This window comes from Eriocheir sinensis, chromosome 64 (assembly GCF_024679095.1).
Source record: "Eriocheir sinensis breed Jianghai 21 chromosome 64, ASM2467909v1, whole genome shotgun sequence".
In the NCBI taxonomy this organism is placed as follows: Eukaryota; Metazoa; Arthropoda; class Malacostraca; order Decapoda; family Varunidae; genus Eriocheir; species Eriocheir sinensis.
In genome coordinates, this window is record NC_066572.1 from 8,322,427 (window position 1) to 8,394,515 (window position 72,089).

General features: G+C 45.7%; 1 protein-coding gene across 1 annotated transcript; it reads left to right on the plus strand.

Moving 5' to 3' along the window:
- The first annotated feature begins 4,446 nt into the window (after nt 1-4,446).
- Nucleotides 4,447-44,596, plus strand: LOC126987372 (paramyosin-like). The gene is made up of 9 exons (XM_050844358.1): nt 4,447-4,562; nt 6,930-7,024; nt 12,006-12,119; nt 21,975-22,121; nt 29,058-29,287; nt 33,934-34,125; nt 35,231-35,393; nt 43,783-44,108; nt 44,265-44,596. Exons 1-8 carry the CDS (start codon nt 4,460-4,462, stop codon nt 43,861-43,863), a joined length of 1,125 nt encoding a protein of 374 aa, XP_050700315.1. The 5' UTR covers nt 4,447-4,459; the 3' UTR covers nt 43,864-44,108; nt 44,265-44,596.
- The last annotated feature ends 27,493 nt before the right edge of the window (nt 44,597-72,089 follow it).

The window sequence follows — 72,089 nt, forward strand, 5'->3', positions numbered from 1 at the left end:
TTGTGACTTTACCGTGTAGCAACGACGGGCCAAATTTGTGACTTTACCGTGTAGCAACGACAGGCCAAATTTGTGACTTTACTGTGTAGCAACGACAGGCCAAATTTGTGACTTTATCGTGTAGCAGTGACGGGCCAAATTTGTGACTTTACCGTGTAGCAACGACGGGCCAAATTTGTGACTTTACCGTGTAGCAACGACGGGCCAAATTTGTGACTTTACCGTGTAGCAACGACAGGCCAAATTTGTGACTTTACCATGTAGCAACGACGGGCCAAATTTGTGACTTTACTGTGTAGCAACGACGGGCCAAATTTGTGACTTTACCGTGTACCAGTGACGGGCCAAATTTGTGGCTTTACTGTGTAGCAGCGATGGGCCAAATTTGTGGCTTTACCGTGTACCAGCAACGGGCCAAATTTGTGGCTTTACTGTGTAGCAGCGATGGGCCAAATTTGTGGCTTTACCGTGTACCAGCAACGGGCCAAATTTGTGGCTTTACTGTGTACCAGCGACGGGCCAAATTTGTGGCTTTACCGTGTAGCACTGACGGGCCAGATTTGTGGGTTTACCGTGTACACGCGACGGGCCAAATTTTTGTGACTTTACCGTGTAGCAGTGACGGGCCAAATTTGTGGCTTTACTGTGTAGCAGCAACGGGCCAAATTTGTGGCTTTACCATGTACCAGTGACGGGCCAAATTTGTGGCTTTACCGTGTAGCAGTGACGGGCAAAATTTGTGGCTTTACCATGTACCAGTGATGGGCAAAATTTGTGGCCTTACCGTGTACGAATGACGGGCCAAATTTGTGGCTTTACCGTGTACACGCGACGGGCCAAATTTTTGCCATGTTATAAACCCCCCAAAATAGATGATACATAAACTGTCCACAAATGCGTTGATATATATTATGAAATGGTTTGCATGAGTGATGATTTTTTCTCATTTCTCTTGCTTAGAGGTGCAGCTACCGGGTTAAATCTAATTCCCCGTGGTGCCGGACACTGGGGGTTTTACTGTGTAGAAAATTTGAAGTAGAGTTGTTGTAGTTTTATGGCCCACTGTGCTCACCTTGACTCCCCATGGTTCCCGGGTACTGGGGCTGCTACTGTGTGTGGAAAATGTTGAGTAGAATCATTGCAGTATTACGGTCCACTGTGCTCACCTTGACTCCCCATGGTTCCCGGGTACTGGGGCTGCTACTGTGTGTGTGGAAAATGTTGAGTAGAATCATTGCAGTATTACGGTCCACTGTGCTCACCTTTATCACGATGGTGGTTTGCTTTAAGCCATCAGTTAACCCCTTGACTGTGGATTTCCTACAAGAAGACGCCACCAAGCTACAGGAGTGGAACAAAAAGTGACTGATACAATTCAATAAAGAAAAATGTAAAGTCATGCACCTTTGCAGTGGATATCCAGCATACTAATACCACATGGGAAACACTCCACTATCCACCACAGAGGCAGAGAAAGACATGGGAGTACATGTTTTCAGGCTACCAGTGAAGGTCAAATCCATGCCAATCACAGCGGACTGGTTAATTACTGAGTCATTTCATGAAGGTTTCCACTTGTATATTGCATCAGAATGTATTACCACCATAGCAAATTAGCACGTGTGGGGAGGTGGTGGCTGAGTTGACAGAGTGACGGCGCCGCGTTCAGGAGGACGCGAGTTCAATCCCCGCCCGGTGCCACCAAGCTGGGATTTTTCAGCCTCTGCCAAGTGGCTTAAAACTACCCACATGCTGTCCAGAAGACCACCTATCAACCCAGACTCTAGATTCTAGGATCAAAGATGAGCTCCGGGAGGGCAGCATGAGCCAATGCAAGATGGCGCCACTATAAACACTCGCCTGCACCAGAACGGGCTGGGCCGACCATCAGGCCCCACCGGGAAGAAGCCTTCGGCCATTCATCAGGCCCCACCGGGAAGAAGCCTACCGGTGCAGTAGGCCGCGATGTAAAAAAAACACTTAAGCATTGTTTCGGGACACCTAAATTGACGTACAGATAATAAATTGTAAGGAGAAATTTTCCTTTGTTAAAAGCTTTATTTAACCCGTCCGCTGCGATTAACACTGATTCCACTTTCCCTGGTAACCTATGCCCCCAGGTCTTTCTCTGCCTCTGTGGTGGATAGTGGAGTGTTTCCCATGTGGTATTGGTGTGCTGGATATCCCCTCCCAAGGTGCAGGACTTTACATTTTTCCTCATTGAATTGTAGCAGCCACATTTTTTAATTTTTTTTTTATTTATTTATTTATTTTCTTATTACGTCGCGGCCTATTGCGCCGGTAGGCTTCTTCCAGTGGGGCCTGATGATTGGCCGAAGGCCTCTTCCCAGTGGGGCCTGATGATTGGCCGAAGGCTTCTTCCCAGTGGGGCCTGATGATTGGCCGAAGGCTTCTTCCCAGTGGGGCCTGATGATTGGCCGAAGGCTTCTTCCCAGTGGGGCCTGATGATTGGCCGAAGGCTTCGTCCCCGTGGGGCCTGATGATTGGCCGAAGGCTTCTTCCCAGTGGGGCCTGATGATTGGCCGAAGGCTTCGTCCCAGTGGGGCCTGATGATTGGCCGAAGGCTTCGTCCCAGTGGGGCCTGATGATTGGCCGAAGGCTTCTTCCCAGTGGGGCCTGATGATTGGCCGAAGGCTTCGTCCCAGTGGGGCCTGATGATTGGCCAAAGGCTTCTTCCCGGTGGGGCCTGATGATTGGCCGAAGGCTTCTTCCCGGTGGGGCCTGATGGTCGGCCAGCTTCTTCCAGTGGGGCCTGATGATTGGCCAAAGGCTTCTTCCAGTGGGGCCTGATGATTGGCCAAAGGCTTCTTCCCAGTGGGGCCTGATGATTGGCCAAAGGCTTCTTCCAGTGGGGCCTGATGATTGGCCGAAGGCTTCTTCCCAGTGGGGCCTGATGATTGGCCGAAGGCTTCTTCCGGTGGGTCAGTGGGTCTGATGGTCAGCTCAGCCCGTTCTGGCCCAGGCGAGTGTTTATAGTGGCGCCATCTTGCCTTGGCTCATGCTGCCCCCCGGAGCTCATCTTTAATCCTAGAATCTAGAGTCTGGGTTGATAGGTGGTCTTCTGGACAGCATGTGTTTAGTTTTAAGCCACTTGGCGGCGGCTGAAAAATCCCAGCTTGGTGGCACCGGGCGGGGATTGAACTCACGTCCTCCTGAACGCGGCACCTTCACTCTGTCGACTCAGCCACCGCCTCCATTCCTGTAGCTTGGTGATGTCTTCTTGTAGGAAATCTGCAGTCAAGGGGTCAAACATCAGTTACTGTAGTGTGCGACATTTCCACCTATAGTCTGTTCACTTAAGTCCGACCTAAGCTGCCAACATAAACCTAAGCACGTTTGCAGGCCGAGTGCTGATTGGCTACTGCTATGGCTTCCAAGTTTTCTTTAACCTCTGTTTGTGTTTATCTCACGCAGCACTTTCTGCTCTTCTGCACTGTGCTTACGAACACGCTTAGGTTTATGTTGTCAGCTTGGGGCAGACTTAACCCTTTCCTTGCGCGCGGTGTGGACGCAACTATCCCCTCAGGCACAGTCGGGGAGCCCAATGGGGGTCTCTTTTAACCTCTGTATCTCAGAAACTATTCATCACAGCTAAAAACCAAAAACACCATTGGAAAGAGGAGGTCCAGATCTATAGGAGTCGGTTATGTATGCCTCTCTTGCGAATGTACATGCACGTTCAGGGTGTTGAGTGTTAACACTTACGTCGGTGCGTGCGGGATGATCAGCCGTATTGAGGGAACTGCAGACATCTTTTCTTCAGATTCTGGCAAGGGAGTTTTGCCAGCTGCAATATTTACAACTATTTGGTCATAGAATCAGTCAGGTGATAGGTGAAGCTATGCAAAAATGCCGCCATATTGGGCAAGAACATCCACCAGTTACTCGTCCGTAGATTTGCCGCGCTGGGCTGATATGATTTTCCACCAAATTTGGTGGAGAATCCACTCAATTGGCAATCCTGTGTTGTGAGAATTAGTGTTGGAACACTCATACGCGGGAGATTTGAGCGCGGGTGGAGCTCGCAGCGAGGGTTTAGCACCACCAGCAAATACGCCTAACGCTCGCTGTGAGCGTTTAGCAATGAAAGGGTTAAGTGAGCAGATTATAGTACAGCTACAGACAGGGATATTGATTCACCTGACTATGAAACTGTGATTCAGGAACTCAACACCTCCTTGTCCCACAGCAAGTGTCCTCTCCTCCTCCCCTCTCTTCTCCTCCCCCCTCCCCTCTCTCCACTCTCCTACCCCTTGAGACTTGCAGTGCAGAAGGAGGCTACCACATCACTGCCAGCATAGAGTAAGGTGCAGGAGGAAGCAGGTATACATTACAAGAGGTCTCGCCAAGACTCGTGAATCAGTGGTAAGGAAGCTCTCTGTGTCTTGGTGCAGATCACGCCCCAGCTGCTGGACACCATTCAGTTCCCGAGGAGTACATGGGAGCCCTGCGAATCACAATGATGGCAGTAGACATCCGGAAGTGCTTCAAGCTGATCTTTGAGGACGACACGTTTAGGCAGGTGGATCTCTTCAACCCTAGTGAGTATTTTATGTATTTACTTATTTATGTGTCTTGTGTTTCACCTGTGGCACTGGTAGGCTTTCTTGGTGGGGCCTGGTGGTTAGCCCCAGTCTTTTATGGTGCAGGCAAGTGTTTATAGTGGTGCCTTCTTGCCTGACTCGTGATGCCCTTGGAGCTCATCTTTGATCCTCTTTTGGGGAAGCTAGAATCCAGGTTGATAGGTGGTCTTCAGGACAGCATGTGGGTAGTCTGAGGCCACTCGGCGATGACTGAAAGTGTCAGCCTCCACCTCCTCGGCAGCAAGGGTCTCCAAGAGCTTGATCACACAAACCATCACCATCACTGTCAGCCATTACTAGTCTGCCGCAGAACAAAGACCTTTCCCAAAGCTCTCCACCCCTCTCTGTTAGTGCACACCATTCTACTCTGGCAAATGCTCTCATCTTGTCTCCAGCTGGCCCTCTGCCTGCCCTGGCTCATCTTAATGTCTCTGGGTTGGCACTGTTATCAAAGGTATCATACCAATGCCCAAGAAATGTTAAGAGAAGTCAGTCCAGCAAAAGACCAAGAGGAGAGATGAGATGAGAGCATTGGCCAGGCCGGGACAGAGAACACTGTGGCAGATCTTAGCAGCCTCCTGCCTGAGCTGCTTCCATTGCTGTGAGGAAGGTGTGAAGGGCAGGATAAACTACTCTCTGGAAGGTCAAAAGGGAGTTTATAAATTGCCTGGAGTCTACAGGGTGGATAAAGAATGGAAGGGTATTAACCCGGTAGCAGTGACGGGCCAAATTTGTGGCTTTACCGTGTAGCAGTGACGGCTCAAATTTGTGGCTTTACCGTGTAGCAGTGACGGGACAAATTTGTGGCTTTACCGTGTAGCAGCGACGGGACAAATTTGTGGCTTTACCGTGTAGCAGTGACGGGCCAAATTTGTGGCTTTACCGTGTAGCAGTGACGGGACAAATTTGTGGCTTTACCGTGTAGCAGCGACGGGACAAATTTGTGGCTTTACCGTGTAGCAGCGACAGGACAAATTTGTGGCTTTACCGTGTAGCAGCGACAGGCCAAATTTGTGGCTTTACCGTGTAGCAGCGACAGGACAAATTTGTGGCTTTACCGTGTAGCAGCGACAGGACAAATTTGTGGCTTTACCGTGTAGCAGCGACAGGACAAATTTGTGGCTTTACCGTGTAGCAGCGACAGGACAAATTTGTGGCTTTACCGTGTAGCAGTGACGGGCCAAATTTGTGGCTTTACCGTGTAGCAGTGACGGGTCAAATTTGTGGCTTTACCGTGTAGAAGTGACGGGTCAAATTTGTGGCTTTACCGTGTAGAAGTGACGGCTCAAATTTGTGGCTTTACCGTGTAGCAGTGACGGCTCAAATTTGTGGCTTTACCGTGTAGCAGTGACGGCTCAAATTTGTGGCTTTACCGTGTAGCAGCGACGGGACAAATTTGTGGCTTTACCGTGTAGCAGCGACGGGACAAATTTGTGGCTTTACCGTGTAGCAGTGACAGGACGAATTTGTGGCTTTACCGTGTAGCAGTGACAGGTCAAATTTGTGGCTTTACCGTGTAGCAGTGACGGGACAAATTTGTGGCTTTACCGTGTAGCAGTGACAGGACGAATTTGTGGCTTTACCGTGTAGCAGCGACGGGACAAATTTGTGGCTTTACCGTGTAGCAGTGACAGGACAAATTTGTGGCTTTACCGTGTAGCAGCGACGGGACAAATTTGTGGCTTTACCGTGTAGCAGCGACAGGACAAATTTGTGCCATGATATAAACCCTCCAAAATAGATGATGCATAATCTGATCACAAAGGCTTCGATATATATTATGAAATGGTTTGTGTGGGTGATTTTTTCTCATTTTTCTCGCTTAGAGGGACCATTAAGAAACATGATCCCTGCTGCTACCGGGTTAAGGCTGTCAGTCAGTCTTCTGGGGCTGAAAGCTGCATAAGAAACTCACACAGTTCATACAACATCTTGCAGTACAATTTACTTGGTGTGTGTTCTTATCTATTTTGTTTAGAACATAAGGAGTCTGCAAGAGGCTGGTTGGCCTACACAAGACAGCTCCTGTAAGCCTAACCCCACGTAACCTCACTATCCATAAATGTATCCAACCTCTTCCTAAATGTATCTGTGTGGCTAAGTAAAGGCAACCCAGGTGTATGTTAGCGGGCTCTTTTTTTTGTACTTTTTTGTTGCCCTTGAGCCGTGTCCTTTGATGTAAAAACAAACCTTCCCATGGGTGTCATACTATAGTTGTGCCTTCATCAACAATGCCGTCGCTGTTGGCACCGTAATCCCACTGCTACAGTTTATATTGTGTCGCCGGGTGTAAGTTCTGTAATATTTCACTGCTGTTTGTTTCAGAGCCTAAGAGGAGCAGGAGATTCTTCGCACTGATCTATGACTTCTTGGTGTTCACGGACAGCGTGTTCAAGGAAGTGGAGGAGCGGGAAGAAAAGGTAATGTGGAGACCTCGTTATTTTGCAAAGCCGTACAGAGTTAGAGCAGAGAGCACAACAAAGTGTAGGATAAGGTTAGGGGAGGAGAGAGTGGAGGAGGTGACTGAGGTGAAATATTTAGGGACAGTTGTATGTAAGCATGGAAGGTGAGGTGAGGGAAAGAGCAGTGAAGGGCAGACAGGTGGTGGGTGCATTGGGGAGAGTTGTGAGAGGAAGAAGTGTGAGCATGGCGGTAAAGAGGGGAACAAGGAACAGTATTATCCTGCCAACTCTGTCGCATGCATCAGAGACGTGGACATGGAGTGCAGCGCAGCAATCAAGAATACGTGCAGTGGAAATGAGTTGTACAAGAGGTGCGTGTGGTGTGTCAGGATGGCATGGAGGAAGTAATGGAAGTGTGTGTGAGGGGTTTGGTATGGGTTGACAGTGAAGGGAGTGGAGTGGTGGAGTGGTGGAGTGGGTGGTGCACTGAGATGGTTTGGTATGGGTTGACAGTGAAGGGAGTGGAGTGTGGAGTGGGTGGTGCACTGAGATGGTTTGGTATGGGTTGACAGTGAAGGGAGTGGAGTGTGGAGTGGGTGGTGCACTGAGATGGTTTGGTATGGGTTGACAGTGAAGGGAGTGGAGTGTGGAGTGGGTGGTGCACTGAGATGGTTTGGTATGGGTTGACAGTGAAGGGAGTGGAGTGTGGAGTGGGTGGTGCACTGAGATGGTTTGGTATGGGTTGACAGTGAAGGGAGTGGAGTGTGGAGTGGTGGAGTGGGTGGTGCGCTGAGATGGTTTGGTATGGGTTGACAGTGAAGGGAGTGGAGTGTGGAGTGGTGGAGTGGGTGGTGCGCTGAGATGGTTTGGTATGGGTTGACAGTGAAGGGAGTGGAGTGTGGAGTGGGTGAAGCGTGGTGCGCTGAGATGGTTTGGTATGGGTTGACAGTGAAGGGAGTGGAGTGTGGAGTGGGTGGTGCGCTGAGATGGTTTGGTATGGGTTGACAGTGAAGGGAGTGGAGTGTGGAGTGGGTGGTGCACTGAGATGGTTTGGTATGGGTTGACAGTGAAGGGAGTGGAGTGTGGAGTGGGTGGTGCGCTGAGATGGTTTGGTATGGGTTGACAGTGAAGGGAGTGGAGTGTGGAGTGGGTGGTGCACTGAGATGGTTTGGTATGGGTTGACAGCGAAGGGAGTGGAGTGTGGAGTGGGTGGTGCGCTGAGATGGTTTGGTATGGGTTGACAGTGAAGGGAGTGGAGTGTGGAGTGGGTGGTGCGCTGAGATGGTTTGGTATGGGTTGACAGTGAAGGGAGTGGAGTGTGGAGTGGGTGGTGCGCTGAGATGGTTTGGTATGGGTTGACAGTGAAGGGAGTGGAGTGTGGGGTGGGTGGTGCGCTGAGATGGTTTGGTATGGGTTGACAGTGAAGGGAGTGGAGTGTGGAGTGGGTGAAGCGTGGTGCGCTGAGATGGTTTGGACACCTGATGAGAATGGGGGAGAATGAATTTGTGAAGAGTGTACGAGGGAAGGATTGAGGGAGGGGAAGACCGCCTGTGAAGTGGACCAGTAGGGTGAGTGAGTATTGGAGCGAGGGAGTTGGAAGTAGCAGGATTGAGTGTGCTGAGATGGAGTGCCAGAACAGGGAGAGATGGAGGCACTTCTGCCGCAAACACCTGTGCCCCTGGAGGGGAGTTCCCACGAGGGAGCAGGACGTCAGAGATGTAGACCGACAGATAGATAGTCATTATCATGGATCACGGAGTAGGAACCTGCCAACTGCCCACCCACTTGTACAAGTCACTCTGGCTGTCTGGGTGTGAGGCACCTGGTGCACTTACACAGGTGCCTGGGCAGATGCTGTGCCAGAGGTGCTTCACGGGGACTGTTGGCGAGTGCTTCCTGCCAGGCCAGTTTCTTTACTCTCAGGGTGGCTGCTGTGTGTACAGATGTGGAAGGATTCTTATGGGGAACTTTCATATGGATTGGACATACAATTTATGAGAGAATGCAAAGAAAATAAACTATTTGAAAACTATTAATGTGATAGGCTCACTTAATTTCAGTCAGTTATATTGACAGAAGTATACATACCATTAGGTTGATGGTTTTCATTAAAGAACATTTTGAATCTTCTTTATATTTTGAGGTTCAGAATTGTGTTTGTTTTTGACATAAACATTCATGACGGGCTGCTCCAAGGGCCATGCAGGTGGGCGGCAGCGCTGTGCCTCCCTCCCCTCGCTGCGGGGGACTGGCTGCCTCCATTTGTTCCTTTTAGGGGCTGTGAGGCAAAGTACTAACATACTTTATTTTAGTAATCCGGATAATTTTGTACGAAAATATAGTTGAGGAGAAACCATTGCTCATCTTGCTCTATTAAGGCAGTGTCATACTGGCCGTTTTCCTCCAACCATTGGGTGTGCGGGCAACCATGGTTGCTTGTACACTCAACTGGGAGGCTGGGAGGTTTGGGATATGAGCAATCGTGCAGCTGTGTGTAAACAATGGTAGTGGCTGAGGAGCAGAAGAAGTAGTGGAGATGGCCCACCAAGAGAATGGTGGAGTGGATTGGCAGCGGCTTTGTCTACGCGATAGAGAACTCCCCGTGCTGTGGGACCACACACATGAAAACTCCATAAAGAGAATTAAAAAAGATGTGAATGGTTCATGCTTGCTGCTGCTCCTCCCTCACTCTGGTGTCTTGCTTGGATATGAGTGGGGCACCATTTCCAATAGTTAACAAAACTCTTCCTTCTCCATTCATACGCCTCCGTGGTCTAGTGGTCAGCGTGCCTGGCTACTACTCTGCGGGCTTGGGTTCAAATCCCGGCCCGGGCAGTCGGCGTGCAGCTCACCCAGCTGTTCATCCTCCCTTTCAGGCTGGTGGATAAATGGGTACCTGGGGACACCTGGGGAAGGTAAACTGTGGTAACCTGGATGTCACACTGGCCCTGTGTACCGGGGTGACGGGCTCCCTCCCACCACAGGCTCAAGGGCCACAGTGAGGGAGATGAGCACCGAGGCCATGCGCAGCTGTAGCTTGTGCCCCCGACCTCACCTTTACCTTCCTTTCTCCATTCAACAAAAATTGTAGAATGACTCAGTTTTCACAGCACAGTTCTCTGACGAGGCTTGGGTAAACACTCCTCTTCCCATCTTTGAAGCCATGATTGTACCCACGGCCACTTCTTCCTTCCTCTCAACACTTTCCATCCGTGACGCAGACGTCGGCGTCACGGATGGAAAGGGTCAAGAGGAAATGGAAGAGGATTAATCCTCCTCTAAATTCCTCTTAATCCTCTTCCATTTCCTCTTAAGAGGTTTAGAAAAGGATTAAGAGGAAATGTAAGGGGATTAAGGGGTTTAGAAGGGCCTAACCCTTTCCATACGGTGTCGGCGTCGCTGGAGTGAAGGGTTAACTGTAGCAACAAGTCCATAATTTGGGTAACGGCAGCACAAGCTGCAGCAGCCATTACTTTTGCAGTCGGCGCCACATGGATACAGACCGACTGGTTTGTTTACGTTGTGGATATGGGCAGCCGACCTTGGCCGTGTGATGCACACCCAGAAAAGTTGGAGTTACCGGTTGGTTCTACCGCCAACACAGTTGGAGGAAAAAGGCCCAGTGTGACGCCGCCTTTACCTGCAAAGCAAAACTGCTCTGCTACAAACCTGGCAGCCTCAATTTCTGCTGCCAGTGATGTGTGTGTGAGCATTCTAGGGGTTTGATTGAGCCCATGTATTGACTGTGTCAAGTTGGTGTTTGGGAAAAAATAAATGCAGAATACATGTTGGTGCTTGGTGAACCGGAAACACTCGTCTGCGAGATTGGGAAGCTGTTTGGAAGACAACCTGCACCAGTACTGTGTTTTGCAGTCTGTCTGTGTCTGCTGGTGACACAGTGCTCACTGCAGAAAATGAAAGTGACTTACCATCTTTGGTCAGTGTTTTTGATAGTGTCTGTAAAAGGAGAAAGCTGAAAGTAAATGTCAACAAAAGTAAAGTGATGGTTTGTGAGCGAAGTAGAAGTGAGGTTGTAGATTTTGTATGCCCATATAGAGTGGGAATTGAATGTGAAAAAGAATGCAAAATAATTTTGAATGGTGAAGAAATGGAGGAGGTCAATGAGTTTAAGTACCTTGGATCAGTTCTGTGCAAGCATGGTGGTATGGAGGGAGAGATAAGAGAAAGGGCATTGCAAGGAAGAAGGGTGGCAGGGTCTTTGGGACGAATCATGAATGGCAGAAGTGTGAGCATGGAGGTCAAGAGGATTTGAGAAATACAATAATAGTACCAACCCTCACATATGCAAGTGAAACGTGGGCCTGGAATGAAAGTCAGAGGTCTAGAGTGCAGGCAGTGGAAATGAGTTATTTGAGGAGTGCTTCTGGTGTGAGTAGAATGGATGGAATGAGTAATGAAAGTGTGTACGAGCGTTTTGGAATGTGTCACGGGGGTGAAGGGAAGAAGTGTGGAGTGGTGGAAGAAGTGAAGCGACAGACTTTAAAGTGGTTTGGCCACATGGAGCGAATGGAGGAGAGTAAGATGACCAAAAGGTGTATGTGAGTGAGATAGAGGAGGGAATGCTGAGGACGACCTCCAGTGAAATGGAGAGATAGGGTGCAAGAGTACGTTAGGGAGAGGGGAAAGATCTTTGAGGGACTGTGAGCAGGCAAGGAGGTAGTTTCTGGATAGAGAAAGTTGGAAGCTCTTCTGCCGTGGGCATCCCCTGGTGGGAGCTCCTAGGAGCAGGCATCAATGAAATGAATGATGAATGAATATATAATGTAAATCATTAGATATTTTACTCTTGATATAACACTTAAATCATTTTAAATACCATAAGTATATTTAATTTGTATTTAAATCATGATTATTATACTCTGATTTAAATCATTTGATTTAAATCAAACCAACCCTGCTCCACACTAGAATGGCTGTGCAGTGGTTGATTTTTATTAGTGTTCAAAACTTGTTAACTGACTGGCCTTCCCCTTGCCAGGTGGGTGCCCTCGCTGAGCAGCGGGACAAGATGAGGGCCAAGCTACACAAGATGAAGCAGCAGATCCATGAGAGGAGGATGGAGAACGAAAAGAATCAGCTGGCGAAGGAAGAGGTAGGACTGAGTCAAAGCCTTTCCCCACATTTACTTCTAGCATATTGCACGCTGCCGCCCTCACTGAACACACCCACCGGCCACTAGAGGGCAGGTGTGTGCGTAGTTACGTAGTTGTATTTACACAGTTGTACACGAGGCTACACAAGGATACGAGGAAACTACAAGGAGCCAGCTGGTCTACACTTGGCAGCCCCTGAGGATGGGTTATTCTCCAAAGCCCTTCCCATCCATAGCTACATTTGATCTTCATTTAACCCTTTCAGCGCTATGTTGTCGCAGCGATGCTGAGCGGTCCGTGTTGGTGGAGCTAAATCACCGCCGCGAGAATTGATCTGTGTTGAATCTCCCGCTCACAATATACGTCCCAACACTATTCCACACTCCACTGTAACTTTAGTCTGAATGGTTCATGTCTTATAGTGGGTCGTCCTTGCCCGCACCACCACCTACACAACCACACCCTCACACAACAAACAGCTGCATGCCGCGTGTCACCAGAACAGGGTGCATTGATTCTTGCATAGTTTGCTTTCAAAACCTACAAGTGACAGGAGAATAACATACTAAACTATACATAATATTATAGGGACAGTGGTATTGGTATGCTGGATTTCCCTCCCAAGGTGCATGACTTTACATTTTCTTTTTTGGATTGTAGCAGCCACTTGTTGCTCCTCCTGTAGCTTGGTGATGTCTTCTGGTAGGAAATACGCATCCAGGGCTGAAACTTAAGAAATAAATCCCAGACTTTTCACGGTTTCTCTTGGTAATGCAGTGATTTCAGGGTCGAAGGTCAGAGCTCACCCACACCCAGCTCCCTTTCACAGTTAGAGCGGTCAAGAACTGTTATTTAACGTGTAACTGCTTAGAGGGTTATTTATACCACACTTAGAGGTTGGATTTGTTTGTGTTGAGCTGCACCATCCTTTTGTTGGTCCACTTGACAAGCCATTTCGTTGATGTACAAGATAGTTAGTAGATGACTCAGGACTAACCTCTGTGGGATGCCACTAGTAATGCAAGTCCAGTATAGTTTATCCCCATCTAGTCACTAAGTCTAATCTAGTCACCTTGATCCTTATCCTGTATCCCAAGGCCTTCTAGGTTACTTAAGTCTTTGGTGAGTCACTTTGTCAAATGCTTTACTAATATCAAGGTATGATATCATAATTTTGTTTTGTTTTAGTGTTGTTAAGGAAGCCAAGTTTCTTGACATATTTTACACATCTAAACTTTGTCAATTTGTATTTGTCTGTGTGTGTGTGTGTGTGTGTGTGTGTGTGTGTGTGTGTGTGTGTACCTAGTTCTGAAATACAGGAAAAGAGCCGCACTAGGCTCGTGCTGTCCCGTCTCCATAACACTTATTATCCAGTTTGGCTTTAAATTCATGAATTGTTTTTGCACACACAGTCTCCTTGTCAAGTCCGTTCCATGTTGTTGTGCTTCTGTATGGAAAACTGTATTTCTTGATGTCTCTCCTACAGTCACTCTTCTTCAATTTCTTACCATTGCCTCTTGTCACACTTCTGTCACGTACCACTAGGTCTTCCCTGTCCAATTTCTTCAGTCCCTCTTGTATCCTGTACAATGCTATTAGGTCCCCTCTCTCTCTTCTGCTCTCCAGTGTTGTTGGTCACAATTTCTCGAGTCTTTCTTCATGAGTATGTTCTCTCAGAGTTTCCGGTAATTTAGTCGCTGCTCTTTGTATTCTTTCCAACTTTCTAATTTCTTTCTTCAATCTAGGTGACCACACTAATGCTGCATATTCCAGTCTTGGACGTATCATCGATGTCATTAGTTTCTTCACCATTTCTTCATCTAAATACGTAAATGCTGCTTTTATGTTTCTCAGAAGATTGTACAGCATGTGCAGAAAGTGCTGTCGTCAAGGCGCCGCCGACAATTCTTTTCGCGTTAAGTGAAAGAGGCTCACAACTACCTTCCCGGGATCACAAGATGTTCTGACGCCTTTGCATCACTAACTGGCAACCCTCTACGCTCTCCGGGGAGCAGGCGCCAGTGTTGACAGTCACCGACAGTAGCTGCTCAGCTGCCATTTAGAGAGGTTGTACAATCGTCTGGCGTGCCAGACGAAGGCTAATGGCGCTGTCATTTTGCTTCCTTCCACCCTCTCAGTACGCCTAAAATGACTACACGCAGGGACAAACGGATTGAGGTGTTCACTTGATATAAGGCTGGTCACGATCTCCCATTTATTTCCTGTCAAACTGGTGTTGCTGAGAACAACACAGCGGCTGGTGCAGCGTTTGAAGGACGTCGGAGAGGCTACTGCACTGGCACCCCTTCCCAAGTGTGGCAGGCCTCGTAAGACTACTTCTAGGACCCGTGCACTTATCTCTAGGCAGGCTGCTAAGGAACCAAGGCTGACAGCACGAGGAATCAAAGAAAAGAACCCACAGTTACTGGAACATGTATCTGTAAGGAGCGTACAGCAGCTGCTGCACGATGACCTCGGCCACAAATGTTACCGTGCCCGCAAGAAGCCCCTGTTAACTGCACAGCAAAGGGAGAAGAGAGTAAAATTTTGCAAGAACTACCTAGCCTGGAGTGAGGAGGAATGGAAGACGGTGCGGTGGAGTGATGAAGCAGCCTTCACCGTGACCGGGACACCGTCATCACGAGTGTACCGCAAGCCAGGCACCGACCCCTTGGACCCCAAGCACACGTCAAAGTTTGTGAAGCACCCAGCTTCACTCATGGTGTGGGGCTGTTTCACCTACTATGGAGTTGGTGAATTAGTTATTCTTCCTGCTAATGTTAGGGTAAACCAACACAACTATTTGGAGCTATTAAGTGATGTCCTGTGCGATTCATTCGAAATAACAAAGGCAAGAGTATTTGTGCAGGATTCTGCTCCTGCACATGTAGCAAAATCTGTGAAGCAGTGGTTGACTGATTGTGACATTCCCTTCATCAGTGACTGGCCTGGAAATAGCCCAGATATTAACCCAAGAGAAAACTTATGGGGATACATGAAGAGACACCTGCATGGTATGGACACGTCATCAGTGCCGAAACTTGAGGCTGCAATCAAGCAACTGTGGGCCAGTTTTTCACTCACCTACCTGCAAAACCTTGCAACCAGTCTCCCCAAACGTCTTGAGGATATTGTAAAAAGGAAGGGCAATGCAAATAAATACTAACTGGTCCAATGATACGTATTTGTTTGTCCACCATTCTCCCAGAAAGTCATAATCAATGTTTTATTTAGGCGGCAACAACACTTTCCAAGCATACTGTATGTTTCCCCAGTTATCCGGTCTATATGTTTTCCAAAGGATAACTTGTCTGTTATGGTCACTCCCAGATCTTTTTCTTCAGTTTTTCTCATGATTCTTTCATTACTCAGAGAGTAGTTCCCCGATATTTGTCTACTGCTCTTACCAAACTCCATCACACTACACTTCTCTGTGTTGAATGTCATTTCCCATTTGCGTGACCATTCGCTTATTATATCAAGATCTTGGCCCAGGGCTACACAGTCTTCTTCATGAGCCACCCTCCTCATTATTTTAGCATCATCAGCAAACATATTCATATAGCTTGTCACCCCTTCTGTCATGCCATTAATATAAATTACAAACATAATCGGAGCCAGCACTGATCCTTGGGGGACTCCACTGGTCACTTCCATCCAGCTTGATTTATTATTCCTGATTACTGTTCTCATTTCTCTCCTCGTCAAAAAGTCCACAATCCAATCCAATATTGAACCACCCAGACCTCCAACATGATTAAGTTTACATATTAATCGCTTGTGTGGTACTTTATCAAACGCCTTCTTTAAGTCCAGATACACACAATCTGCCCAACCGTCTCTTTCCTGTATTATATCAATTACTCTTGAATAGAAGCTGATCAGATTAGTTACACAAGACCGTCCTCCTCTGAATCTGAATTGGCTATTTGTTAATATACTGTTTTCTTATAAATACTCCACCCATCTGTTTTGTGTGTGTGTGTGTGTGTGTGCATCAGTGTGTGTGTGTGTGTGTGTGTGTGTGTGTGTGTGTGTGTGTGCATCAGTGTGTGTGTGTGTGTGTGTGTGTGTGTGTGTGTGTGTGTGTGTGCATCAGTGTGTGTGTGTGTGTATTTACCTAGTTGTAATTTTACAGGGCCTGAGCTACACTCGTGTGGTCCCGTCTCCATATCTGTACTTGTCCAATTTTTCCTTAAAGTTGTGCATCAGTGTGTGTGTAAATAATAATAATAATAATAATAATAATAAACAGTTTATTTAGATGGTTTTCAGTCAAAGGCTGAAAATTTACATGATATTTTCATCTATTGTTTTTAGCCTGACATCTATTGTTTGTAAGTTAATGGAGACTATCATTCCCAACAATATGGTGAAATTCTTCGAAGAAAATAATATAATAAATAATTCGCAACATGGCTTCCGTAGTAAACGTTCGTGTTTGACTAACTTACTTGATTTTTTTCACTATATTTTTGAGGTGTCCGATGAAAGCAGATCAGTAGATATCATATATCTGGATTTTCAAAAGGCATTTGATAAGGTCCCCCACCAACGATTGCTCAGCAAACTATTGGCGCACGGTATCTCGGGTAACATTCACAATTGGCTTGCGGACTGGCTCTCTGAGCGGAAACAGAGAGTAGTTCTAAACGGTGTTACATCTAACTGGCTTGATGTCAAAAGCGGCGTACCTCAAGGATCAGTGCTTGGCCCGTGCTCTTCTTAATTTATGTTAATGATATCGATGATGGGCTCACGGCAAAGTATCAAAATTTGCTGATGACACAAAAATTGCTAGTAAAGTAACTGCGACACTCGACGAAGAAGCTTTGCAATCAGATCTAGATCGACTTGCACGTTGGGCCAATCAATGGCAAATGAAATTTAACGTTGACAAATGTAAAGTGTTGCACATCGGAAAAAAATAACAATCGCGTTCGGTACGTAATGAATGGCCAACAACTTTCTGCAGTAAGTAAAGAAAAGGATCTTGGAATCACTATATCAAGCGATTTAAAGCCCGGTCAGCATTGTTCAGAGGCAGTTAAAACTGCAAACAAATTGGTTGGCTTCATCGGACGAGTCTTTAATAATAAATCGGAAAAAAGTAATAATTAAAACTGTTTAATTCGTTGGTTTGACCCCGTCTAGAGTACTGTGTATAGTTTTGGTCTCCCTACTACAGAAAAGACATAGAAAAGTTGGAACGGGTCCAACGAAGAGTAACAAAGATGATTCCTAGGTTGAAATTTGTCATATGAACAAAGGCTTCAAGAAGTAAATTTATTCAGCCTACCAAAACGAAGAATGTGAGGCGATCTAATAGAAGTGTTTAAAATGTTTAAATTGATTCAGTGATATTAATGCGGAAGATCACTTCACATTTGATCGATCAAATAGAACAAGAAGAAATCACAATTTGAAGATAAGTGGTGAAAGATTCTCGTTGTACGAAGCTAACCACTTCTTCTTCAATCGAGTTGTTAATGTTTGGAACTCTCTACCCTGTGATATCGTTGATAGTACAACAGTTACGGCCTTCAAGAATAGATTAGACAAGTATTTTTAATCCAACCAGCAACTAAGATATTACTCATTGTCGTAATAACGTTAAGTTCTTTCGAATACTGGTGTCCTTGTCCGTTTTTATCGCCCGGTTTGTGGTAGCAGTTATGGTAGTTTTTTCCTCTTTCCTACATAATTTCCAAGCAGTTTCCATGCTGCATGGTTCTTTTTCCTTTCCTGACAGCTTTGGCTGGAGGGATGAGGGGTGGGGAGGAGCCTTCGCCTTTGCTGTCCTTCATCTTCAACCTTTTATTAGATAGTTAGTGTAGCTTGTCACAAACAGCCTCGTAAGGACCATCAGATCTGCTGTTGTTTGTTCTTTCTTTGTGTTTCTTTGTGTAAATGCATTTGTGTACATAAAATGTAAATATAAATTCTATAATATAATATAATACTTGCTGTTTAGTATGTTTACAATGGTGGGGATGGGGCTCTTCCTGTACCTTTCCGTCCTTGCACGGATAGATATCAGTAAGTTGCTGTGTCTAACTGCATGGCGAGAGGGAGGCGCAGTGTCTGGCAGCAGGTCACGGTGGTGCGGGTGATTCAGGAGCTGTTCCGCACACTTCTGGAGGAGGTGCTGGTAGCGGTCCTTAAGTGTGGGCAGGTGTAGGGCGTCGAGGGCCTCGTCATAGGTGGAGTAAGACGGGCCCAGGGTGAGCCTACACTCATAAGAACATAAGAACATAAGAACGTAAGGAGTCTGCAAGAGGCCGGTTGGCCTATACAAGGCAGCTCCTGTACACTCAACCCCACCTTACCTCACCATCCATGGCTTTATCTAACCTCTTCTTGAATGTATCTATGGTATTGGCACCCACAACATGGCTCCCAAGCCTGTTCCATTCGCCCACCACTCTATTAGTGAACCAATTCTTGCCTATGTCTTTGTTGAATCTGAATTTGTCTAACTTAAAACCATTGCCACGCGTCCTACCTGGCTCTTTCACTCTCAAAATTTTATTGACATCCCCTTTATTAAATCCCTTCATCCATTTATAAACTTCGATCAAGTCTCCTCACCCTTCGCCTTTCTAGAGAGTGTAGATTTAACTGCTTTAGCCTGTCTTCATAAGGCAAGTTTCTCACCCCCTGAATCATCTTTGTCATCCTCCTCTGTACAGATTCTAACATCTTGATATCCATTCTATAATAGGGGGACCAGAACTGAACTGCATAATCGAGATGAGGTCGAACTAGTGCTAAGTAAAGTTTGAGGATGACTTCAGCGCTCCTATTGCTCACGCTCCTTGAGATGAAACCTGGTACTCTGTTTGCCCGATTTTTAGCCTGAATGCATTGAGCCCTAGGACGGAGGTCAGCTCACTAGACTCCTAAGTCTCTCTCCTGCCCAGACCTGCTTAGAGGAGTGTCATTTAAGGAGTAATTGTGTAATGGTTTATTCCTACCTACACTCAAAATGCTACACTTCCCGACATTGAATTCCATCTGCCACTTCCTCGCCCAATCATATAGTCTGTCAAGCTCATCCTGGAGAACGGTAGCGTCGCTGTCTGATTGGATTACTCTACCGATCTTGGTATCATCTGCGAACTTACTGACGTCACTACTAATTCCTGTGTCCAAGTCATTGATGTAAATGATAAAAAGCAGCGGACCCAGCACCGACCCTTGTGGGACTCCACTCGTAACACTGCCCCATTCAGATTTTTTACCGTTGATTTGCACTCTCTGCTTTCTACCACTCAGTCACGCCCTGATCCAGTTCAAAACTTTCCCATCTCCGCCGTGAGCCTGCAATTTAAGTAACAGCCGGTGATGATTGACTTTGTCGAACGCTTTACTGAAATCTACAGTAGATACAGTATGTCAAAGCTTTCATCTCTGTCAACCGCCTCGATTACTTCAGTGTAGAAGGACAACAGATTAGTAAGGCAAGACCTACCTTTCGTGAACCCATGCTGTGAGTCATGAATTAAACTATGCTACTTTAGATGCTCCCGAATGCTCCTGGCAATAATTGACTCCAACATCTTGCCTACAACTGTTGTTATGCTAATTGGGCGTTAGTTTGAGGTGTCTGACTTGTCTCCCTTTTGAAAATCGGCGTCACATTAGCTACTTTCCATTGATTGGGCACATACCAGAATTTACCGAAATTTTAAAGATAACTCCAAGAGGTCAACTAAGGACTTACTTGAAATCTTTAAGAACCCTTGGGAATACTTCGTCCTGGGCCCGGCGATTTGTTTTTCTTCAACCTACCAATCTCATCCTGGACTACTTGCCTAGTGATGATCACATCCTCAACTTGTCGTTCTCGTCACCCTCATATATCTGAACTCTCTCCGGAATGGTTGTTAGATTTTCCTGCGTGAAAACTGAGAGGAAATAGTCATTCATCATTTGGCTCATATCTTCTCCATTCTCAACGAGCTCGCCGTGTTTGTTTCAACGGTCCAATTCTGTCCCTTGTTTTCGTCCTGTACAATTTGAAGAAGCCCTTGGGATCGCTCTTGGCCTCGTTGGCTACCCTAATCTCATAATTTCTTTTTGCAAGGCGGGTGTTCTTCTTCACCGACCTGGCTAGCTCAACATACCTACCCCTGAGGTGGATCTCTCCGTTCTTTATTTTCCTATAAATTCCTCTCTTCAAGCCTATTTCATGCTTGAGTCTGCAGGTCATCCATTTGGGGTCGTTATTTTCCTTCCTACGTGCTTGGTAGGGATATGCTGTCTCTGACCCTCTGCAATTTCTCTAACTAAATTATTGTAGGTCATTTCTACATGGTTCCTGTCTTTCCGGTTCCAGCCCTGAGATCTGGCCTCATCCAGCCCTAAGGTTTCCCAATTTACCTCCTCAAGGTGTTTTCTGAGCCCTCATAATCAGCTCTTCTAAAGTCAGGCACCAACACCGGGTTGAGTTCATGGGTCACCGCCAGTCTAATTTAAACCTAATTTCCTTGTGATCACTGCCACCTAATTCTCCCCAACATCTAGCTCGCTGATCATATACTCAGTGTTAGTTAAGACCAAGTCCAGAATGTTGTTACCCTGGTGGGCCTCTGTTACTGTCTGCTTGAGAAAATTATCTTGTATTACTTTCAGAAAATCCTCAGACTCTAGATCACCCACCACGCCTTCCCAATCTATATTCCTATAGTTAAAATCCACCATTATGCAGACATTTTTGCTCCTGCTCGCCCTGCCTACCTCTTGTAGTAATATATCAGTGTCCTGCCTGCTGAGGTTGGGTGGCCTGTAAAGAACCCCTAGAATTAGTTTGTCCTTCCCTTTGTGGACGTCCACCCAAACTGATTCTGAGTCGCCATTTGTTTGAATAGAGTTGTTAGCGGAACATTTAAGTGTGTCTTTAACATAAAGTGCCACCCCCTCCCTTCTTCCTTTCTATAATTGTTAAACATCTGGTAACCATCTATTTCATACTCAGACATGAAGTTTTTGTTGGCAGTATCTACCCATGTTTCCGTGATAGCTATAATGTCGAATTTCTCGACACATGCTTTCCCCCTCAGTAGATCTATCTTGTTCCTGAGACTCCTACTGTTGGTGTAATAAGCCGTTAGCCCATCCTTTCTTATATCCTTTCGATTTCTCCTGCGCCCCCTAGTCCCAGTCTGCGATGCACTGACAGGCCCTCCCCCCTCGCCTACTCTAAAAAATCCTGTAGGGTGCTAAGTGATCGCTCGAGGGAGTCTGCGAGAACCTCCACCCCCTGGAGTGACAGGTGCACGCCATCCTTGGCATACAAGGTGCCTTTATTGTAGAAGAGGTCCCAATTGCCTCTGCACCCTCTCAAGCTGGCGGCGCTGGGTGCTGTTGAGGGAAGGAAACCAGGCTGGGGAAGGGTAAGTGAGCTTGGGGAGGATGAAGGTGTTACAGACTCCCGCCAGCTCACGCGTGGGAGTCCCCAGTGACTTAAACTGCCTCAGAAGGTAGAGTTGACAGGAGGCTGAAGCGATGGTGTGGCTGTCGTGCTCCTTCCAGGTCAAGCGGTTGTCAATGGTGACACCGAGGAGCTTGGTTGTCTCCACCACCTGTGCATCACTGTGTGTGTGTGTGTGTGTGTGTGTGTGTGTGTGTGTGTGTGTGTGTGTGTGTGTGTTTCCTCTTCTTCACCCAACCAGTATCATAACAAACTACACCTGTGCATCACTGTGTGTGTGTGTGTGTGTGTTTCCTCTTCTTCACCCAACCAGTATCATAACAAACTACATTTCCGGTCCAGCAGTACCGCCTTTCATTACCCATTGGCCTCCTGCTCCTCTGATGCCTGAGTACTACAACCTGACCCTTTCCTGCAGGACATGAGGAGAGTTGAAGCCAAGACGGAGGAGCTGCAGAGGTGCCAGGAGGAGAAGCTAGCTCTGAAGGCCCAGCTTGATGCACTGGGACTCTCTCTGGCCAAGCTGGACATAGCCATAAAGGACACTGAGCTCAGGACCATGGAGGTTTGTCTGAGGGAATCTTGTCTTGTCACCGAGCGAGGATATCAGAACCACGAGCGAGTCTTCTGTAATCACATATGAGTCTTATAATCACATTCTTCTAGAGTCACAAGTGAGTTCTGTAATAACTAATGAGTTTTATAATTGGGAATGACTTCTATAGTGCCCTTGAGCTGCCTCCTGTGCTGTAAGAAAAACAATGGATTGACACACTTACCGATGTCGTAGACCCACACTTATTTTGGGCTGGCGTGGACTTTAGAGTAACTTGCATGTGTGTTTTCTTTAAGGTTGTATCAGTGACATCTCAAGCAATGGACGTCTTTCTCTTTTGATTTTGCGGCGCCCTTGTCCTTAAGCCGCGAATTTTGATAAATCAACCGCTTTGGTGCGAATCGCCCTAACTCCCTTATTTCTGGGGCTTCAGAAAAGTTATTGGTATCACTTGACGGCAAAATGCAAGGGCTATATTTTATAATTAGCAACTGGGCTAAAAAAATTGACTCAAAAGGGTCAAAAATCTAATAAATTTGCAAAAAACAACAACAAAAAAGTTTTTTTGAGTTCCCAACCTTGAAACCCACTCATTTTTTGAGAATTTCAAAAAAGTTATTTAACAAATGATTTAGCCCCGCCAATGTGCTTTCCAAAATGGTGAACGTTTCCCTGCTCCCAGTAGTTTGGTCGCCAGAGCTCCAAACGTAAACCTTGATCCACACCCACCATCACCACCCTGTTGATGCGTCACTGGTCGCCACCGCCGGCTTGATCCTCGTTATACCGGCGGTACTAGGCACGCATCCAGCACCCCGTCACCTTACTGCACCCACACCTCACTGCCACCTGTCGTCCTCGTCCATGTAGCTATCCAGTCTACTCTTAAAACAAACTATCGTCCCTGCACTAACTATGTGATTGCTGAGTCTGTTCCATTCCCCCACCACCCTATTACTAAACCAATGCTTGCCTATATCTCTCCTAAATCTATACTTTTCTAATTTAAATCCATTACTGCGAGTTCTATCCTGCTGGCTAATTCTCAGAACTTTACTTATATCGCCTTTGTTGTAACCCTTGACCCATTTGAATAGTTCTATCAGATCTCCCCGCACTCTTCGTCTCTCTAGTGAATGTAAGTTTAGATGTTTCAGCCTATTTTGATATGGGAGGTTCCTCAGCCCCTGAATCATCTTGGTCATCCTCCTCTGAACTGATTCTAGCAAATTGATGTCCATTCTGTAGAGGCAGCTCCTTTGACCCTAAGCTCCCATGTATCTAACCCCACCTAATATCGCTGTCCATGAATTTATCTAGTCTATTTTTGAATGTGACAATTGTATTGGCACTCACCACGTGACTGCTAAGCCTATTCCACTCATCCACCACCCTGTTTGTAAACCAATTTTTGCCTGTGTCCCTGTTGAATCTGAATTTATCCAGTTTGAACCCATTACTTCGTGTCCTACCCGGTTCTCTTACCAACAAAACCTTATGAATGTCTCCCTTATTAAAGCCCTTCATCCATTTATAAACCTCGATCATGTCTCCACGCACCCTTCGCCTTTCTAGAGAATGCAAGTTTAACTGTTTGAGTCTTCCCTCGTATGGCAAGTTTCTCAACCCCTGAATCATCTTAGTCATCCTCCTCCTCACCGATTCTAACATTTTGATATCCATTCTATAGTAAGGTGACCAGAACTGAACCGCATAGTCAAGATGAGGTCTAACTAATGCTAAATATAGTCTGAGGAAGACTTCGGGGCTTCTGTTGCTTACGCTCCTTGAAATAAATCCCAGTACCCTATTAGCTCGATTTCTAGCTTGAATGCATTGTGCCCTTGGACGGAGATCAGAGCTCACTAAGACCCCTAAATCCCTCTCGCGCCCAGACCTGCTTATGAGAGTGTCATTTAAGCAATAGTTATGTGAGGGGTTGTTCCTACCTACACTCAGAATACTGCACTTCCCTACATTGAACTCCATCTGCCATTTATCCGCCCAGTCATACAATCTGTTGAGTTCACCTTGGAGAATACTAGCGTCCTGATCCGACTCAATTACTCTACCGATCTTGGTATCATCTGCAAATTTACTAACATCACTACTAATTCCTGTATCTAAGTCATTGATATAAATAACAAACAAAAGTGGACCTAATACCGAACCTTGTGGGACCCCACTCGTAACACATCCCCAGTCAGATCTTTTACCATTGATTTGCACTCTTTGCTTCCTCTTGCTAAGCCACGCCTTGACCCAGTTCAAAACTTTACCCTCTACTCCGTGATGGCAAATGAAAGCTCTTTTAATACAGATTAATAATCAGAAAAGAAAAATTGGAAAACATTAAATAAATAAAAAAGTTATAAGCAAAAAACTAAGGTGTCCAAATCGCTGTGAAAGGGACGAAAAACAGACTATTTTGTGATGGCTCAACGACAAACTTAGAATGGAGCTATCAAAACATCCTTCAAGCTGGTCAGCCTACATTGTCAAGAGGGGCTACATGCTCAATTACAGCCTTCTAGAGGCAATAGCTGGTTTTATGTATGATGCTCCACTTGTTTTTTTTTTTGTTTTTTTTTTTTCCCCTACAGCAAAGGTGACAGCTTAAGGGCATAAAAAAAAGAAAACAATAATGAAAAAAAAAAAGCCCACTACTTACTGCTCCTAAAAAGAGTACAGAGGAGTGGCCGAAAGATAGGTCAATTTCGGGAGGAGAGGTGTCCTGATACCCTCCTCTTGAAAGAGTTCAAGTCGTAGGCAGGAGGAAATACAGATGAAGGAAGGTTGTTCCAGAGTTTACCAGCGTGAGGGATGAAAGAGTGAAGATGCTGGTTAACTCTTGCATAAGGGGTTTGGACAGTATAGGGACGAGCTTGAGTAGAAAGTTGTGTGTGGGTAGGCCGCGGGAGGGGGGGAGGCATGCAGTTAGCAAGTTCAGAAAAGCAGTCAGCGTGGAAATATCGATAGAAGATAGAAAGAGAGGCAACATGGCGGTGGAATTTAAGGGGTAGAAGACTATCAGTAAGAGGAGGAGAACTGATGAGACGAAGAGCCTTAGACTCCACTCTGTCCAGAAGAGCTGTGTGAGTGGAGCCCCCCCACACGTGAGATGCATACTCCATATGAGGGCGGACAAGGCCCCTGTATATAGATACCAACTGTGCAGGGGAGAAGAACTGGCGGAGACGGTACAGAACGCCCAACCTCGAGGAAGCTGATTTAGTGAGAGAGGAGATGTGAAGTTTCCAGTTAAGATTTTGAGTTGAGGATAGACCGAGGATATTTAATGTTAAAGAAGGTGACAGCTGAGTGTTGTCGAAGAATAGGGGATAGGTGTTTGGAAGATTGTGTTGAATTGATTGGTGGAGAAATTGAGGTTTTGAGGCATTGAAGGACACAAGGTTCCTTTTACCCCAATCAGAAATGATAGCAAGGTCTGAGGTTAAGCGTTCTGCAGCCCCCAGTCTGGAGTCATGTACTACCTGTTGTGATGGTCTTCTGTTGAAAGAAGTTGAATAATGCAGAGTGGAGTTGTCAGCGTATGAGTGGACAGGACAGTTTGTTATGGAAAGAAGATCATTGATGAATAACAGGAAGAGAGTGGGTGATAGGACAGAGCCCTGTGGAACACTACTGTCGAGAGATTTAGGGGAAGAACAGTGACCGTCTACCACTGCAGAGATAGAACGGCCGGAAAGGAAACTGAAGATAAAGGAACAGAGAGAGGGATAGAATCCGAAAGAGGGCAGTTTAGAAAGCAAAGAGTTGTGCCAAACTCTATTGAAGGCTTTCGATATGTCTGGTGCAACTGAGAAAGTTTCACCGAAACGGCTAAGAGAGGATGACCAAGAGTCAGTTAAGAGAGCAAGATTGCCAGTAGAACGCCCCATATGGAACCCATACTGGCGATCAGATAGAAGGTTAGAAGTGGAAGGGTGCGTTTGAATCTTCTGGGAGTGGGATCAGCCACTGTTCTTCCCCTAAACCCATCAACAGTGGTGTCCTGCTGGGCTCTGTTCTGTTTCCCACTCTGTTGTTCATTAATGATCTTTCCAAAGCAAACTGTTCTTTCCACTCATTCACCGATGACTCTACTCTGCATTTTTCAGCATCTTTTAACAGAAGATCCTCCCAACATGAATTACATGACAAGTCTGGATGCTACAGAACACTTGACCTTGCTATCATTTCTGAATGGGGCAGGAGGAGCTTCATGTCCTTCAATGCTTCAAAACTCAGTTTCTCCACCACTCAATACAATCTTCCAAACACTTATCCCCATTTTTTCAATAACACTCAGCTGTCACCTTTTTCTACGATGTACATTTTCAGTCTATCTTAACCCCATTAACCCCTTCAGCACCGCTCCCGTGTACCCGACCCGGCCTTGCCGCCAGGTCAGGCCAGGCATCACTGAAAGGGTCAGACATGAGGCGCCAGCCTTGTTCCTCCACTGGCTCCATAGTGTCTGAAGACTCATCACTGTCATCTACTGAGTCACTATCACCACTCTCTGAGGCATCATCACTTTATTCTTAGTAGAAGCACCTGGCAGATATTCAGAGCCAGCCTTGGAAGTACTGCTGACCGACATAGTGGCGATAACGGCGGTTGCAACGACTCTAGTGAATCCAAGATGGCCAGGCTAGGGACACAGAGTGATATCATCCTTCTCTTATGGAAGCAAGACAAGCACTGAGTCCCAAACGGCAACCCTGAGCCAGCCAGCCTTGAGGTGCCGTGATGTCTCGTGACGTGGCAGTCACTGGTTTGCCTGAGTGACTGTGGGCGAAGCTTCAGGGTATCTCCAGTACATAGTACCAGCCCCTAAACACAGTGTAATAAACTATACCGCCCGTATATACCCGCCCTCTGAAACAATAGAAAACTTCACGTACACCCGGACGTGACGGTACATCATAGTGCATCCCCTATCACGTGACGGTGCTGAAGGGGTTAAACCGCAAAAGTTTTTCTCGGGAGATCCCCCGTAACGCAAAAGTCTGGAAAATACACTTTGAAACTGAGAAAAAGTCATGAAAGATGTTTTATAGGAAATTTTCTAGGGTGTTGCATTTGGCTGGAATTTCAAGATTCCCCCAAATTTCCAACTTTTTACTGGTGCGACATACAGGAAAATTTATTGAGGAAAAGTTGCTCATTTTATGACGATGGAGTCTGAAAAGTGTAGTTTGTAATCTTTGACCCAGAAATTTGCTGCCTACAGAGCCAAAGTTGTGGTGAAAGTCAAAAAATAGTTTTGTATATTTTTGTATTTTTTTCACGCTGGAATGAACCTCATTGAACAAAAGTTTTAGAAAATCCTCCGTGTAACTCAAATGTGGAACCAGATTATGATCTGGACTGACCGTTTGGCTGGAATTGCATGATTCCTAAAAGAGTCCTACTTCCGCTTCCCTCTCCTCTGAACACTCTTGTGAACAAGATATTGGTTCATCTAGAACACCATGTATATCAGTGGAGGTGTCAAGACTACGCTCAGCATGCACACAACGAACAGAAACTGAAGGAAGACCATCAAAATAGATCATCTGAGGGAACATAATTGCTCTGCAGACGCCATGATGCGTAGACAGGAACTGTAGGCTATTTTTAGCACAGAGTCGTGGCATTACCAGGGTAAGGGACAAAATAGGTGCCAGTTAGTCAGTTAGCATCAACAGACATAGTTACGCGAGCCCTTTAGATTCCAGATAGCTTCTTGCTCTCCGGCACTGCATGGTGTCATGCTCGTTGCCCGCGTCTGAAAGAACTATATGACGCCAGCGGCATCATCGTTATTAAGGGCTTAAACTTAAGATTTAACTGGAAACTTCATATCTCCTCTAGCTAAATCAGCTTCCTCGAGGTTGGGCGTTCTGTATCGTCTCCACCAATATTTTCATTCTGACTGCTAACTGCATGCCTCCCCCTCCCATGGCCCAGCTACACTTATCCCTATTTCATCCAAATTCCTCATGCAAGAGTTAATGAGCATCTTCATTCTTTCATTTGCTGATAAACTGGAACAGCCTTCCATTGTCTGTGTTTCATCCTGTCTGTGACTTGTACTCTTTCAAGAGGAGAGTATCAAGACACCACCCATACTTGACATTTTCTGGCCCCTCATTCTTTTCCTTTTACTGGAGCAGTGCCCAGCAGGCTTTTGTTGTTGTTCTTTGCCCTTGAGCAGCCTCCCATGCTGTACACAAGAAAATGGATTTCTCTTTTTAACCCGGTAGCAGCGGGGATCATGTTTCTTAATGGTCCCTCTAAGCGAGAAAAATGAGAAAAAATCACCCTCACACAAACCATTTCATAATATATATCAAAGCATTTGTGATCAGATTATGTATCATTATTTTTGGGGTTTATATCATGGCACAAATTTGTCCCGTCGCTGCTACCGGGTTAATTGCACCTTGTTGGTTGTGGTTCTGAAGGTTCCAGTGAGTTGTGGCACTGTTCTGTGTTTGTGTCATGCATGTGCCTCCTGTATTATCCACAGTATTAGACTATTAACGAGAATACTGCAGACTGTACCACCAGTGATCTTACTTCACTATGAGACAGACACACCTCCCACCTTCCTGTCCCACCATCTCTTTGTCATGTGAACCACTCACTTCTTGCTACCACTTTCTCCCTTTTTTCCCGGTGATCTGTGTGTCTGTCTGCCTTGTGGGAACTTCCTCCAAGGGGTTGGCCACAGAGAAAATGTCTCCAGCTCTGTCAACTCTCTCCCTCCATTACTTGTCCATTGATCCATTGCACCCTTGATGTCCTCTCCATATACACACTTGACAAAGTCATCCTCTTTCAGTCACACCAGGCATCTCAACCATCTCAGAATGCCTTGCTTCACCCATCAACCACTCAATTTACCATAAGCCAGAAATTTGTCCCCAAGGCATGATGTCCCTTGTTCACCAGGCTGGCAGTGAGAAGCAGAGGCTGGAGGGCCTTGTGATCCAGGCCAGCGAGGAACAGGAGATCAAGAAGAGGGACGAGAAGTTGGCAGTGCTCAAGGAGGACAACCAGAAGAAGAAGGATCATCTGGCCCAGCTGCAGCAGAGAGCCAGCTTCATCAATACAACCAAGGAGAAACTGGACAAGCTCATAGCAATGCTGCAAGAGATCCAGCAGGAAAAGTCAAAGGAGAAGTAAGTGAGGTCTATATTTACAATTGTTTGTTTCATTTGCTTTGTTTTCAGATTTCCCTTCTCTGCCAGAATGGGAAGAATGGAGTCGTCCTTCTCTTTTCTTTGATCGCCTCCTGGATTGAGGTCGATGGCATTTATGAACCTTCTCCAGGTAGTTGTGTCCATTGCATTGCCCTTTGCTGCTCTCATTCCTTGTACCTCCCTCTGAAGTCCTTGCCTCTGCTGTGCTCTGCCCAGCCATCCTCTTCCCTCAACAGCTGCTTCCTGCCCCTTGTTGTAGCCTCCTTGTCTCCTCTCACCACAACAAACTCATTCAGAATCAGAGTAAAAACCATTAAACTAATAGTCATTCACTCATGGCTTCCAGACTTTTACTCCTAGTTGTTTATGCAGGGGAGGGGGAGGGAAAAGAGGCAGAAAAGGTTATGAAAATGAACCTCCCTAATGTCCTTGCAGTCAGGGAGAAGAATTGTGTTTATAAATTCAGAATAAATTTCAGAATCTACATGATGAGGATGAAGGATGTACAGAGGAAGCAAATGGTATGCTGACTAAACTATACTGGAAGCAGCACTAGAAATAGGAACACTATGACCTGCCCAGGCAAGACTGTTAGAGGCTTAGACAGAGCTATGGTGCAGAGCTGGCTGGCTGCAGCAGGTCACTCCTGGGACTGGCTCAGACAGACAACCAGGATGGATTGGATGATGGAATATGATGGAGCTTTAACATGTACTTCATACTCTAACATATTTCAAACTAATGTATAGTGAATATAAAGCTGCATATTCATATAATTACAGAAGACCCCCGCCGTTCACGGGTATTTGGTTCTGCGAGATTCCCGTGATCCGTGAATCCGCGATTGACGGGACTATAATCAAATATCAAATTTTATCTCGATTGAATAAAAAAAAAAAAGGATTTCTAAGGCATTTCTAAGCATTGTTATATAGTTTTACATACACATAAATCACAAATTAAATATGGGCTAATAATTTAACACTGGTTGGTTGTGGGTTTGGCTCGGGTAGGTCGCTCGCCCTTAACCCTATCCTTGCTAAGCGCTTGCAACGAGACTATCCCCCCAGGCGCACTCGGGCACCCCAGCGGGGGAAGGGGATCTCTTTTAATTGCTGTATCTCAAAAACTATTCATCACAGCTACAAAACAAAAACACCATTGGAAAGAGGAGGCCAAAATCTACAAGATTCGGTTATGTTAGCCTCTCCTGTTCCGTTCAGGGGGTGTTTTTTGCTGTGAGTGTGATTGACGCTCGGAGGGAGCTTTCAGCGCCACCAGCAAGTGACGCTAGTGCTCGCTCTTTTAACCTCTGTATCTCAAAAACTATTCATCACAGTTAAAAAAACAAAAACACCATTGGAAAGAGGAGGCCAAGCTCTATACGATTCAGTAATGTAAGCCTCTCCTGTGAAAGTACAGGCACGTTCCGGGGGTGTTGCCTGTGAAGACAAACATTTATACGTGCGCGACGGTCAGCCGTAAGGCAACTACTGAGTAGATCTCTTGGTGATGGGGTGCTGGCAGGGCAGTATTGCCAACTGCAAAATTTACAACTATTTGGTCAAAATATCAGTCATGTGATAGGTGAAGCTATGCAAAAATGTCGCTGTATTGGTCAACAACATCCACCAGTTGCTCATCCATTGATTTTGAGCACTTTTTTTGTGCTAGGCTGATATGATTTTCCACCAAATTTCATAGAAAACCCACTGAATTGGCAATGCTGTGGGGTGAGAAATGGTGTTGGAACACACTCATATGCGGGAAATTTGAGTGCGACTGGATCTCGCAGCGAGCATTTAGCAACAAAAGGGTTAATGGTTCGCTTTGCCTCGTGCATGAGCGAGCGCTGGATGAGACATGCATGCACACATGCACCGTGTGGCATGGGTAAACGGCCTTCATGGCTCGCTTTGCCTGGTGACTGCTGGGCGAGGCATACACTGTGTTGAGTAAATGGCAGGGGTAGCTCGCTCGTCCTTAATGGTTCACTTTGCCTCTTCAGTTGAGCGTTGGATGAGGCCCTCAGTCATGAATCGTGTGGCGGGCAAACAGCGGGGGTAGCACGCCAGCACCTAATGGCTTGCTTTGCCTCGTGAGCGCTGGACGAGGCACGCACCGTGTGGCGGGTAATCGGCGGGGGTAGCTCGCTCGCCCGCTTGTCGGTGCGTGTGAGACCTTAGTGTGGGTAAACAGTGCGGGTAGGTCGCTCGCTTGCAATGTTTGAGCTGAGCGCTACAGACTGCGTGTATGTGAGTTTTCACCCGTGTTCGGCGGGGGGTGTTGCAAATACCCCACCCGCGTATAAGCGAATCCGTGAATGGTGAGGCCGTGAATGGTGGGGGGCTTCTGTATATTAATTTGTGTGAATTAGAAAAAATCTCATTTGAATAAAAAATATATTTCTTATTTAAGAAAAAAAAAAAAAAAAAAATCACCAGACAGACCAAACGGTGAAGGACAGAAGAGAATGACTGAGCCCCAAGTTTGCCGAGGTAAAGGTCATCGTGCACCAAACACCTGAAAGGCTGCACAAGGTGTTACTTTACCCTTGACTTTCCAAGCCACTCCGACTCACATAAGAACATAAGAATGCAGGAGTCTGCAAGAGGCCGGTAGGCCTGTTCGAGGCAGCTCCTTTGACCCTAAGCTCCCATATATCTAACCCCACCTAATATCGCTGTCCATGAATTTATCTAGTCTATTTTTGAATGTGACAATTGTATTGGCACTCACCACATGACTACTAAGCCTATTCCACTCATTCACCACCCTGTTAGTAAACCAATTTTTGCCTATGTCCCTGTTGAATCTGAATTTATCCAGTTTAAATCCGTTACTTCGTGTCCTACCCGGTTCTCTTACCAACAAAACCTTATGAATGTCTCCCTTATTAAAGCCCTTCATCCATTTATAAACCTCGATCATGTCTCCACACACCCTTCGCCTTTCTAGAGAATGCAAGTTTAACTGTTTGAGTCTTCCCTCGTATGGCAAGTTTCTCAACCCCTGAATCATCTTAGTCATCCTCCTCTGCACCGATTCTAACATTTTGATATCCATTCATTCTATAGTAAGGTGACAGAACTGAACCGCATAGTCAAGATGAGGTCTAACTAATGCTAAATATAGTTTGAAGGGGGCTTCTGGGCGCTGTTGCTTACTCCTTGAAATAAATCCCAGTACCCTTCTAGCTCGAATGCATTGCATTGTGCCTGTGGACGGAGATCAGAGCTCACTAAGACCCTAAATCCTCTCTACCCAGACCTGCTTATGAGAGTGTCATTTAATAATAGTTATGTGAGGGTTGTTTACCACTCAGAATACTGCACTTCCCTACATTGAACTCCATCTGCCATTTATCCGCCCAGTCATACAATCTGTTGAGTTCACCTTGGAGAATACTAGCGTCCTGATCCGACTCAATTACTCTACCGATCTTGGTATCATCTGCAAATTTACTAACATCACTACTAATTCCTGTATCTAAGTCATTGATATAAATAACAAACAAAAGTGGACCTAATACTGAACCTTGTGGGACCCCACTCGTAACACATCCCCAGTCAGATCTTTTACCATTGATTTGCTCATAACTGAACACCCGTTTGGAAATTGCAAAGAAAAGCGTGTTTTGATTTCTCTGTGTCGGTGCCCATTTCCATCTCAGGAGTCAGTGCCGCCGGGACTTTCAGATCATCACAGTATCTTCTCCAGGCTCCTCAGACACTGCCAATTTATCAGCCATCTTGAAAATAAGGATAATTTTTTGGTGGGCTGTGCAGTGGCTGCCCTGGCCAGGGTCAAACCTAAGCTAGTGGAGCTGTAGCTGGCATGCCAGCCACACCACAGGGAGACTTGATGAAGGGGCTTACCACAAGTAAGTGTTTTTGGTAAATAGCAGGTCAGCACCATCTTGGCAGTGGGCATGAATAACCAGTAGCAAGAAAGGAAGGAGATAAACAAGAATTTCAATTCAAGGAGACTTTTACAGATTTTACAGCCATTTATTGAGTAAATGTGATTGAAAGTTCCAGAACCAGGTTAGACAAGTTTATGGGCAGGGGCCACAGATGACAGGAATGGGTTGGAAATAGCCGGGTAATTGGAACAGACATTACAGCGATTCATTTAGTTAAAACATGGTTGAAAGTACCAGAACAAGATTGGATAAATTCGTGGATGTGGGCCACCGATGGCAGCGATTGGTTTGAAGCAGCTTTCTTTGAATTAGGTGCTTCATTTTAACATCTCCGTGGTGCAGTGGTTACTGTGCCTAACTATGAATCTGTGGGCCAGGGTTCAAATGGCAGGCACACAAGGCACCCAGCTGTTCATTCTCTCTTTCGGGCTGGTGGATAAATGGGTACCTGGGGAAACCTGGGGAAGGTAAACTGTAAACTTGTATGTCATGCTGACCCTGTGTCTTCTGTTTGTGTTCTCACCCACCTCAGGCTCAAGGGCCACTTGTACAGAGATGAGAACCGTGGCCATGCACAGCTGATGCTCCCAACTTTATTATCCTTAGCCTCCCACAGTCATGTTTTTGATCAGCCTTGTGACAGGCCCAGTAAGAATAAGATGAAGCGTGTGTAAATAGTTACCTCAGTGTACCCTGGCAGGGACATCCAGGCAGCCATCCAGAAGAGGGTCTCCCAAGTCACTGAACTTCAGGAGGAGATCAAGGACCAAGAACAGAGTAATCTGCAATTAACTCAGCAGCTCACAGCCTCAGAAACCAAGCTGCAACACATCCACCAGGCGTGGGACCTCAAGCAGGACAGCCTCAACAAAGAGATCAAGGAGCAGAAACAGTAAGCCTTTATGAAGTTTTCAGTATACAAACAATTTTCCTTTTGCATCTATTTCTCTGACACTGTCCCCTCACACAGCCACCCCTGAATGGAGCGCCGTGGCAGAAGAGGCTCCTCCAGGCTTCCTTGTCTTGGCAGGCCCTCTCACCGCACATACCTTTTGCCAACCAACCAACTCACTCTCTCTCACTCTCAACTTTTCTATTGCCATGTCTATCTCCTCTACACTTCCCCTTGTAGGTATGATGTGGTTGTTCCACTTGAATCTTTACTTCCATACTGGTCACTTCTCTTTCCTCATGAATTGAGATGCCTTTTCCTTACCTCCTTTGTCTCTTCAATCCCTTTAACACGTCCGCTGCGATTGGCACGGATTTGGCTTTCACTGGTAGCCTGGTAACCCATACTCCCAGGTCTTTCCCTGCCTCTGTGGTGGATAGTGGAGTGTTTCCCATGTGGTATCGGTGTGCTGGATATCCCCTCCCAAGGTGCAGGAATACATTCTTCTATATTAAATTGTAGCAGCCACTCTTTGTTCCATTTCTGTATCCTGGTGATGTCTTCTGGCAGGAAGTCCACAGTCAAGGGGTTGAGAAGTGCTCCGTTGCTCCCCTTGCTGTACAAGTATCAGTTGTTCCTCTCACAACTTTTTCCAGAGGAGCATTTTGTCCTCCAGATAGGTTTCACCTTCCTGCCAAAAGCAAAGAGCGATGAAGAATTGCACCATTTTATTCCTCGTCATGGCCCGGTGATCCCGTTATTCACTCATGTCTGTGTAAGGTGTAGCAAGTGTTAAGAAAGAACATAAGATTGTCATTTAAGCAATAGTTATGATGGGTTTTTCCTACCTACACTCAGAATACTGCACTTCCTACATTGAACTCCATCTGCCATTTATTCGCCCAGTCATACAATCTGTTTAGTTCACCCTGGAGAATACTAGCGTCCTGATCCGACTCAATTACTCTACCGATCCTGGTATCATCTGCAAACTTACTGACATATTTCTCACGATGGCCCGCTGATCATACTGAGGCACCACGGATGTCGGGTGTCCAGTACCCACTCACTGTTGCATAAGGTGAGGCAAGTCTTTTCTCTGCAGGGTTCTCGAGGACCTGGAGCGCAACCAGACGGAGCAGGACATTGTGTGCAAGGAAGTGAGTGATGACGTGGCTGACCTGGACGGGCAGATCAGACAGTCCATGGAGGAGATCCGGAACACCAACATCATGATAAAGAACAACTACAAGCTTATCCTCGATGCTGTATGTACCATTTTACTTATTAATACATTAACTCAAATTCCACTGGTCAGGAAATTCATTGTCGTGCTTTATGCAAACAAGGAATGGAGGCGTAAGGGACAGAGTCAACTTTGCTCTAGTTTGCACTGGGAAAGTCAAGATACACACCACAGGATGAACAAGAAGTATAATGCAAGGGAAAAGTGACCTAGTATGTGGTGTAAGGGACAGAGTCAACTTTGCTCTAGTTTGCACTGGGAAAGTCAAGATACACACCACAGGATGAACAAGAAATATAATGCAAGGGAAAAGTGACCTAGTATGTGGTGTAAGGGACAGAGTCAACTTTGCTCTAGTTTGCACTGGGAAAGTCAAGATACACACCACAGGATGAACAAGAAATATAATGCAAGGAAAAGTGACCTAGTATGTGGTGTGCCAAGGATGAGTTTTCCTTCGCAACTTGTATCTTGTTCTGCCTGAGATGTGTGTAGCCTCTCCTCGTGCAGACTAGATAGAACTGTCTTTGTCCTCCCAGCGCCTCAGTGATAATGTGTAGCCTACCTTTTCTCATACAAACTAGGAAAAATTGGCTCTGTCCTTCAAGCGCCTCAGTGATACCCCCCAAGACAAGTGTAGCCTGCCTCTCCTCGTGCAGACTAGATAGAACTGTCTTTGTCCCCCTAATGCTGCAGCTGTAACCCCCAAGACAGAAACATAGCCTGCCTCTCCTTGTGCAGACTAGATAGAACTGTCTTTGTCCCCCTAATGCTGCAGCTGTAACCCCCAAGACAGAAACATAGCCTGCCTCTCCTTGTGCAGACTAGATAGAACTGTCTTTGTCCCCTAATGCTGCAGCTGTAACCCCAAGACAGAAACATAGCCTGCCTCTCCTTGTGCAGACTAGATAGAACTGTCTTTGTCCCCCTAATGCTGCAGCTGTAACCCCCAAGACAGAAACATAGCCTGCCTCTCCTCGTGCAGACTAGATAGAACTGGCTTTGTCCCCCTAATGCTGCAGCTGTAATCCCCCAAGACAGAAACATAGCCTGCCTCTCCTCGTGCAGACTAGATAGAACTGTCTTTGTCCCCCTAATGCTGCAGCTGTAACCCCCAAGACAGAAACATAGCCTGCCTCTCCTTGTGCAGACTAGATAGAACTGTCTTTGTCCCCCTAATGCTGCAGCTGTAACCCCCAAGACAGAAACATAGCCTGCCTCTCCTTGTGCAGACTAGATAGAACTGTCTTTGTCCCCCTAATGCTGCAGCTGTAACCCCCAAGACAGAAACATAGCCTGCCTCTCCTCGTGCAGACTAGATAGAACTGGCTTTGTCCCCCTAATGCTGCAGCTGTAATCCCCCAAGACAGAAACATAGCCTGTCTTTCCTTGTTCAAACTACATATAATTGGTTTTGTCCCCCTAATGCCACAGCTATAATCCCATAAGACAGGCATCTGAAACTTTAAAAAGTGTTGATCTCTGGCAGACTCTCTGCGTGGGTGCCTGGAACATCCTGATCCCTCTGGAGGATCAGCGACCGCCTCATTTGTCAGCTTGAGTATATCATTTTTTACAGCAACGGAGGGAGCTCAAGGAAGGGCAAAAATTAAAACTGGAACAAAAAAAAATAGACGAGGCTAGATGATGATCCAACGCAGGAAAACAGAACAAGAACCCAGAAGAGACGTCAATTTTGGGTGGAACTTGGGTGGAACACAACTCGGGAGGCTGAGAGTGAACATAGTGGGGCTCTGAGATGAGGAGACCTGGTGAGGGAGAGATCAGTAGTGGGCCACAGCGATGGTGCCTGTCTCAAGAGAGTAGCTGTGGCCATTTCTCGCTGACTGCAGTCCTCTGTTGTTGGGGATTATGAGTGTGTGATGCTGGTGATGTTGAAGCACTCCCTGGCCTTCATATCTCTTATTGCAGTGTACACCCCTACTGAGATGTGTGGACTTTAGGAGAAAGAGATGTTCTACGCCAAGCTTGACTCTGTAGTTGACCAGTGCCCCCGACACAACACACTCATTGTCGTGCGTGACTTTAATGCAGTTACTGGCACAGAGAGAGATGGCTGTGTGATATGTGTTGGTCCCCACGGCTCTTGTACCAGAAACATCAACATTTCACTCCTTCTGAGCTTTGCAAAACCCAGAAGGCTGAGGATTACTGGTTCCTGAGATGCGAGCCTTGCCGCTGGTCTTGGAGCAGCAATACTAGTGGTGTGGCAAAGGAGATTGATCACATCCTTGCTAGTACTTGTTAGAGGATCCTCCAGAAATGTAGGGTTTTACACTGCTGAGTTCATTACAGTTGACCACAGACTTCTTGTTACAAAATTGAGGATATGCTTCAGGTCCATGAAATTCTTGAGATGCAACTCTCTGCAGCCTTATCTTGAGAAGCTCAGGGACCAGGTGTGTGCTCAGGGGTATGCAGTGGCAGTCTCAAATTGGTTTGAAGTGGGTACTCTGAGAGATCCTGGAGGGTTGTGGGATACCTTTAAATGTGAAACTCAGAGTTGCCGAGGGGTGCATTGGAGAGCATCCAAGGACTAGGAGTGGCATTGCCTTGAGTGTATGGAGGAGAGTCATGCTGCCAAGTTGGCCAGGGACTTGAGAGCAGTACAGGAGAACTGGAACCCTTCTGAGGAGAGGTATGTCAGAGGTCTTGCTAAGGATCCGTAATGAACACCACTGAGTGCCGGGAATCAAACCCGAGCCTTCCTAGCAGAAGCCAGGCAGCATACCAAATAGGCCAATGATCTATTCAGTGTGTTATTGCAGTTTCTCTAATCTTGCTAAGGATGTTGAGGGTTGTCAAAATGCAGACGACCTTAGACCTGCCTCTCCAGCTCTGAAGAACCTCTGCTCCTAATTCACATCTCAGATGAGTACTGTCTGAGCAGCTGATGGGCAGATAACATCAGATGCAGATGTGTACCGGGCTCATTGGGCCGAGTACTTTTGGCAGTCGTACACAGCAGAGTACCCAAGTGTACAGGTCCCTCTGGCTGGGTTGCAGATGGCCACTGCTGATCCACCAATAGACAAAACGCCAGCCTCTCCTGCAAAAGTGAGAGAGGCTGTGAAAAGTTGAAGGGTGTAAAGGCAGCTGGGATCTGCAACATCAGCGCAGAGAAGTTGAAAGTTGGGGGTGAAGCCATGAGCCATGGGTTGCATGTGGTGCTGTGTGCTGTGTGGGCAGTCCAGTGCCATTCCTCTTGACTGACAAAGGGGGTTGGTTGTCCCTATCTGGAAAGGGGACCAACAGGACTGCAACAATCACCGTGGTTTGGTGTGCCGGGTAAGGTGCTCGCTCATCTGCTGCAGATGCGAATTCGATCTCATCTGCTCAAGTTTGAGAGACCTGAGCAATCCAGGTTCATGCCCAGCAAGTCAACTTTTGAGTGGATCACAACACTTTGCGTCATTGTGGAACACTGATGTGAATTTTGACGGGGTGCTTGCAGCCCATATCTGTCTCGAGAAATCTTTTGAGCCAGTACATTGTGAGGCACTCTGGGACATGTACGGATGCATGGGATTCCTACACGGATCACTGACCTGATGACTGGCCTTTACCCTGGGACTGAGAGTGCTGTGATGTGTGTGGGGGAGATGTCTCTGGCTTCTTCCCTGTTATTCCAGGAGTGAGGCAGGGCTGTATCCTTGCTCCATCACTTTTCAACACTTGCATTGACTGAGTATTAGGCCAAAGTTGTTGATCAAAATCATTGTAGAGCATCTGTAGGTGACATCAAGGTCACTGATCTTGTTTTTGCTGACGATCCTGCACTCCTTGCAGAGTTGCTGGAGGTCCTGGTGACGGCTCTCAAAGTGCTGCATGAGGAGGTGAAGCCTCTGGGACTGAAGGCCTCCTGGGCCAAGACCAAAGTTCAGCCATTTGGAGGCTTGCTGGGTGACACAGCTCAGTCTTTTTTTGCGTCCTATTGCACCATTAGGCTTTTTCAATGGTGGGGCTGATGTTCGGCCCAGCCCGTTGTGGCGCAGGCAAATATTTATTGTGGTGCCATCTTGTTTTGGCTCATACTGTCCCCCGGAGCTCATCTTTGAGCCTTTCTTTGGAGAGGTAACCTTGAGTCTGGGTTGACAGGTGGTTTTCAGGGCAGCATGTGGGTAGTCTTAGGCCACTTGGCGGTGACTGAAAAATCCCAGCTGTGTGGCGGCCAGGATTTGAACCTGCGTCCCTCCTGGATCTCCCAGAGGCGGTGCCGGCACGCTAACCACTCAGCCACCGCCTCCCCATGCATGTGGTGAGGATGTTGAAGTCACCAAAAGCTTCACATGGCTTGGTATTGTAGTGCATAACAATGGTGGTTCTTACCAGGAAGTCACGCCACAGATTGGCCTGGCCCACGGTGTTCTGGGCTCCCTCAATGTGAGTGTTGATATGGTGGTGTTGATGCCTGTGATACTTGTGCTCCCTGTCTTACTGTATGGCCCTCATGGTGTTCTGGGCTCCCTCAATGTGAGTGTTGATATGGTGGTGTTGATGCCTGTGATACTTGTGCTCCCTGTCTTACTGTATGGCCCTCATGGTGTTCTGGGCTCCCTCAATGTGAGTGTTGATATGGTGGTGTTGATACCTGTGCAGGCGGACAAAGATTGAATCTTTAAGTCGCTTGTGCTCCCTGTCTTACTGTATGGCCCTCATGGTGTTCTGGGCTCCCTCAATGTGAGTGTTGATATGGTGGTGTTGATACCTGTGCAGGCGGACAAAGATTGAATCTTTAAGTCGCTTGTGCTCCCTGTCTTACTGTATGGCCCTGAGACTTGGAGACTGAATAGAGATTTGGAGAAGCATGTTGGTGCCTTTGGTACCAAGTGCCATCACAGGATTATGGGGCATTGCTGGAATGCTTTTTGTCAAACCAGCAACTAAGCGATGAAACTGAATCAAGGCCGTTACCAGCTTAGTCCATGAACGCCATCTCTGGCTACATGGCCACGTGGCATGCCTCCCGGATGTCATCCTGCTTAGTATTTTTTTAGCAGAAGAAAACCTTGAGAGGAGGTCACCAAGGGGACACCCAAGTAATTCATGGCTGGGTTGAGTTGATCGATCTGGAGGGGCATGAAATGAGAAGTGAGGATGTGTGGAGGCTTCCGCCGGGGGTGGAGGCAACGCAGGAGTGAAGTGAAGTGATGTCTCCTGGCTTGTGCTCCTCATTAGTTAGTTATTGTGGAAATTCTTCCAGTTTGTATGTAGTATATTATTATTGCTGATTAACTGAGGCTCAATTATGAAGTAGGGAACAAGTGGTAATTCAATACCACAGTAGGATTAAGACTGCAGGGCAGAGGTTTTGAGCGTCTGTGAATCTTTGTTCTGATGTGGCACTCGTAACTTTGTGAATTGAACATCGCCGGCACTCTTCTTGAGACTAGATAGTGCCAAGAACACGCCTCCACACCTGTGTCCCCAACTTACTCATTCTCATACATTCAATCAATCAATCAGTGGGGGCATACGCTGGGGGGTGCATCGCCTCATCCACCCTACGAGTCCGAGGGTCCCTCCGGGCGAGTCTCCATGCCAACCCTCTTCCCATCCTGAGTACCTCCCGGCAGGATATATTGACTTGCTCAAGCCATAAACTCCATGGGTGTCCCTTGGCCTCCTCCACTCAGGATTGTCTCTCACAGAGACAACCTGATGAGCAGGATCAGCTTCAGGGTAACGTGCCACGTGCCCGTATAGCCGGAGTTGGCGTTGACGGACTATGCAGGTAATATATGTCCAATCAGTCTCACGGAGCAGTCAACGGTTCAACACAAAGTCATTCCAGCGATATCCCATGATTCTGCGTAGACAGTTATTACCAAAGGCATCAATCTGCCTCTCCAAGTCTCCATTTAGTGTCCATGTCTCACGGCCACAGAGTAAGACAGGGAGCACAAGGGACTGGAAGATCCGGATCTTTGTCCTTCTGCACAGGTATTGACAACGCCACATACTCGTGTTGAGCGAGTCCATAACACCGTGGGCCAAGCCAATCCACCGTAAGACTTCATGGCGAGACTCACCGGTTATTTTAACTACACCGCCAAGGTTAGTAATATTTTCCGAGATCTCAATGTCCTCGCCACATGCATGTACAGACTGTACTGTTCCATCCAGCAAGCCTCCAAACACCTGTACCTTGGTCTTAGCCCAGGAGACCTCAAGTCCCAAGGGCTTTGCCTTCTCGTGTAGTGCCTCGAGAGCCATCACCGAAACCTCCAGCGACTTTGCCAGGATTTTATTTATTTATATTTTTTTACATGTGGCCCATAGCGCTGGTGGGCTAATTCATATGGGCCTGATGGTTCCTGAGCCCGTCATGGCGCCGGCCCTTGTTTATAGTGGCGCCATTATTATTGTCTCATGCTGCCCCCGGAGCTCATTCTTGATTTCACTTGCGCTGTACAGCTTCTTCTAGAGTCCGGGTTGATAGGTGGTCTTCAGGACAGCATGTGGGTAGTCTTAGGCCACTCGGTGGTGACTGAAAAATCCCAAGTGGTTAGTGCGGATTTGAACCCACATCATGGACAATGCACCAGACGTGAGGCCGGCACGCTAACCACTCAGCCACCGCCTCCCCATACTGGATACTGGGTTACTGGATCATAGTAAAAAACAAGGTCAGTGACCCTGGTATTGCCAGTGGATGCTCTGCAATGACTCTGGTCCACAGCTCTGCCCAGTACCCAGTCCATACTAGTGTTGAAAAGCGATGGGGCAAGGACAGCCCTGCCTCACTCCCTCATCCACGGGGAAGAAGCTGGACAAGCACCCCCTCCACACTTCACAGCACTCTCAGTCCCAGAATACAGGCCAGTCAGCAAACCAACAGTCTTTGCAGGAATCCCACGGAGTCGCAGAAGATCCCAGAGTGCCTCGCAATGCACCGAGTCAAACGCCTTCTTGAGATCGACATAGGCTGCAAGCATCCCCTGTCGAAACTCACGTCGGCGCTCCACCAGTACGTGAAGCACTAGGATGCGGTCAGTTGCTGCCTTAACAGGCGTGAACCCAGAGTGTTCAGGTCTCTGCATCTTCAGCAGCTGGCTGCGAATTCGCATTAGCAATAGGTGGGCAAGCACCTTGCCTGGCACACTGAGCAGTGTAATACCACAGTAGTTGTTGCAGTCTTGGCGGTCCCCTTTCCCTTTCCAGATAGTCATTCCAGCGATAGCCCCTAAGAGTCCACTCTTCCAGTCAGGAGTAGTAGTGCCAGATAGCCATACAGCCGTCAAGACTGCATTCAACCCGTGGATCATGGCCTCACATCCAGCTTTGAGCAGCTCCTCAACAATGTTACAGGTGCCAGGTGCCTTTCCACCCCTCAACTTTGCCACAGCCTCTGACCTCGTCAAGAGAGAGTGGGCTTTCGTCAATGGGTGGATCGGCATCCGCCACCTGCAACCCAGTAGCTGGAAGCTGCCCAGTTGGAGGGTCTGCCATGTACAGCTGCTCAAAGTACTCAGCCCAACGAGCCCTCTGCCCTTCCACGTCCGACACGAGGCAGCCATCAGCTGTTTGGATAGCGCTCACCTGGGAGGGAGACTTGGAGCAGAGCTTCTTCAGGGCTCGGTAAGCAGGTTGGAAGTCATTCTCATTTAAGTGTCCCTTGACTTCCTCAGCAAGACCCCTGACATACCTCTCCTTGTCTCTCCTCAGGAGAGCTCTGGTCCTACGTGACAGAGCCCTGTCATGGTCCCGATTCCCAGCAAGTGTCTGGCAGCGCGTCTCTCCTCAATATTCTCCAGCATCTCCTCCGAGGCAAACCCACTCCTAGATCTCGGGCGCTTTCCAATACACTCCTTGGCAGCTCGAAGAGTCGCATTTGAAGGTATCCCACAGTTCTACAGGGTTCTCAAGGGAGCCGAGCACATTGAACTGTTTGAGACTGTCACTGCATAGTCTTGAGCACATGCCAAGTCTTTCAGCAGTCTAGAGCAGGGGAGAGACACTGAAAACTGAATGGCCGAAGCCCCCTTATAAAGCCGAAAAGTGCGCCATAGTGGACGCTGATTGGCCGGCTTAACAGCACACGCTCATTGGCTCTCTCAGCACTGCAGAGATTTAAAAAGTTGTAAACCGGTCATGTGCCCACAGTCTGCACCGGGGCCACAGAAACGATCCTGGAGCCCTTCGGCAGGCCGCACCTAATGTTGAATGATGTAAAGTCCCGCGGGCCGCACCAAGGGTGCTCGCGGGCCGCAGGTTGGGGACCTATGCTCTAAAGGTTAAAGGTTACCCCTGGCCTGGGTGTATGGGCTGGTGCCCCATCTGTACCACACAGCTGCTCCCAAAACAAGGGTGTGTTGGGATTTCTTAGTAGGTGAATATAGTCAGAAGTGGCAGCAAGTCACCTTGTATCAATGTCTGTTTCCTTACAGATGGAGGAAGGCAACGTTGAGCTGATGTCTGCCCTCACTGAGGCCACCAAGTGTGTGGAGGAGTTTAGGTCTGCAGAGTGACTCCAGTCCTCAGGCGGGCCAAGGCTTCAGAGGATACCAGGCTGAGGATCAATGGGGATTCAGTTCTTACTTCCGGACTTTATATTTTCTAAGGCTTATGGATTTACGCCTTTATATTTCCTAAGGCTTACGGTTATACTATAGTGTTACGTAGTGTTGTCGGGAGCATTTATTGGTGCAGCAGTTACTTGCATCCTGAGTGTTGCAGGGTGTGGCTGTTACTCTGCACTCGTGTACCCAGGCAGGTTTTACACACCTTTTCAGGCACTTGTGTACCCAGGCAGGTTTTACACACCTTTTCAGGCACTTGTGTACCCAGGCAGGTTTTACACACCTTTTCAGGCACTTGTGTACCCAGGCAGGTTTTACACACCTTTTCAGGCACTTGTGTACCCAGGCAGGTTTTTACACACCTTTTCAGGCACTTGTGTACCCAGGCAGGTTTTTACACACCTTTTCAGGCACTTGTGTACCCAGGCAGGTTTTTACACACCTTTTCAGGCACTTGTGTACCCAGGCAGGTTTTTACACACCTTTTCAGGCAAGGTATTTTGCTTTCATATCTTCACCTTAGTTTCAGGATGTCATTTTCACCTTTTGTAGATTTTTTGTATATTGCAAACATTTATTTTACTAAACTTCTACAAATTTTGGTGATTTTCCTTCCATACTCTGTCTTTCACTACAGTGGTAATATATGTATATCTCCATAGTAAAACTCTAATGCTAATAATTCAGTTTCAATAATGACTCCATGGCTGCCGCGAAATGTGTGTAGTTTTGTTTTCCCTGAACGCTGTTGTAGTCTGAACATTGCCATTGTGGCCTGCCGGGCTGCCGAGGTGATCTCTTCGCTGATTGGACAGCAGCTTGAGGCAGCCTTGCTCCGGCTCATCTTGAGAAACTGGCCCTCCACACTGCATCTTGCCACTTTTTTCTGTAGCTCACACTTCTGCCTTGCAACTCTTACTTGGTGCCTTCTTCAGTGGACGGGAGAATAAGAGTGGACTGTGGATGGCTTGAAAAAACAAATTGTTAACTACAAAATAAGACACTATTTGAAGTCTGTCTCTTATATAAATGTTTCTAGTGCTTTATATTCCTATTTTTCATGAGATTGTTAAGGTAGTGCAAAAATAAACTTGCAGGTTACAGAGATGTTCTGAACACGGTGGCATCACCAGACTTTGAATTCATTGGGAGGGAAGGGAATTGTGCACATTTAAAAAACAACTTGTAGGTGCAGCTCAGCATGTCATGTTTGCTTGGTAATGATTTTTTTAATACATTCGTAATTCACTTTTATGCTATTATTAACTGATGAAGAAACTAAATATTGCATTACATAAGTGAGCTACAAAATCAATATCAATGGGGGCATACGCCGGGGGGTGCATCGCCTCGCCCACCCTACGGCGCAGAGCCCAGGGGTCCCTCTAGGTGAGTCTCATGCAGGCCCCCTTCTCATCCCAAGTACCTCCTGGAAGGAACCATCGACTTCCTCTGCGGGCGCCCCCATGGCCTTCCTTCCCTCATACACTCTTCACAAATTCATTCTCCCCCATTCTCATCATGTGTCCAAACCATCTCAGCGCACCACCCACTCCACCACTCCACACTCCACTCCCTTCACTGTCAACCCATACCAAACCCCTCACACACACTTCCATTACTTCCTCCATGCCATCCTGACACACCACACGCACCTCTTGTACAACTCATTTCCACTGCACGTATTCTTGATTGCTGCGCTGCACTCCATGTCCACGTCTCTGATGCATGCGACAGAGTTGGCAGGATAATACTGTTCCTTGTTCCCCTCTTTACCGCCATGCTCACACTTCTTCCTCTCACAACTCTCCCCAATGCACCCACCACCTGTCTGCCCTTCACTGCTCTTTCCCTCACCTCACCTTCCATGCTTACCTACAACTGTACGTAAATATTTCAACTCGGTCACCTCCTCCACTCTCTCCTCCACTAACCTTATCCTACACTTTGTTGTGCTCTCTGCTTTGCTCTAACTCTGTATGGCTTTGCAAAATCAATGACCTGCTCTCTCGCCCTCTCAAATACCATAACCTTGCGCTTTCCAGCATTCACTCAGCTTCCTCCTCTTACACACCCTGTCAAATGCATCCACTATCCTCTGTAGTGTCCCCTCATTCTCTGCCAACAGTACTGTATCATCTGAAAACAGGTCCGCCACCAATGACTCCTCTGTACCTCTCACTTTCTGCCTTGTACCAAGTTCCCCCACTCTGGCTTTCATTTCTCTCACAGAACCGCCCATGTACAGTTACTTTCTTCATCCTCTCATTTAAAACCCTGCCATACACTTTTCCTGCCACTCTGAGTAGACTTATTCCCCTGTAACTATTAGTCACCTCTGCTTCCTTTCCCTTTGTACAGCAGCACAACACTAGCCTTTCTTCAACCCTCAGGCACCTCACCCTGTTCCTGTTCCTGTTACATATCCATAATATCCATTCCACAACTACACCTCCTCCATACTTCAGCCGAGTGGCCCAAGACTACCCACACGCTGTCCTGAAGACCCGGACTCTAGAAGAAACCGTCTAAGTGAATCAAGAATGAGTTCCGGGGCACAGCATGAGTGAGGAATAAATGGCGCCACTATAAAAATTGCCTGTGCCATGATGGGCTTGGGCCGACCACTAGGCCCCTGAAGAAAGCCAACCGGTGCTAGAGGCGAAGTTGTTAAAAAATAATAATAATAATAATCTGTTATGCCATCAGCTCCAGGGGCCTTTCCTACCTTTAACTTCTTCTTTGCCTCCTCTATCTCACCTCTCTCCAGCCTCCCCTGTGGATCTGGCCGCCCTACACTGATCTTTATTCCTACACTGCTCACTTCCGCTCTCCCTCCCACACTCTTATTCATTACAGTTTCCTCTTTCCACACCTCCCTTATCTCCTTATTCCCCTCACAAGCACCCATCTCTCCTCTTCATGCTACAAATGTCACTCTTTCCTCCCCTATTTCACTTTTATCTTCTTTCCAGCAAAGTTTTTTGTTCTGGTATTTTGGTGATATTTTCCTTCCCAAATCCTCATCCACTCTCTTTACTTCCCTAACCAACTTCTTGCTCTCCCTGTACTTCCTCTCCCATCCCTCTCGCCTCCTCCATCATATTTCTCTCTAACATTTTCTTGTAGTTCCTTCTGTTCTCCTCAACTGCCTCTTTCTATCTCATCTGTCCACCACACAATTCCTTTCTTTCCTTTTCCACGACCTATACCTGACCACTGAACTCAAACACCTCATTCACTCCCACACTGCAGAGGACCTACCACTGACAGCACAGTCTGGCCAACACCATGAATCCAAGAGAAACCTTCCAGATTAATGAAGACCAAACTACATATGTAAACCTTATATGTCAGTAACACTCCTTCCCAGATGATCAGTCACTAGAACTACCAAGCCTATCAATGAAACCAGAGGACAAACCTGCCTCTAGCTTTGTATAAATGAAGTACCCACTGTCTTCTGGCGTACCTGGCACCTCAGGCCGCCTCCTCTTGGGATGACACTAGACTGACTTCCTCCTCCAGTCTTGTCTTCAGGGTTTTGTAATGACTGTAGACTGACTGACTGACTTCCTCTTTCAGCCTTCTGGGTTTTGTAATTTCATCTTCGTCTTCTCCTGGTTGTCCCTGAGAAGGCCTGAAATGAACCAAAAAGGAAACCAATACAAGTTCACACAGGGAACAAGATATATAAATGCATAGGGAACTAGAAGATACTTGGGAATATATACTTATTTTATGCATAAGAAAGAAAATAGACAGAGCAATACTTCCAAGATTGGAGAGCAAAACAATGCCTGCCCCCCCCCCCCCCAATCTAAACTCTTTCACTAAGTTGTGGGGTCACTGGGCTTGGACGAGGCACTCAGAACAACGACACTCATCAACCGCAGAGTCTTAGAGGGAGGCATCTTATTGGTGGGTTATGTGGAGTGAGTGGAGGTAGTGGTGTAGGTGGAAGGTAGAACAGTTAACCCATTCACTGCGGTTGGCACAGATTTCGCCTTCACTGGTAGCCTGGTAACATATAGTCCCAAATCTTTCTCTGCCTCTGTGGTGGATAGTGCAGTGTTTCCCATGTGGTACTGGTATGCTGGATATCCTCTCCCAAGGTACAGGACTTTTCATTTTCTTCATTGAATGGTAGCAGCCACTTTTTGTTCCATTCCTGTAGCTTGGTGGTGTCTTCTTGTAGGAGGTTCACATTCAAGGGGTTAAAGAGTACAAGTGGACTAAATATCAATGGTTACAAGTCACGAGTGGATAGAGTGAAGCAGTGGGGTATATTGCACCAGGAGCCACTGAGGACAGGACGAAGACAAGAATCTGCATCAGGGGAAGTCCTGTCAAGTAGGTCACAAAGTCTGCGTGCTTGGGGAGTCCAGCGAGGGAAGACGGGCAGAGATCGAGGCCCATCTTCGCAGCTCCTCAGTTTGCCTCTTTGAAAAGCCTCTAATGGAAGTTGCTGGGACTTTCATGGAGAGTTTCGTGATCCTAGTGATAGTCTTACACAACCCCTGCACCTTGAATGGGAAGAACACCTATGAGAGCCAGGCTGACCATCTCTGTGGCCTCCGGAAATGGTCGTAGTGGGAGCTAGAGACATTTAACCCGGTAGCAGCGATGGGCCAAATTTGTGGCTTTACCGTGTACCAGCGACGGGCCAAATTTGTGGCTTTACTGTGTACCAGCGACGGGCCAAATTTGTGGCTTTACCTTGTACCAGCGACGGGCCAAATTTGTGGCTTTACCTTGTACCAGCGACGGGCCAAATTTGTGGCTTTACCTTGTACCAGCGACGGGCCAAATTTGTGGCTTTACCGTGTACCAGCGACGGGCCAAATTTGTGGCTTTACCGTGTACCAGCGCCAAATTTGTGGCTTTTACCATACCAGCTGACGGCAAATTTGTGGCTTTACCATGTACCAGCGACGGGCCAAATTTGTGATTTTACCTTGTACCAGCGACGGGCCAAATTTGTGGCTTTACCGTGTACCCGCAACGGGCCAAATTTGTGGCTTTACCGTGTACCAGTGAAGGGCCAAATTTTTGCCATGATATAAACCCCAAAAAATTGATGATGCATAAACTGATCCCAAATGCGTTGATATATTTTATGAAATGCTTTGCGTGAGTGATGATTTTTTCTAATTTTTCTTGCTTAGAGGGGCCTTTAACCCGGTAACAGCGGGGATCATGTTTCTTAATGGTCCCTCCAATCGAAAAAAATGAGAAAAAATCACCCCTCACACAAACCATTTCATAATATATATCAAAGCATTTGTGATCAGATTATGTATCATCTATTTTGGGGGGTTTATATCATGGCACAAATTTGGCCCATCGCTGCTACACGTTAAAGCCACAAATTTGGCCCGTCGCTGCTACTGGGTTAAGAAACATGATCCCCGCAGCTACTGGGTTAATACCATGGTCCTAGAGCCCAAATAGTTGACCTTCCTGCCTAATATGAGGACCAGGACTAAAACCAGAAGCAGGGTACTGAAGTGGCGCTCAATGACCACCAACATCAGGAGCCGGTTCGCCAGTCCACCACAGAGTTATTGCAATCGCCCGAACCAATCTACTTTCTCCACAATGATCCGTTACTTCCACTCAAGTGCCGGATACTATAGAGACTTCCCATGTGGTTACCTAAAATTTCCTCCTTTTTATGTCAATGCCAATCACTACACAAGGCACTTTCCTGGTATTCTGTGTGCACTGTAGCCTGGAGATGATGGAACAAGAGTCGGCAGGGTGGAGAGGTAGGAAGGAAAGTTTGGTTTAGTCGGCGCAACATCTGTGGTCATATGCCGGAGAGAGACAGAAGGGGAAGGAATTATAGGAGAAGGGAACAGACCCCAGGAGACGGGACACAACATCTGTGGTCATATGCCGGAGAGAGACAGAAGGGGAAGGAATTATAGGAGAAGGGAACAGACCCCAGGAGACGGGACACAACCCCCGATTAATACCTGGTACCCATTCACTGCTGGGTGGACAGGGCGTAGGGTATCGGAAAAGCCCCATTTTTCAACTCTGCCCGAATTGAACCCGGCTCTCAGTTGTGAGCCGTGAGCTAACCACTGCACCACGAAGCCCCCGTAGGTAGGAAGGAGTATTTGGAGGGCGGAACAAGTGGAACAGCGGTGCAGATTGCAACTGGAAAGAAAGAATGATTAGAGAAAGTGGAGAGCAAGCTGTAAATATGCTGGAGGAAGAGTGGATTGAAAAAAAAATGTAGAGTGGAGAAGTGGAGTAGATTGAAAGTGGAGAGAAAGAGTATGATTAGAGAAAGTGGAGAGTAAGTATAATATGATGGAACAAGAGTGGAGTGAGAAGTGGAGTAAGATGAGAAGTAGAGTGGAGAAGTGGTGCAGATTGAAAGTGGAAACGAAGAGAAATAGTGGAGTAGGTGGACTAGGTGGAGTAGACGGCACTTGAAAGAAACTAGACTTGTGAAATAAACTGCAGCTAGAAACTTTACGTACATGTTAAAGAAAAAATGTGACTGTAACAAGGTGGAGCAGGCGGACGTGGAGGAGTGGAGTGTGGAGGAAGTGGTCTATGTGGAGTATTGGGGGTAAAGGGAAGAGAACAGCTAGAAATTACAGTAGAGAGGTGGAGCAAGTGGCGTATAGAAGGGTGGAGGTGGAGTGATGGTATGTGGAATGAGTGGAGAGGGACAGATTGGTAAGTGGAGTTTTGAGAAGATTGAACTGGAGAAGATAAGCAACTGGAAAGGTGGAAGAGTAGTCGGCAATGATAGAAGTGGAAGAGGAATATGTGGAGAGGTGGAAGAGAAGTGGAAAAAGGTGGAAAGGGAGGGAATTTGAGTGGAAAGGAAGGGAATTTGAGTGGAGGAAAGGAAGGGAATTTGAGTGGAAAGGAAGGGAATTTGAGTGGAAAGGAAGGGAATTTGAATGGAAAGGAAGGGAATTTGAGTGGAAAGGAAGGGAATTTGAGTGGAAAGGAAGGGAATTTGATGGGAAAGGAAGGGAATTTGAATGGAGGAAACGAAAGGAATTTGAGTGAAAAGGAAGGGAATTTGAGTGGGAAGGGAAGGAATTTGAGTGGAAAGGAAGGGAATTTTAGTGGAAAGGAAGGGAATTTGATTGGAAAGGAAAGGAATTTGAGTGGAAAGGAGGGGAATTTGAGTGGAAAGGAAGGGAATTTGAGTGGAAAGGAAGGGAATTTGAGTGGAAAGGAAGGGAATTTGAGTGGAAAGGAAGGGAATTTGAGTGGAAAGGAAGGGAATTTGAGTGGAGGAAAGGAAGGGAATTTGAGTGGAAAGGAAGGGAATTTGAGTGGAAAGGAAGGGAATTTGAGTGGAAAGGAAGGGAATTTGAGTGGAAAGGAAGGGAATTTGAGTGGAAGAGGAGGGAATTGGAGTGGAAGAGGAGGGAATTGGAGTGGAAGAGGAAGGGAATTTGAGTGGAAAGGAAGGGAATTTGAGTGGAAAGGAAGGGAATTTGAGTGGAAAGGAAGGGAATTTGAGTGGAAAGGAAGGGAATTTGAGTGGAAAGGAAGGGAATTTGAGTGGAAAGGAAGTGAATTTGAGTGGAAAGGAAGTGAATTTGAGTGGAGGAAAGGAAGGGAATTTGAGTGGAAAGGAAGGGAATTTGAGTGGAAAGGAAGGGAATTTGAGTGGAAAGGAAGAGAATTTGAGTGGAAAGGAAAGGAATTTGAGTGGAAAGGAAGTGAATTAGAGTGGAAAGGAAGTGAATTTGAGTGGAAAGGAAGGAATTTGAGTGGAAAGGAAGGAATTTGAGTGGAAAGGAAGGAATTTGAGTGGAAAGGAAGGAATTTGAGTGGAAAGGAAGGAATTTGAGGAAAGGAAGGAATTTGAGTGGAAAGGAAGGAATTGAGGAAAGGAAGGAATTTGAGTGGAAAGGAAGGAATTTGAGTGGAAAGGAAGGAATTTGAGTGGAAAGGAAGGAATTTGAGTGGAAAGGATGGGAATTTGAGTGGAAAGGAAGGGAATTTGAGTGGAAAGGGAGGGAATTTGAGTGGAAAGGGACGGAATTTGAGTGGAAAGGAAGGGAATGTGAGTGTAAAGGAAGGAATTTGAGTGGAAAGTAAGGAATTTGAGTGGAAAGGAAGGAATTTGAGGAAAGGAAGGAATTTGAGTGGAAAGGAAGGAATTTGAGTGGAAAGGAAGGAATTTGAGTGGAAAGGAAGGAATTTGAGTGGAAAGGAAGAATTTGAGTGGAAAGGAAGGAATTTGAGTGGAAAGGAAGGAATTTGAGGAAAGGAAGAATTTGAGTGGAAAGGAAGGAATTTGAGTGGAAAGGAAGGAATTTGAGTGGAAAGGAAGGAATTTGAGGAAAGGAAGGAATTTGAGTGGAGGAAAGGAAGGAATTTGAGTGGAAAGGAAGGAATTTGAGTGGAAAGGAAGGAATTTGAGGGAAAGGAAGGAATTTGAGGAAAGGAAGGAATTTGAGGAAAGGGAGGGAATTTGAGTGGAAAGGAAGGGAATTTGAGTGGAGGAAAGGAAGGGAATTTGAGTGGAAAGGAAGGGAATTTGAGTGGAAAGGGAGGGAATTTGAGTGGAAAGGAAGGGAATTTGAGTGGAAAGGAAGGGAATTTGAGTGGAAAGGAAAAAATTTGGGTGGAAAGGAAGGGAATTTGAGTGGAAAGGAAGGGAATTTGAGTGGAAAGGAATGGAATTTGAGTGGAATGGAAGGGAATTTGAGTGAAAGGAAGGAATTTGAGTGGAAAGGAAGGAATTTGAGGAAAGGAAGGAATTTGAGTGGAAAGGAAGGAATTTGAATGGAAAGGAAGGAATTTGAGTGGAAAGGAAGGAATTTGAGTGGAAAGGAAGGAATTTGAGTGGAAAGGAAGGAATTTGAGTGGAAAGGAAGGAATTTGAATGGAAAGGAAGGAATTTGAGTGGAAAGGAAGGAATTTGAATGGAAAGGAAGGAATTTGAGTGGAAAGGAAGGAATTTGAATGGAAAGGAAGGAATTTGAGTAGAAAGGAAGGAATTTGAGTGGAAAGGAAGGAATTTGAGTGGAAAGGAAGGAATTTGAATGGAAAGGAAGAATTTGAGTGGAGGAAAGGAAGAATTTGAGTGGAAAGGAAGGAATTTGAGTGGAAAGGAAGGAATTTGAGTGGAAAGGAAGAATTTAATGGAGGAAAGGAAGAGAATTTGAGTGGAAAGGAAAAGAATTTGAGTGGAAAGGAAGGGAATTTGAGTGGAAAGGAAGGAATTTGAGGAAAGGAAGGAATTTGAGTGGAAAGGAAGGAATTTGAGTGGAAAGGAAGGAATTTGAGTGGAAAGGAAGGAATTTGAGTGGAAAGGAAGGAATTTGAGTGGAAAGGAAGGAATTTGAATGGAAAGGAAGGAATTTGAGGAAAGGAAGAAAATTTGAGGAAAGGAAGAATTTGAGTGGAAAGGAAATTTGAGTGGAAAGGAAGGAATTTGAGGAAAGGAAGAATTTAAGTGGAAAGGAAGGAATTTGAGGAAAGGAAGGAATTTGAATGGAAAGGAAGAGAATTTGAGTGGAGGAAGGGAATTTGAGTGGAAAGGAAGGAATTTGAGGAAAGGATGTGAATTTGAGTGGAGAGGAATAGAATTTGAGTGGAAAGGAAGGAATTTGAGTGGAAAGGAAGGAATTTGAGTGGAAAGGAAGAGAATTTGAGGAGGAAAGGAAGGAATTTGAGTGGAGGAAAGGAAGGAATTTGAGTGGAAAGGAAGAATTTGAGTGGAAAGGAAGGAATTTGAGTGGAGGAAAGGAAGGAATTTGAGTGGAAAGGAAGGAATTTGAGTGGAAAGGAAGGAATTTGAGTGGAAAGGAAGGAATTTGAGTGGAGGAAAGGAAGGAATTTGAGTGGAGGAAGGAATTTGAGGGAAAGGAAGGAATTTGAGAGGAAAGGAATGGAATTTGAGTGGAAAGGAAGTGAATTTTAGTGGAAAGGAAGGAATTTGAGTGGAAAGGAAGGGAATTTGAGTGGAAAGGAAGGAATTTGAGTGGAAAGGAAGGAATTTGAGTGGAAAGGAAGGAATTTGAGGAAAGGAAGGAATTTGAGTGGAAAGGAAGGAATTTGAGTGGAAAGGAAGGGAATTTGAGTGGAAAGGAAGGAATTTGAGTGGAAAGGAAGGGAATTTGAGTGGAAAGGAAGGAAATTTGAGTGGAAAGGAAGGAATTTGAGTGGAAAGGAAGGAATTTGAGTGGAAAGGAAGAATTTGAGTGGAAAGGAAGGAATTTGAGTGGAAAGGAAGGAATTTGAGGAAAGGAAGAGAATTTGAGTGGAAAGGAAGGAATTTGAGGAAAGGAAGGTAATTTGAGTGGAAAGGTAGTGAATTTGAGTGGAAAGGAAGGGACTTTGAGTGGATGAAAGGACGGGAATTTGAATGGAAAGGAAGGGAATTTGAGTGGAAAGGAAGGGAATTTGAGTGGAAAGGAAGGGAATTTGAGTGGAAAGGAAGGAATTTGAGTGGAAAGGAAGGAATTTGAAGGAAAGGAAGGAATTTGAGTGGAAAGGAAGGAATTTGAGTAGAGGAAAGGAAGAATTTGAGGAAAGGAAGGAATTTGAATGGAAAGGAAGGAATTTGAGTGGAAAGGAAGAATTTGAGAGGAAAGGAAGAATTTGAGTGGAAAGGAAGGAATTTGAATGGAAAGGAAGGAATTTGAGTGGAAAGGAAGGAATTTGAGGAAAGGAAGGGAATTTGAGTGGAGGAAAGGAAGGAATTTGAGTGGAAAGGAAGGGAATTTGAGTGGAGGAAAGGAAGAGAATTTGAGTGGAAAGGAAGGGAATTTGAATGGAAAGGAAGGGAATTTGAGTGGAAAGGAAGAGAATTTGAGTGGAAAGGAAAAGAATTTGAGTGGAAAGGAAAAGAATTTGAATGGAAAGGAAGAGAATTTGAGTGGTAAGGAAGGGAATTTGAGTGGAAAGAAAGGGAATTTGAGTGGTAAAGAAGGGAGTTTGAGTGGAAAGGAAGGGAATTTGAGTGGAAAGGAAGGGAATTTGAGTGGAAAGGAAGGGAATTTGAGTGGAAAGGAAGGGAACTTGAGTGGAAAGGAAGGGAATTTGAGTGGAAAGGAAGAGAATTTGAATGGAAAGGAAGGGAATTTGAGTGGAAAGGAAGGGAATTTGAGTGGAAAGGAAGAGAATTTGAATGGAGGAAAGGAAGGGAATTTGAGTAGAAAGGAAGGAAATTTGAATGGAAAGGAAGGGAATTTGAGTGGAAAGGAAGGAAATCTGAATGGAAAGGAAGAGAATTTGAGTGGAGGAAAGGAAGAGAATTTGAGTGGAAAGGAAGGGAATTTGAGTGGAAAGGAAGGAAATTTGAGTGGAAAGGAAGGAAATCTGAATGGAAAGGAAGAGAATTTGAGTGGAAAGGAAGGGAATTTGAGTGGAAAGGAAGAGAATTTGAGTGGAAAGGCAGGTAAATTGAATGGAAAGGACGAGAATTTGAGTGGAAAGGAAGAATTTGAGTGGAAAGGAAGGAATTTGAGGGAAAGGAAGGAATTTGAGTGGAAAGGAAGGAATTTGAGTGGAAAGGAATGGAATTTGTGTGGAAAGGAAGATAATTTGAGTGGAAAGGAAGGGAATTTGAGTGGAAAGGAAGAGAATTTGAGTGGAAAGGAAGGGAATTTGAGTGGAAAGGAAGAGAATTTGAGTGGAAAGGAAGGGAATTTGAGTGGAAAGGAAGGGAATTTGAGTGGAAAGGAAGAGAATTTGAGTGGAAAGGAAGGGAATTTGAGGAAAGGAAGAATTTGAGTGGAAAGGAAGAATTTGAGTGGAAAGGGAAGGAATTTGAGTGGAAAGGAAGGGAATTTGAGTGGAAAGGAAGAATTTGAGTGGAAAGGAAGAATTGAATGGAAAGGAAGGAATTTGAGGAAAGGAAGGGAATTTGTGTGGAAAGGAAGATAATTTGAGTGGAAAGGAAGGGAATTTGAGTGGAAAGGAAGAGAATTTGAGTGGAAAGGAAGAGAATTTGAGTGGAAAGGAAGGGAATTTGAGTGGAAAGGAAGAGAATTTGAGTGGAAAGGAAGGAATTTGAATGGAAAAGGAAGGAATTTGAGTGGAAAGGAAGGAATTTGAGTGGAAAGGAAGGAATTTGAGTGGAAAGGAAGGAATTTGAGTGGAAAGGAAGGAATTTGAGTGGAAAGGAAGGAATTTGAGTGGAAAGGAAGGAATTTGAGTGGAAAGGAAGGAATTTGAGTGGAAAGGAAGGGAATTTGAGTGGAAAGGAAGGGAATTTGAGTGGAAAGGAAGGAAATTTGAGTGGAAAGGAAGGAAATTTGAGTGGAAAGGAAGGAATTTGAGTGGAAAGGAAGAATTTGAGGAAAGGAAGGAATTTGAGTGGAAAGGAGGAATTTGAGTGGAAAGGAAGGAATTTGAGTGGAAAGGAAGGAATTTGAGTGGAAAGGAAGGAATTTGAGTGGAAAGGAAGGAATTTGAGGAAAGGAAGGGAATTTGAGTGGAAAGGAAGGAATTTGAGTGGAAAGGAAGGAATTTGAGTGGAAAGGAAGAGAATTTGAGTGGAAAGGAAGGGAATTTGAGTGGAAAGGAAGGGAATTTGAGTGGAAAGGAAGGGAATTTGAATGGAAAGGAAGGGAATTTGACTGGAAAGGAAGGGAATTTGAATGGAAAGGAAGGGAATTTGACTGGAAAGGAAGGGAATTTGAGTGGAAAGGAAGAGAATTTGAGTGGAAAGGAAGGAAATTGAGTGGAGGAAAGGAAGGGAATTTGAATGGAAAGGAAGGGAATTTGAGTGGAAAGGAAGGGAATTTGAGTGGAAAGGAAGGAAATTGAGTGGAGGAAAGGAAGGGAATTTGAATGGAAAAGGAATTTGAGTGGAAAGGAAGGAATTTGAGTGGAAAGGAAGGAATTTGAGTGGAAAGGAAGTAATTTGAGTGGAATGGAAGGGAATTTGAGTGGAAAAGGAAGGAATTTGAGTGGAAAGGAAGGGAATTTGTGTGGAAAGGAAGAGAATTTGAGTGGAAAGGAAGGGAATTTGAGTGGAAAGGAAGGGAATTTGAGTGGAAAGGAAGGAATTTGAGGAAAGGAAGAGAATTTGAGTGGAAAGGAAGGAATTTGAGTGGAAAGGAAGGAATTTGAGTGGAAAGGAAGGAATTTGAATGGAAAGGAAGGAATTTGACTGGAAAGGAAGGAATTTGAATGGAAAGGAAGGAATTTGACTGAAAGGAAGGAATTTGAGTGGAAAGGAAGGAATTTGAGTGGAAAGGAAGGAATTTGAGTGGAGGAAAGGAAGGAATTTGAGGAAAGGAAGGAATTTGAGTGGAAAGGAAGGAATTTGAGTGGAAAGGAAGGAATTTGAGTGGAGGAAAGGAAGGAATTTGAATGGAAAGGAAGGAATTTGAGTGGAAAGGAAGAATTTGAGTGGAAAGGAAGGAATTTGAGTGGAAAGGAAGGGAATTTGAGTGGAAAGGAAGGAATTTGAGTGGAAAGGAAGGAATTTGAGTGGAAAGGAAGGAATTTGAGTGGAAAGGAAGGAATTTGAGTGGAAAGGAAGGAATTTGAGTGGAAAGGAAGGAATTTGAGTGGAAAGGAAGGAAATTGAGTGGAAAGGAAGGAATTTGAGTGGAAAGGAAGGGAATTTGAGTGGAAAGGAAGAGAATTTGAGTGGAAAGGAAGGGAATTTGAGTGGAAAGGAAGGGAATTTGAGTGGAAAGGAAGGGAATTTGAGTGGAAAGGAAGGGAATTTGAGTGGAAAGGAAGAGAATTTGAGTGGAAAGGAAGGGAATTTGAGTTGAAAGGAAGGGAATTTGAGTGGAAAGGAAGGCAATTTGAGTGAAAACGAAGAGAATATGAATGGAAAGGAAGAGAATTTGAGTGGAAAGGAAGGGAATTTGAGTGGAAAGGAAGGGAATTTGAGTGGAAAGGAAGAGAATTTGAGTGGAAAGGAAGGGAATTTGAGTGGAAAGGAATGGAATTTGAGTGGAAAGGAAGGAATTTGACTGGAAAGGAAGGAATTTGAATGGAAAGGAAGGAATTTGACTGGAAAGGAAGGAATTTGAGTGGAAGGAAGAATTTGAGGGAAAGGAAGGAATTTGAATGAAAGGAAGAGAATTTGAGTGGAAAGGAAGGGAATTTGAATGGAAAGGAAGGGAATTTGAGTGGAAAGGAAGAGAATTTGAGTGGAAAGGAAGGGAATTTGAGTGGAAAGGAAGGGAATTTGAATGGAAAGGAAGGGAATTTGACTGGAAAGGAAGGGAATTTGACTGGAAAGGAAGGGAATTTGAGTGGAAAGGAAGAGAATTTGAGTGGAAAGGAAGGGAGTTTGAGTGGAGGAAAGGAAGAGAATTTGAGTGGAAAGGAAGGGAATTTGAATGGAAAGGAAGGATTTTTGAATGGAAAGGAAGGGAATTTCACTGGAAAGGAAGGGAATTTGACTGGAAAGGAAGGGAATTTGAGTGGAAAGGAAGGGAATTTGACTGGAAAGGAAGGGAATTTGACTGGAAAGGAAGGGAATTTGACTGGAAAGGAAGGGAATTTGACTGGAAAGGAAGGGAATTTGACTGGAAAGGAAGGGAATTTGAATGGAAAGGAAGGGAATTTGAGTAGAAAGGAAGGAAATTTGAATGGAAAGGAAGGGAATTTGAGTAGAAAGGAAGGAAATCTGAATGGAAAGGAAGAGAATTCGAGTGGAGGAAAGGAAGAGAATTTGAGTATAAAGGAAGAGAATTTGAGTGGAAAGGAAGGAAATTTGAATGGAAAGGAAGGGAATTTGAGTGGAAAGGAAGGAAATCTGAATGGAAAGGAAGAGAATTTGAGTGGAAAGGAAGAGAATTTGAGTGGAAAGGAAGGGAATTTGAGTGGAAAGGAAGAGAATTTGAGTGGAAAGGAAGGGAATTTGAGTGGAAAGGAAGGGAATTTGAGTGGAAAGGAAGAGAATTTGAGTGGAAAGGAAGGGAATTTGAGTGGAAAGGAAGAAAATTTGAGTGGAAAGGAAGGGAATTTGAGTGGAAAGGAAGGGAATTTGAGTGGAAAGGAAGAGAATTTGAGTGGAAAGGAAGGGAATTTGAGTGGAAAGGAAGGGAATTTGAGTGTAAAGGAAGGGAATTTGAGTGGAAAGGAAGATAATTTGAGTGGAAAGGAAGGGAATTTGAGTGGAAAGGAATTGAATTTGAATGGAAAGGAAGGGAATTTGACTGGAAAGGAAGGGAATTTGAGTGGAAAGGAAGGGAATTTGAATGGAAAGGAAGAGAATTTGACTGGAAAGGAAGGGAATTTGAATGGAAAGGAAGAGAATTTGAGTGGAAAGGAAGGGAATTTGAATGGAAAGGAAGGGAATTTGGATGGAAAGGAAGGGAATTTGAATGGAAAGGAAGGGAATTTGAGTGGAAAGGAAGGAAATCTGAATGGAAAGGAAGAGAATTTGAGGAAAGGAAGGAATTTGAATGGAAAGGAAGGAATTTGAATGGAAAGGAAGGAATTTGAATGGAAAGGAAGGAATTTGAATGGAAAGGAAGGAATTTGAGTGGAAAGGAAAGAATTTGAGTGGAGGAAAGGAAGAATTTGAGTGGAAAGGAAGAATTTGAGGAAAGGAAGAGAATTTGAGTGGAAAGGAAGAATTTGAGTGGAAAGGAAGGAATTTGAGTGGAAAGGAAGAATTTGAGTGGAAAGGAAGGAATTTGAGTGGAGGAAAGGAAGGAATTTGAATGGAAAGGAAGGAATTTGAGTGGAAAGGAAGAGAATTTGAGTGGAAAGGAAGGAATTTGAGTGGAAAGGAAGGAATTTGAGTGGAAAGGAAGGAATTTGACTGGAAATGAAGAGAATTTGAGTGGAAAGGAAGGCAATTTGAATGGAAAGGAAGGGAATTTGAGTGGAAAGGAAGGAAATCTGAATGGAAAGGAAGAGAATTTGAGTGGAGGAAAGGAAAAGAATTTGAGTGGAAAGGAAGAGAATCTGAGTGGAAAGGAAGGGAATTTGCGTGGAAATGAAGGAATTTGAGTGGAATAGGAGTTAATTTGAGTGGAAAGGAAGGAATTTGAGTGGAAAGGAAGGGAATTTGAATGGAAAGGAAGGGAATTTGAATGGAAAGGAAGGGAATTTGAATGGAAAGGAAGAGAATTTGAGTGGAAAGGAAGGGAATTTGAATGGAAAGGAAGGGAATTTGACTGGAAAGGAAGGGAATTTGACTGGAAAGGAAGGGAATTTGAATGGAAAGGAAGGGAATTTGAGTGGAAAGGAAGAAAATCTGAGTGGAAAGGAAGGGAATTTGACTGTAAAGGAAATGAATTTGAGTGGAAAGGAAGGGAATTTGAGTGGAAAGGAAGGGAATTTGAGTGGAAAGGAAGGGAATTTGAGTGGAAAGGAAGGAAATTTGAATGGAAAGGAAGGGAATTTGAGTGGAAAGGAAGGAAATCTGAATGGAAAGGAAGAGAATTTGAGTGGAAAGGAAGAGAATTTGAGTGGAAAGGAAGGGAATTTGAGTGGAAAGGAAGAGAATTTGAGTGGAAAGGAAGGGAATTTGAATGGAAAGGAAGGGAATTTGAGTGGAAAGGAAGAAAATCTGAGTGGAAAGGAAGGGAATTTGAGTGGAAAGGAAGGGAATTTGAGTGGAAAGGAAGAGAATTTGAGTGGAAAGGAAGGGAATTTGAGTGGAAAGGAAGAGAATTTGAGGAAAGGAAGAATTTGAGTGGAAAGGAAGGAATTTGAGTGGAAAGGAAGAATTTGAGTGGAAATGAAGGGAATTTGACTGGAAAGGAAGGGAATTTGAGTGGAAGGGAAGAGAATTTGAGTTGAAAGGAAAAGAATTTGAGTGGAAAGGAAGAGAATCTGAGTGGAAAGGAAGAGAATTTGAGTGGAAAGGAAGGGAATTTGAGTGGAAAGGAAGAGAATTTGAGTGGAAAGGAAGAGAATTTGAGTGGAAAGGAAGGGAATTTGAATGGAAAGGAAGAGAATTTGAGTGGAAAGGAAGGGAATTTGAGTGGAAAGGAAGGGAATTTGAGTGGAAAGGAAGGAAATTTGAGTGGAAAGGAAAGGAATTTGAGTGGAAAGGAAGGGAATTTGAGTGGAAAGGAAGAGAATTTGAGTGGAAAGGAAGGGAATTTGAGTGGAAAGGAAGGGAATTTGAATGGAAAGGAAGGGAATTTTACTGGAAAGGAAGGGAATTTGAGTGGAAAGGAAGGGAATTTGAATGGAAAGGAAGAGAATTTGACTGGAAAGGAAGGGAATTTGACTGGAAAGGAAGGGAATTTGAATGGAAAGGAAGGGAATTTGAATGGAAAGGAAGGGAATTTGAATGGAAAGGAAGAGAATTTGACTGGAAAGGAAGGGAATTTGAGTGGAAAGGAAGGGAATTTGACTGGAAAGGAAGGGAATTTGACTGGAAAGGAAGGGAATTTGACTGGAAAGGAAGGGAATTTGAATGGAAAGGAAGGGAATTTGAGTGGAAAGGAAGAGAATTTGAGTGGAAAGGAAGAGAATTTGAGTGGAAAGGAAGGGAATTTGAGTGGAAAGGAAGGGAATTTGAGTGGAAAGGAAGGGAATTTGAGTGGAAAGGAAGAGAATTTGAGTGGAAAGGAAGGGAATTTGAGTGGAGGAAAGGAAGGGAATTTGAGTGGAAAGGAAGGGAATTTGAGTGGAAAGGAAGAGAATTTGAGTGGAAAGGAAGAGAATTTGAGTGGAAAGGAAGGGAATTTGATTGGAGGAAAGGAAGGGAATTTGAGTGGAAAGGAAGGGAATTTGAATGGAAAGGAAGGGAATTTGAGTGGAAAGGAAGAGAATTTGAGTGGAGGAAAGGAAGAGAATTTGAGTGGAAAGGAAGAGAATTTGAGTGGAAAGGAAGGGAATTTGAATGGAAAGGAAGGGAATTTGAGTGGAAAGGAAGAGAATTTGAGTGGAAAGGAAGAGAATTTGAGTGGAAAGGAAGGGAATTTGAATGGAAAGGAAGGTAATTTGAGTGGAAAGGAAAAGAATTTCAGTGGAGGAAAGGAAGGGAATTTGAATGGAAAGGAAGGTAATTTGAGTGGAAAGGAAAAGAATTTCAGTGGAGGAAAGGAAGGGAATTTGAGTGGAAAGGAAGGGAATTTGAATGGAAAGGAAGAGAATTTGAGTGGAGGAAAGGAAGGGAATTTGAGTGGAAAGGAAGGGAATTTGAGTGGAAAGGAAGGGAATTTGAGTGGAAAGGAAGGGAATTTGAGTGGAAAGGAAGGTAATTTGAGTGGAAAGGAAGGAAATTTGAGTGGAAAGGAAGAGAATTTGAGTGGAAAGGAAGAGAATTTGAGTGGAAAGGAAGGGAATTTGAGTGGAAAGGAAGGGAATTTGAGTGGAAAGGAAGGGAATTTGAGTGGAGGAAAGGAAGGGAATTTGAGTGGAGGAAAGGAAGGGAATTTGAGTGGAAAGGAAGGGAATTTGAGTGGAAAGGAAGGGAATTTGAGTGGAGGAAAGGAAGGGAATTTGAGTGGAAAGGAAGGAAATTTGAGTGGAAAGGAAGGAAATTTGAGTGGAAAGGAAGGGAATTTGAGTGGAAAGGAAGGGAATTTGAGTGGAAAGGAAGGGAATTTGAGTGGAGGAAAGGAAGGGAATTTGAGTGGAAAGGAAGGGAATTTGAGTGGAAAGGAAGGGAATTTGAGTGGAAAGGAAGGGAATTTGAGTGGAGGAAAGGAAGGGAATTTGAGTGGAAAGGAAGGGAATTTGAGTGGAAAGGAAGGGAATTTGAGTGGAGGAAAGGAAGGGAATTTGAATGGAAAGGAAGGGAATTTGAGTGGAAAGGAAGGGAATTTGAATGGAAAGGAAGGGAATTTGAGTGGAAAGGAAGGGAATTTGAGTGGAAAGGAAGGGAATTTGAGTATTTAAAATTCAGCCATGCACATGTTGCGTTTCTACAGTGCCAGATGATAGAAAGTATATGCTAAGTATGGCAGGGCGGTTTGTGGTAACGACCGTCATCGCTGTTCATGAGGCGTGGTCATTTACAGGGGTGGCAGGGGTCGGCAAGGGGTAAGGGTGGGGGTCACGATCCAAGTAGGGCAAGTAGGTAAAAGAAAATGCAAGTAAACATAAATAAATAAATAAATCACAGGGGAGGGGCGATAGGAATACGGAGAGGGAGGTTGTGGGATGTATTAAAAGGTCAGTGCAGACAACGATGGTAAGTAGAGATATGATGGGTGGACATGATGCTGCTGGCGTACACCCGCGGACACCTCAAAACGGAAGCCATGCCGGTCGTTAGCACAAAGCATGTTAATAGTTGTACCATCACACTATATAGGGCGGTATCACAAGGCACCTTCGCTTCTCACATTGACTATTTCTAAAGGTCAAAGAATGGATGAATCGGGTCCTAATGAGTGTTTCTTTGAAGTTCATGCTACTGAGGAAGGATCAAACTACCACCAGGGTCATGAAACTACTGATGGAAATGCCGTCAAATCATACGAAAGCCTTGTCAAATATGTGAACTTATGGCGAAATGTTTTAAAATACGACCCATAGTATGTATTTCCATGGGGTTGTGATGGCAGGCTCCTCCCTTCTCCTTTGCTGCACACCTCCAACAACAAACTATCCTGCCATACCCAGCATATACTTTCCAATTATGAGAGAGAGAGAGAGAGAGAGAGAGAGAGAGAGAGAGAGAGAGAGAGAGAGAGAGAGAGAGAGAGAGAGAGAGAGAGAGAGAGAGAGAGAGAGAGAGAGAGAGAGAGAGACCGGGGCAGTCCCTTTTCCTTTTCCTCCCTTCGCTCATCGCCTCCCGTTTCACCTCCCTCCTCTACTTCTTCACTCCCTTCTGTTTCTTCTATTTCATCATCACCATCTTCACCTCTCCCTTTACGTCAACAACCATCACGTCATAGCCACACTTCCCTCCGACTATTGACAATTAATTTCCGTAGTATCAAAAACAAAATAGCCCAATTACACCATCTAATCACCTCACATAACCCCGACATAATAGTAGGGACTGAGTGAGACTTGGTTGACTCCTGCGGTGACAGTAGGGAGCTTTTCCCTCCCCTTTAGTATATGACGGCTTTTCGTAAGGACTGCCTGACAGACAGCACAGGCCTGCCTTGACACAGACTGCGAAATCCCCTGGGTCCAGTTACAAACCTTCAACTGTAAATCTCTTCTTATTGCTGCTTTTACAGACCACCTTCTACTTATACAGACTACTTACACATTCTTCATAATTATCTTTCATGCATACAGGCAGACAAACACATCTGGATCACAGGTGATTTCAACCTCCCTGACATTGACTGGACTGTAATATCCCCACTCGACTTTCCCGATAAAGACGCTCCCATTCCCATTACTCACGACACAAACAGACGCCAACTACACGACACATTCATTGACATCATTAATACATCTTCACTCACAAACAGTACTCCAGCCAACACGAACACATACGGTAACGCGCCCCGCTGGCCACGGTGGTCCTTTGACCACAGCACACACACTTGACCTTTTTCTCACCAACAACATTCTTAACATAGCAAACACTCAGGTTGTTCCAGGACTTAGTAAGGTAAAGTTGGGGGCATACGCTGTAGCAGCGCGTGGCCTCGGTGCTCATCTCCGTAACATTGGCCCTTGAGCCTGTGGTGGGAGGGAGCCCATTACCCCGGTACACGGGGCCAGTGTGACATCCGGGTTACCACAGTTTACCTTCCCCGGGTTTCCCCAGGTACCCATTTATCGACCAACCCAAAAGGGAGGATGAACAGCTGGGTGAGCTGCACGCCGACTGCCCGGGCCGGGATTCGAACCCGGGCCCACGGGAGTAGAAGCCAGGCACGTTGACCACTAGACCACGGAGGCGGACTTAGTGACCATGACATACTAATCATTGACGCTGACCTCCGACCGATTAGACATAAACAGAGACCCAGACAGATATTCCTTTATTCAAGGGCTGACTTAGACATGATCAAACAAGACCTACTGCTTTCAGCACTGACTTTTTTGCGACAGACCCACACACAAGACTTCTGTCCACCAACTGGAACAACCTGAAACACACCATACACGACTCTTATGAACAGACACATACCACACACACACACACACACACACACACACACACACACACACACACACACACACACACACACAAGACTTCTGTCCACCAACTGGAACAACCTGAAACACACCATACACGACTCAATGAACAGACACATACCACACACACACACACACACACACACACACACACACACACACACACACACACACACACACACACACACACACACACAAGACTTCTGTCCACCAACTGGAACAACCTGAAGCACACCATACACGCCTCAATGAACAGACACATACCACACACACACACACACACACACACACACACACACACACACACACACACACAAGACTTCTGTCCACCAACTGGAACAACCTGAAACACACCATACACGCCTCAATGAACAGACACATACCACACACACACACACACACACACACACACACAAGACTTCTATCCACCAACTGGAACAACCTGAAACACACCATACACGACTCTTATGAACAGACACATACCACACACACACACACACACACACACACACACACACACACACACACACACACACACACACACACACACACACACACACACACACACACACACACACAAGACTTCTATCCACCAACTGGAACAACCTGAAACACACCATACACGACTCTTATGAACAGACACATACCACACACACACACAAGACTTCTGTCCACCAACTGGAACAACCTGAAACACACCATACACGACTCTTATGAACAGACACATACCACAAAAATACAATTTATAGTAGGTACACACTCCCCTTGTTTTCCAGGGATCTACGCAGACAACATCGCAAGAAACAAAGACTCTACAGACGCGCGCAGACATACAACACAACAGATAATTGGACCGCCTACAAAAGCCACCAAAAGACATTTGCCAAAAGCATAAAATTAGCGGAACGCAAACACATCGCAACTTACCTCACAGACAACGTAAGAAATAACAAAATAAACTTTTTTTAAATTCCTTAAAACGCGCAAACACGACACTAACACGATTACATCACTGAAAGACAACACTAACACATTAGTAACCAGCCCACAACACAAAGCACAAAGACTCACCACACAGTTCCAATCGGTATACACACAAGAACACAACCTGACACCAAACATGCCACACAGCCCCTTCCTCCCGATAGCCCCCCTTGACATCACGACTAACGGAATACAGAAATTACTGGAAGGACTCGACACAACTAAATCCACTGGCCCCGACAACATTCCCGCCTTCATCCTAAAATCCTTTGCCCCCATCCTTGCCCCCATCCTGCAGGCCATATTTAATGACGAGATTTTCTATTCTCTTTTTCCATTATTCTCTCGGTCCCACACGTCCTCTGCGTGTATCGAAACACACGAGAAATTAATCACAACAAGGAGAGGGTATTCCCCGGCTGCCTAGGATTGAACCCGCGACCAGCGTGACGGAAGAACCACTCCTTACCGAGTCGGCCAAAGAGGTACCCCGCTGGCTAAGTGGGTTATGGAGGCTGGTGCATCAGTCATTTTTGCCGCACTACACATATACACCCAATCCCTATCATCCACCTCATTACCCTCTGACTGGCTTTTGGCAAACATTAATCCATTGCTAATGACAGGTGACCGGACTGACCCAGCCAATTATCGCCCCATCTCACTAACATCGATTCCATGTAAAATTTTGAACACATAATACACAAACACATGATGCGTCACCTTGACACAAACAACATCCTTACTGACTCACAACACGGCTTTCGACCCAAACGCTCATGTGAATCGCAACTCATTACTACATTTCATGACATAACGAGGCTACTCGACCGACGTGACATTAAACAAGTTTACACTATTGTTTTAGATTTTGCCAAAGCCTTTGACAAAGTCCCACACAAAAGACTGAAATTATTATTGAAATACTACGGTATTTCAGGACATATTCTTCACTGGATCACTGCATTTTTTACTAACAGGACTCAACGCGTTCTTCTTGACGGATCTTCATCTGACACTGTCCCTGTTTCTTCAGGTGTCCCACAAGGCACCGCTCAAGGCCCCCTTCTTTTCCTTCTGTACATTAACGATCTTCCACTCTCAACAGAGTGAGTGACCGTGGTGCTGAGCGGAGGTGTTGCGCCTAGCTCCGCACAGAAAGTGTCGACATTGCCGCTGTTAGGGCCAAGGGACTGGGGGATTTGTGTTATGTTTGTGCAAAATTCACGGGCGAGAAGTTGACTGGTTGCTGTTTGTGCACTAGGTGGTGTCATGTGAAGTGTGCTAATTTGTCTGGGATCAACCTGGATAATATACCTAAAATAAATTGGATATGCACCCCATGCCTCCATAAAGCGTCTCTGGCTACCAGCATTGTGGAAAAATTGGATGAATTCAAGCAAGAATTATCTAAGGAAATATCTGTGGTTAAGGATGAGGTTGAATCAAGGGCTGTGAAGGTGCAGGAGGAGCTGGGATCAGTTGTTGACACGCTTAAATGTGCTGAGCATGCTGAATCCAGTTGGGCTGAGGTGGCAAAGAGAGGCAAGAAGGTCAAGAAGAATCTCTTAGTTGTAAAAGCTTCTACACAGGAAAAGAAGGCGACAGACATTTACATATTTACATAGAAAATCAGACCACACAGACCCTATGGTCCAGACTAGGTGGTCTGTCCTTAAACCTAAGTGATTCAACATTAATCAGATGGCTCCAAAACGTTGCATTTCAACTCTAGTTAATATTAAGTTGAAGGAAGTGACGGTCGAGCTTGTTTTTGAAGGAGTCAATCGTGTTACACTGGACCACTGATGGTGGGAGCTTATTCCATTCTCGCACTACAACGTTGGTGAAGAAAAATTTGGTGCAGTCTGAATTTACTTGTCTACATTTGAGTTTTACGCCATTGTTCCTCGTACGCAAAGTGTCATCGATCATAAACAATGTTGATCTGTCTACATTCGTGAAACCATTAAGAAGTCTCCCAGGCATTGAATGGCATTCAAATAACTGATTCAAGATTTACAAATAGAGGTAACATTGTCATGAACTTTGAAAATGAGAACACAAGGGCTGAGGCTGCTCAAAAAACTGGAGTCTGTTGAGCAAATTAGTATCAAGAGTGTTGGAAAGATGAAACCAAAGATCATGATATGCAATGAGCATAAAGAGAAGACCAAGGAAAAAATAAAGGAGACCATCTTAGACCGCAATGAGTTCTTACACTCAATTGATTATGTTGAGAATAAGATTGAGCTAATTTTTAGTAAGCCTACGGCTGGCCGTACGATGCACTACATAATGAGGTGTGACCCAACTGTAAGAGAGCTGATTCACAAGAATCATGACAAGTTAAAATTAGAATGGGGAATATACACAGTGAGAGACAGATACCATGCAATTATATGATATTGTCAGAGATATGGCCATCTTGAGCCAACTGTACTGCCAAGACCAATGGAGACGCCCCAAATTGTTTCAAATGCGCTGGCAATCATAAATCACAGGAGTGCACCATGGCTGAGAAGAAATGCATAAATTGTGTGAGGTTCAAGAAGCCTGAAATCAACCACTCGGCGAATGACCAATGTTGTGTAGTTCTCCAGACTGAAATTGAGAGAATTCGTAACATGACCGATCATGGCTATTAATTAGTGCTTGTACTCAAAGATAAATTGTGTGTGATGAATGTTCAGTGTGGTGAAAATGATCGTTGGATGTGGCCATATTCACCCAGTCCCAATCATCCACCTCATTACCCTCTGACTGGCTTTTGGCAAACATTAATCCATTGCTAATGACAGGTGACCGGACTGACCCAGCCAATTATCGCCCCATCTCACTCACAAAATTTTCGAACACATAATACACAAACACATAATGAATCACCTTGACACAAACAACATCTTTACTGACTCACAACACGGCTTTCGACCCAAACGCTCATGTGAATCGCAACTCATTACTACATATCACGACATTACGAGGCTACTTGACCGACGTGACATCACACAAGTTAACGCTATTAATTTAGATTTTGCCAAACCCTTCGACAAAGTCCCACACAAAAGACTGACATTAAAATTGAAATACTACGGTATTTCAGGACCTATTCTACACTGGATCACTGCATTTCTTACTAACCGGACTCAACGTGTTCTTGACGGATCTTCATCTGGCACTGTCCCTGTTTCTTCAAGTGCCCCACAAGGCCCCCTTCTTTTCCTCCTGTACATTTACCATCTCCCACTCTCAACGCCTAACTCTTCCACTAGACTATTTGCCGACGATAGTTTGCTGTTTAGGGCAGTAAAGACTACCGACGACTGCATCATCATCATCATTTCATCGACGCCTGCTCCTAGGAGCTCCCACCAGGGGATGGCCACGGCAGAAGAGCTTCCAACTTTCTCTATCCAGACACTCCCTCCTTGCCTGCTCAAAGTTTCTCAAAGATCTTTCCCCCCTCTCCCTAACGTACTCTTGCACCCTATCTCTCCATTTCACTGGAGGTCGTCCTCTAGCATTCCCTCCCTCTATCTCACTCACATACACCCTTCTGGTCATCTTACTCTCCTCCATTCGCTCCATGTGGCCAAACCACTTTAAAGTCTGTCGCTTCACTTCTTCCACCACTCCACACTTCTTCCCTTCACCCCTGTGACACATTACAAAACGCTCGTACACACTTTCATTACTCATTCCATCCATTCTACTCACACTACAAGCACTCCTCAAATAACTCGTTTCCACTGCCTGCACTCTAGACCTCTGACTTTCATTCCAGGCCCACGTTTCAGTTGCATATGTGAGGGTTGGTACTATTATTTTCTGCCGACGACTGCAGACTACTACAAAAGACTTGGACGCCCTCCAGCGGTGGGAGCGCACCTGGCAAATGCACTTCCGACCAGACAAATGCAAACGGTTATGATTCACCAGAGCTCACAACCCCATCCATCACATTTACACTCTCCATTATTCAGACCTTGAATCAGTCCACACACACAAGTATCTTGGTGTCCACCTATTCACTAACCTTAAGTTCAACACCCACATAGACCATATCAGTGCCACAGCCAACCGAACCCTGGGGTACCTGAGGAGGAATTTACATAACTGCACACCTGACACTAAACACATTGCTTATGACACACTTGTGAGACCAACACTTGAATACTGCTCCACGGTGTGGGATCCTTACACACACAGAAACATTGATAGGTTAGAACAAATCAACACCAAGGCGGCTAGGTTCATTACAAACAATTACACTCGAACGCCTGGCATCACAACACGGATCAAACAACAGATAAACATGGACCCTCTTCACATACGCAGACAAGCACACACTTACACTTATGTACAAGATCACAAACACTCACATTGACATTGATCCACAAACATACCTACACAACGCAAACAAGCACTCATACTTTCCACGCACCATACGTGACTGGAACAGCCTCCCTCAACAGATTTTAGAGTGCGGTACAATAGACTCATTCAGAAAACAAATACACACTCACTTGTTGTAGTGCGGCGACGGCCTGATGAACGAGCCTCCCATAACCCACTTAGCCAGTGGGTACCTCTTGGCCGACTCGGTAAGGAGCGGCTCCCGTCACGCTGGTCGCGGGTTCAATCCCAGGCAGCCGCTGAATACCCTGATCTTGATTAATTTCGTGTGTTCGATACACGCAGAGGACGTGGGACCGAGAGAGTAATAGAAAAAGAGAATAGAAAATCTCGTCATTAAATTGTCAGCACAACTGGTAGCGTACACCAACATTCGCCGAACAATGGACGACGCGGGTTGATTCACGCTACCCCTGATTTTTCAGACACCACCGAGTGGCCTAAACTACCCACATGCTGTCCTGAAGACCACCCATCAGCCAACACAAATATGCGTGTTATGCACCTGAACTATAATTCTTGCCGAAAATCAGGCCCCAAGATGCCTACTGTCAATACACACGTCAATTGTCAGCACAACACACCAACACGAACAATGACACTTGATTCACTCCCCTCCCCTGCACACCCGGCTCCCCCGTCCCTCCAACAGCCAACACAAATATGCGTGTTATGCTGAATGGGTGCCCTGCGCATTAAATATCAAGATCAAGAAATATCAGACATGAAAACTGAACCAATGGATATTTGTGATATTATTCGTGAAAGGAATTAAGACACTCACTCACTCACTACGATGTTTGAGAATAAGTGCATTGAAGACTATTACCGAGGCTAACGTTGTAATTGTTGACGGCCCTCGAGAGCGCTGCAGCAGCGGCGGAGCAGGGCCTGAAACCTCATCTACGGTAAACGGTAAACACCTGCTATCCATATCAGACCCTATGACATACCGTTTTTCGCAAATATCTTTCAAACGAAGACTCGGATCCGCATGGGGCTTTGGCACAGATTGCTTCACACTCCGCTAATTTTGACGCTATTGTGCATTGCCAAATGCGGTTAATTATGGCGTTTACTCGTGACTGTGATGGCAAAACCTGCGTGAGCCACTTACACATTCGAACAGGTGAGGCGTGACGTATTTGTGACGTGTATCCACCGCCTACCTCCACCCCTGGCTTCCCCTACTCCCACCCCTCCCTTTCCCTCCCTCCTACCCTCCTCCTTCTCCCCGCACTCTCTCCCCCCGCCCTCTTTCTCCCCCATACCTGCCCCTCCCCATCTCTCTCTCTCTCTCTCTCTCTCTCTCTCTCTCTCTCTCTCTCTCTCTCTCTCTCATTCTGGAGGAGGAGGACGAGCAGGAGAGCACCTTCCTGGTGGGTGACTCCATGATTCGCCAGCAGGTCGTTGAGTTCTGCGGCAGAGTTCCTCGTCGAAGACGGAACTATTGCTATCCTGGTGCTGGGATCGACGACATAACTGCTGCTCTTGAGGAGATCTCCCCCCAGGCTACTAATGATTCACTGTTATTCACACAGGTACGAACGACGTCACCACGACCCGGTCTGAGGAACTCCTGGAGAAGTACCGTAGGCTCATCCAGCAGTATAAGTCTAAATCCCCTAACATTTTGATTTCAGGAGTTCTACCACGGACTTGGGCGGAGAGCGACTTTTTCAGTAAGGCCTTCAGCCTAAACAACCGCTTACAGACTCTTTGCAGGGAGCTTGACGTGGAGTTCCTAAACGCATGGGACAATTTCTATGGACAAAATG

Coding starts and splice junctions, on each gene's coding strand:
- LOC126987372 (XM_050844358.1), top strand. CDS start 4,460: ATGGGAGCCCTGCGAATCACAATGATGGCAGTAGACATCCGGAAGTGC. Junction 34,126..35,230: donor GAGATCAAGGAGCAGAAACA/GTAAGCCTTTAT, acceptor TTTTCTCTGCAG/GGTTCTCGAGGACCTGGAGC. Junction 35,394..43,782: donor ACAAGCTTATCCTCGATGCT/GTATGTACCATT, acceptor GTTTCCTTACAG/ATGGAGGAAGGCAACGTTGA.